Raw genomic sequence first — 72,089 nt, forward strand, 5'->3', positions numbered from 1 at the left:
CTCCTTTACTTCCCAATTTCATTTTCCTTTGCACTCTGTATCCTCTGGAGCTATGTCTCCTACTCTCTCGTCTTCACTTCCACTCCCCTCTCTACAATAGTTTTACAGCCCTCTTATCATGACCACGGATGAGCAAACAGTAGTAAGCCACAGGTAGAGCTGTTTCTGGCTGTGCCTACTGGAGCCAATACTGCTCCCATGGAAATCAGTGACAGAAATTGCATTGACGTCAGTGCGAGCAGGGCTGGATCCTGCCAGATTAAATGTATATCTGGAGAGTGGGGAAGGCTACCAGAGAGCCTGCTGCAACATCCAGCCCAGAGTTGTTGGCCATGGTCTTGTCCTTTGTCATATCATGGATTTATCAGGTAATCTAAATCTGAAAACAGTTGCATCCTTACATTGATGCTAAACACATCTGGTTGCTTTGGTAATGCAACCTCACAGCCTTTCTGCAGCAGACCTGAATGGAGCCATGCACCACCTCATTATTATTATGAGGACATAAGATGGATTTGATTGTTGCAAAGATCTTGTGCTAAAGATCTGTACAGGGGTGAATTTTACTTTGAAGGAAAAAGATGCTAATCTATTTTAACATCACTAAAAGTGGTAGGAGAAGAATCTAAAATACAACATACGTAAGAGTGCACCTTGAAATACAGTAGGCTTGAAATAAATAAATCAGAACTAGAATTCCACTTTTTCTAACATTTTATCCCGGTCATGTGGTGTAAACCCATGTTCTACTGGCAGTGAACCAGGTTATTGTGTAAAAAGACAGCTTCCCTGCACTGCATCCTGTTTCAAACTAGGCTGGCAGCTTTGTTTCTTTTTGTGCTGTTTTATTCCTTGCATCTTATATGCTTCTCTAATTATTCCCTTAGAATACACAAAACCTGCTTTATGTGTGCTAAATCTTATAGCAGCAACTAAGGACTATCTAGAGAGAGAAGCAGACAGTGAGAAAAAATTCTCTTAAGAAACCAGCGGTGTTATATAAGTCTGATACTTCAGCTAGTGGACAACTCCTTTTAAGCCACACGCTGTACACTTGGACATCGGAGGCCTAATGAATATTGTGGGTTTTCCACCTATATCACAATGACAGAAACAGCTGGGTGAAATAGCTATGTGCTGATTCACTGTGGCAATGCACAAATGAAGCACTCAGGATCCTTTCTCTCTGATGTGGTTGAAAGTTGAGCTAAGGTGTGAAAAAGATCGAGACGGACAGGTTCAATACTTCTATGGGGCTTTTTTAAACTCTGTCTGATAGCTGAACTCATTACTGATTGGTGCTGTGTTTTCCTTTGTTTCTCCTTTTTTATTTAATGCCTTCAAGAAAGAGAACAATGCTTTTATTGTGAGAGAAATAAGACCTGGGGAAAGCCATCAAAGAAGTTTCTCTTTTTCTTTTCTAAAATGGATGTAAGCTTTGTGAAGCTTTCTGGATAAACACCCTAGTACGGGCCAAATACATACAGCACAGAGATCTGTACAGGAGTCTCCTTCCCACTCAGCCAGCATGCCTCTTCTCTGGTTTAGCAGGCCCCATTGTGTTTGTTCAGCACCTAACAAGATAAGGTCCTGTCCATGATTAGGTCTCCAAAGCAATATGATAATACAAAAAAATAGTAATGTAAGCAGAGTCAGGATAAGCTCTACACTGACATCTGGTGGAAAGAAGTTCAGAGAGTGTATTTGCATAGGCACGCCCACCCTATCCCAGACTGCCAAGCTGTGGGACTGCTTGGTGACAAATTGTTCACCCTCAGTTGGGCGGTACTGGCTAGACATGGGACATGGGTTCCAAAACCTAGAGAATTGAGAGAGGCTGGGGATAGGTATTTGTGCCTGGTGGTGCAGTCTCCTTGTGGAGCCAGAAGCACCAATTGCACCTCCTCCTCTCTCCACTGTAGAATGTCAGAGATGATTTTTTTATTCCCTCAAGAATTTAAATACAGGTTACTGAGCTGAAATCACTTTGAGCTAATGGTGCACTAGCACTAGAGCTCACCTACTATGAGCTGGAATCACTAAGAGCTGAAAATCACTAAAAAGCTAAAATCACTGAGCTGAGAGCACTGAGTACGGTGCTAACTAGTGGGGAGCCCAAAGCTATACTGTGGAACAGAGCTGCTGGCAGAGTGAAGCAGTTTGTGGGGATGGCTGGAGCGGATCACGGGACAGCTGGTGGCAGCAGAGTGGCTGACAGAGTGGAGTAGCTGTGGGACGGGTGGAGCGGCCCACAGAGCCAAGCAGTTTGCAGAGAGAACCGGAGCAGCTCATGGAGCAGAGCAGCTGGTGGAGCGGAGCAGTTTCTGAGGACGGCTGGAGGAGCAGCGTGCAGTGGCTGGTAAAGCGGAGTAGTTCGTGGAGAAGGCGGAAGCAGAACCTACGGAGAGGCAGGGCAGTTGGCCCAGGACCACGTAAGGTGCCCCTTTCTATCCAGGCTGGGGGGAGGGACCTCTACAGATAAACTCTCGAACTCTGGGGTGGCATTGACCAGAGACTTTTGGGTTGTTGGACTTTGGGGTGATTGGACTTAAAACCCTAAGGGGAAAAAGGACAGTGCCAAAAGTACTTGGAGGTGGGTTTTTGTTTATGGTTTGTGTTATAACCCTGTTTGTGGTGTTTCTCCAATGGGATGCCGCATTAATTCCTTCCTTTATTAAAAAGATTTTGCTACACTCAGACTCCGTGCTTGCGAGAGGGGAAGTATTGCCTCCTAGAGGTGCCCAGGGGTGTGTGGTATGTTAGTGTCCCAGGTCACTGGGTGGGGGCTCGAGCCGGTTATGCATTGTGTTACTGAAACGGAACTCCTGGATACTGAACCCAGCCCTTGTTGCTACCAACTCAGAGGGGCAGAAGGGTTGCAGTAATAAATATGTTCTTTATTCCCTCTCCCCCACCTGCTTAGTCCCTAGCCTCTATCCTGAGATGATCCCCACGGATGCCATTGTGATAATGGTTTTTGTGTTGTGCACATCTCTTCCACTGGTGCTGAATTAATGGCTTATCCACATGACAGAATGTTATATCCACACATAATCATGATGATGAAGTTAGCTGATATGATGTTGATCATGACTGGCCAGTGAGTATAAGCCAAGACATGCTGTGCTCCCAGGGCCGGCTCCAGGCCCCAGCACGCCAAGCGCGTGCTTGGGGTGGCATGCCGTGGGGGGCACTCTGCTGGTTGCCGGGAGGGCGGCTTCAGTGGAGCATCTGCAGCCACGTCTGCAGGAGATCCATCGGAGCCGCGGGACCAGCGAGCGGCAGAGTGCCCCCCTGCGGCGTGCCACCATGCTTGGAGCGGCAAAATGGCTAGAGCCGGCCTTGTGTGCTCCTCTTCCTGTCAGATGGTAATCATGATTAAACCCATCTAGGACCATAGCTTTTTATTAAACATTAACAACATACAAATAAATTAATATTTATTCCTAGATATTTCTTCTATGAGACGGCTCCATTGAGACTCCTTAAAAGGAAATCTTATACTAATATAACAAATATGTTTCACAATAATTTTGAATCAAATATAAAATGTGAAATTCAGGCAATTTAGGCTACTGATTCTCATATATCCTTGTGGTATTTCTCCATTCATTCATCAGTACCAGGATGGTATTGTTCCCACAATTTAGTTACTGCCTAGTTGGACTTCACCATTTTGATGGTCTGTAGCTTGCACAAATGAATTGAAGTCCATTCTTTTAAATTTTCTTCTGATCTAAAAGGAAAGATTCTTCTAGGCTTTGCATTGACAAATGCTGGGGCTATGGTATCTATGATTGTATACTACATCCCCTGTAGCAGATTAAGATGAGAAGGACTAACTAATCTACCAAATGAGGCAAAGATTACCATTTTATCAACCACTGAAATATGGCAATATTGTGTTAAAAGATGACCCAAATTAAGGAAAAGAAAAATGATAAGACATAAGCAAGAGAGAATATATTTTCTCAGCTGATTTATGAAAAGCGATGGAGGAGTCAATGAGGTAGAAATTACAGAAAGAATATTCCAGATGACAGGAATTATGTAGGAGAAGACCTCTCTGACTCACTTTCTCCATCTGTATAATAGGTATAATACTGCTTAATCTACCTGAAAGCAATGTGTGTTTGTTAAATCTTATCATTATTTGACCCAATCCAAACTAGAAATGAGAACCTGTTCAATTGTGGTGGGTAGACCTCAGAGGTAGGAAGTTAATTCCCACAATCATCAGAACTGATAATTGTTTAAAGTTGGAGTGATACAGTTCAATACGCATACAGATTGACATTTAAAAGATGAATTTTTCTAAGTCTCATACCTTCTGTACATACATTTTTGGCTCTGTTACAGGAGAGAAATAACATGTTTAGACACCTCTGTGGAAAATGTTCAGTACAATCTTAGGTGCTACTGTACCTACTTTCACCATAACTTTATCGATTAATAACCCTAATCCATTGTGATAAGTTAAGATGTTACTCTTACTTAGACCGTAAGCAGTTTGGGGCTGTGTAACAAGATGGTTTGCCCCTGAAGCCAGCCAACCATGATTACTAAAGAGGCAAACCTGGGAGAGATCAGGTGATTTCACTATAAAGAACAGCATCAGGCTGCACTGAAGACAAGGAGTAAATTGAGGCTGCTGAGCTTGGGCTTAGGTTGAGGGCTGAGGCTGCTGACCTGGTGCTCAGTAGGCTACAAGTTGGCTGACGGACTAAGCAGAGTGAGATGAAAGATGTAACAAATGAAACAGAAACCATAAGCTTAGTTGGACTTCTATATTTGCAGGGGCAGCTCCAATCAGGCTAACTGAGGCTTGCAGTTTGGCGACAGAGATGATCTGTACCTGCTGATGTGGATGGGGCCCAATAATTTATAGGTTGGGAAGGTCATGTGACTGCCCCACCCCCACACATCGCCTTTGGGTGCAGGAGCCTTCCAGGCAAGGCCAGTGCAACCATTTAGGCAACCTAGGGCACTAGGATTTGTGGAGGCACCATTTTCTTCGGCAGCGACCGCGGCGGCTGGATCTCGGCCACCCCAATCACTGCCGACATTTAGGCGGAGGGAGCTGGGGCAGGGAAGCACAGGGAGGTCCACCTGCAGCAAGTAAGGGGGAGGCGGCACACAGAGGAACTCCTTGCCCTAGCTCACCCCTGCCCTGCCTCCTCCCCAAGCATGCCGTGGCTTCTTCACTTCTCCCACCTCCCAGACTTGCGGTGCCTAAGCTGATCAGCGCCGCAAGCCTGGGAGGCGGGAGAAGTGAAGCAGCCATGGCATGCTTAGGGAGGAGGCAGAGCAGGGGTGAGCTGGGGAAGGGCGGGGTGCCTCAGGGTGAGGGTGGGGGGTGGTGAGATGCCTCAAGGGGGGCACCTCAGGGCAGAGGAGGGGGAGCTGCCACGGGGGGGTGCCTCAGGGTGGGGACGCGGGGGGGAGAAGGGCGCAAGGTGGAAGTTTTGCCTAGGGCACGAAACATCCTTGCACTGGCCCTGCTTCCAGCCCCACCTCCCTCGGCCAGGGCAGCCAATCCTGCTGGCTCCTGCGGGGGCAGGAGCCTCAGGAGCAGGGAGCACATGCCTTTGGGGGGACGATGCACAGAAACAAAGTTTTCCCCTGTCCTGCAGGAAAGACCTTGACTGCAAGTGGCATTTGGAGGACAGAGCCCAGTGGGCAGGCGGCTCATTTAGGAAACCCTAACTGGGTTTGGGCCTGGCCTCCAAACTCTGCTATGCTCAAGGTCCTTCCTGTCACACTCCCTGCAGTTTCCTCAGCTTCCCCCTTCTCTGCAGCCTCCTGCTGCTCACAGATGTGCCTCTTTAGTTGGTTCACCCCAGGCTCCAGCCCTAACAAGGCAAGGCACCCTCTTACAGGCGGGGACTGTCTTTTGTTCAAGGTTTTCACAGTGGGGTTCTGGTCCTTGACTAGGGCCCTAGATACTAAAGTAACACACATAAATAATAATTTTATATCCAGTAAGGAAGAAAATGACTTCTCTGAAAGGCTTTCTTGGTTACAAATTAGCTTTGAGTTTAAAAGTGATGGAGTCTCAGATTTGACCATGAACGTTGCTTGTTTTGGTAGAGGAAGATGGTAAGCAAAGTTAACAGTGTACCTTGAATCGTGTCAATAATTGAGAGAAAACTTGCTATATATTTTTTATAGAACAGTTTGTCTCTGTTTCTCTCCATGCCTCTTTTCCCTTCTCATTCATTTCCTGCTCTCCATTCTTTGGTTCCATATTATACAATTTTTCCTCTTTCCTTGGCAAAGCAAAAAGGCTTGTGACTTAGAGAATTTACAACATACTTCTGTAGCCATGGATTTCACATACCCAGCCTGGTGTCTGTACTGTACTTCAGCTGAAAGGCCACACCAAAGCTAATATTTCTGGAAATTGTTAGGAACTAATAGAACTTTACAGTCATTTATAATTGCCTGGCATTTGTACTGAAGAATGACATGCTAACTGCATTTGCCAGTCTTTTTTACGCCTCCGTGAGCTGCTGCATAGATTCAAGAGGAGAAGAATAGAATGAAGGGAATAGATGACAGATAGATGCTGCTCTTTTAATAATTCTGCTTGCTCTCTCTTGCTCTGTCTATTACTTTTCAGTGTTTTCCCTTCTTAGTTTATCTTTGATCCAAAATCCAGTTTTGTATTGGTGGTAAATAATTTGAATGAAGAAGGATTATTTTAATTTCATAAATAAGTTGATTTATTGAATTAAAGTTGAACAATTGGTATAGTGGGGGTGCTGAGAGCCATGGAACCAAATTGGTGTAAATCCTGCACAGAATGGAAACCATTTCAAGCCAGGGGTTGTGGCAGTACCACCAGCAGCCCTAGTTCCAGCGTCTATGCTTATTTACCCAGGTTTTCAGTCTGCTTTACCCTATAAAGGAAGTGAGTTTCTAAAATCCAAGTACGCTGTGTTTAGCGAACATTGAAGCCACTATACAGTCAGTTGTCATACAGCTAAAATACAAGCCCATCAACAGGACGCTTCTCCACACGCTGAAGCCTAAGGCTGCACTGTACCTGTACCTCTGTAGTGCTTCCATGTAGACACTCACTACAGCGATGGGAGGGGTTCTCCATCTAGAGCAACCAGATAGCACATGTGAAAAATCGGGACAGGGTGGGGGGTAATATGCACCTACATAAGACACAGCCAAGAATATTGGGACTGTCCCAATAAAATCGGGACATCTGGTCACCCTATTCCCATCACTGTAGTTAATCTACCTCCCAAGAGATAGTCACTAGAATTCTTCCATCAACCTAGCGCTATCTACACAGGTGTGGTTAGGTCAGCTTAACTACATTGCTCAGTTAAATGGATTTTTCACACCCCTGAGTGATGTAGCTGGGTTGACCTAACTTTTTAGTGTAGACCTGGCTTAAGTATCAGAGACTGGTGTAGCATGTTCTCTACCTCAGATTAACTGAATCTCTTTCATTTTGGTTACCCACTTCTCCATATCTTATGAACTGCCAAAATGCTTTTTGTTTTGCATGAAGGTTGTCCTTTTCATGCTACTGGACCCATTTCCAATATGCTGAGTGCCTTTAATTCACTGAAATCTGTAGGAGTGTAGGACTATCAGCATCCTCCATCATTGGATCTTAACTTCCAGACTCCCATAATAGTCAGCAAAATCATTTTTATATGCATGCTCTGCTGCCTGCAGCAGATGTCTGATTCTATTTCAGCCAAACTGGGCATGCAATAGACAGAAATAGCAAGCAAACATCAGTTATTCATGAAGGACCCAGTTCTCCATTCCTGGATCTTATGTAGTAATTTACACCTGTACAAAGGTGTGCACAAAGTGGGTGTGTAATCCTTCTGCCAGGTGGAGCCATCAGCAACTAGGGCCATGTTTAATATCTAGAGGTTCCTTTCCACTGATACAACACAGAACCGGCTCAAGCCCACACCCAGTAACCTGGGAAATTTACACACCACCACTGGGTGCCTCTGAGAGGCAATACTTCCCCATGCGCAAGCACAGAATCTTAGTGTAGCAAAGAAATTTTTTATTAAAGGAGGGCAGTAACTCAGCATTAATTTGGGAAAACACTGCAAAAAGAGTTCATAAACATAAACTGCCAGTTGCCCTGCTGGCTGCTTGTCACATCTCTTGACTGCCACCCTGCTGGCTGCTTGTCATGCCTCTCCACTGCCACCCTACTGGCTGCCTGCCTACTTATCATACTTCTCCAGCTGCCCTGTTGCCTGCTCATCGTGCCTCTCTGCTACACCAGCCACTTGTTCACCAGTTGACTATCAAGTGCTTTCTGTTGCCACCTACAAGAGGCTCCTAATTAAGCCTATTTAGCTTTATTTTTTGAACAGTGAGGAGGAACAGGTTAAACCAATCTAAGGTAGATCCTTGAAGGTGTGCAGTCTCCTGGCTGGGTGTATATCTATCCCCACCCCTCTTACTTTCACAGAGCTTTGACATTTGAACCCCTAGTTTAACTAGGTTCTTTCAACTGAGGGTGGCCCCCTCATTTGGGACAGGTTAAGCACAGTCCTGCTTTCCTGTATTCCTACAATAATTACAACATTGGTAACCATATTTAACTAGCCCTGCATTCAGTACTAAGCTGATTTGTACCCAGTACCAGCCAAAGTTGATCACGTTGACACTGCTGAATCTGCTGATTATGTAATCTGCGCAGCAGCAAACTGTATTTTCATAAACACACCTAGAGTCTCAGGTGTCAGGGAAGCATTCATTCAAACCCTGCTTACATCCGTAAAACACAATCAGATTAGAGTGGTACCTGCTTTGCACAGATGTAAATGGCTACACAAAATACAAGGCAGTGGAGAATCAGGCCCCGCAGCATCTGCTGTGAAGTTTTCAATTAATATTAATACATTCTGTGCTATAAAGTGTATTTTTATAGTCATGAAAGGCCCTAGAGAATGAAGTCATGTATCCCCAGAACAGTACAGCACAAGAGACCCGCTTATGTTTCAGGAGGGATGCTGTGGGGAAGCACTGACCTGAAGAGGACACATCTCTGGGGATGAGTCATGCTTCAGTCTCCCTAGAAATTCAGTCCTGGACTTCTGCTGAGACTGCCAGAAGATAGCAATTTGTGATGTGAATACACTAGTGCTTTGTAGGAGCTGGGTTGAGAGGGTTGAGATTACTAACCTAATCTCATAAAGGCTGTGTGATAAACCCAGACCAGATGGGTACAGCAGAGTAGTCGAAGGCAGATATACTGGCCATGGATAAGCAGTTTTCTGTTCCCTGAATGACCAGAGCAGGAGCTGTGCTAGAGCAATCGAGAACCTGCTAGAACCAATTAAGACAGGCAAGCTAATTAAGACACTTGGAGCCAATTAAGAACATACTAGAATCATTTATGGCAGACAGACTAATCAAGATACTTGGTTTAAAAAGGACCTCCCATCAGTTAGTGGAGGATATGCAAGGAGTAGGCAGTGAGAAGGTGTGCTGCTGGAGGACTGAGGTGTACAAGCGTGATCAGGCTTCAGGGGAAAGATCCTGCAGTGAGGATAAAGAAGGTGCTGGGGGAAGGCCATGGGGAAGTAGCCCAAGGAGTTGTAGCTGTCACGCAGTTGATACAGGATACATTGTAGACAGCTGCTATTCATAGGGCACTGGGCTGGAACCCTGTGTAGCAGGTAGGCCTGGGTTCCCCCCAAATCTCTTAACTCCTGATCAAACACAGGAGAAGTTGACCTGGTCTGTGAGAAACACCAGAAGGGAAGGTCTAATTTGGAAAAGGATCTGGCCTGTCTCCAACCCACTAGGTGGGACAATAGAGACTGTGGGGATTGTTTTACCTTTCCCTCATGCTGGCCAGTGATGAGGGTTGCTGAGTGAGCCTCTATCAGAAGTGGCCAAACTGAGGGCTGCTGTGAACCTCTGAGACGAGCAAATCTGCCAAAAAGCACAGGACCCACCAAGGCAGAAGAGGAACTTTGTCACAGCTGATACAAGACAGCCACATTATTTAGCAAATAAATTTATACAATTATTCATACTTTTTGTTTGTTTGCAAATTATCCACAAATGGGTTGTCATTTTATGCAAACACCTTTTAGGTTTACTCATAATCTGATCCCAGACTAGGCACCACTGGACGGGTCACCTGAGACCCTTGGTACTGTTTCTGTTCTTAGCTGTTTGCCAATTATCCAAGAATGCTTGCAACTGTTCAGATCTATTACTGGAGTGATAAAGGGCTTTTCAAAATGGCGGTGAGAGCAATTCTGGTGCAAATGCTCATGAATATACATACACATGCTAGTACTAATTCATTATGTTTGTGCCTTCAGTAAATATGTGAATAATTAGGCCAAATGTTCAGGAATAAGCAAATAAAAGGAGTTGTAAATACCAGCAAAGCAAATCAGTGTGTTTCATTTGCCACAATATTCATGAATGTTTTTTGTTCTGTTTCTCTAGCTGTATAGGCATGGGGCACCAAACGAATCAGATGGGAACAACTTTGTCACAGTCAAATCTGCCCAAGTAGGGAATTGCGAGGTAGAGAAGCATCCTTTGCTTAGCAATCGTTTACTTTAACTCATAGTTACCAGGATGACCACTGTATAATACCAATAGGTTAACATTAGATTTCTAATATGACCTGGGTTCTAGAAAGGTTGGGCAAACCTGTGGCAGGCAGAGGTACACCTGTGATGAGACAGTGATAAGTCTGGCTCTAAACACCTTTGCTAAACATAAATACATGTCACATAGTTCTGAGGTCATCCTGCTTCAAACACAACAATCAAGTGTGTATATACATGTGTGTATGTGTGTGCACGCATGCGCACATACACACAGTAATTACAGTAGTATTTAGCACTTTGTATATTGAGCTCTTTGTAGTGTTGTGACTTGAAGTTTGAAGCATTGTTCCCTAGTTATTCTTCAAACCACCTCTCAAGCTGAGTTTATAAACTAGACAATTGGATTGGAATTTTCACTAGTTACTGTCTTTAGTCTTTACGGTTGTTCCCTGACTGCAAAGGCCATGACTGATTTCTCACATCATTCTGTATGCAATAGACAGCTGCCAGGGAAAGAGACAAAGACACACAATAGAATAAAATTCTTTTTTGAGAAAAAATAATTATGTAAAGCCTTTACTTTTCCTCTGTTATTGACTAAGTGACTTTGAGGCAGTAATTAGCAATCAGACCTGGGAAACAAGTTAAAAAAAAATCAGTTGAAAGGAATTAAAACTAACCCTAAATCTATCACTAAAAGTAAACTTTTTGATTAGTTGGAAACAAAAGATTAATCCTCTATAGGGTAGCCCATGGCCTGCAGAATATTGATGATAAAACCCTAACCAATCTAAGGCCTGGTCTACACTACGCGTTTGTACCGAATTTAGCAGCGTTAAACCGATTTAACCCTGCACCCGTCCACACAACGAAGCCCTTTATATCGATATAAAGGGCTCTTAAAACCAATTTCTGTACTCCTTCCCGACGAGGGGAGTAGCGCTGAAATCGGTATAGCTGATTGTCGGATTAGGGTTAGTGTGGCCGCAATTCGACGGTATTGGCCTCTGGGCGGTATCCCACAGTGCATCATTGTGACCACTCTGGAAAGCCGTCTGAACTCGGATGCACTGGCCAGGTAGACAGGAAAAGCCCTGTAAACTTTTGAATTTCATTTCCTTGTTTGCCCAGCATGGAGCGCTGATCAGCACGGACTGTATGGGAGATACTGGATCTGATCGCTTTATGGGGAGACAAATCTGCTCTATCAGAGCTCCCTTACAGAAAACGAAATGCCAAAGCATTTGAAAAAATCTCCAGACAGAGGCCACAGCAGGGACTCAACACAGAGCTGCGTGACAAGAGTAACGGAAAGCCAAAGAATCAAATGGACACTCATGGAGGGAAGGAGAGAGGGGAGACTGAGGGCTCCAGCTATCCCACAGTCCCCACAGTTTCCAAAAAGCATTTGCATTCTTGGCTGAGCTCCCAATGCCTGAAGGGTCAAAAACATTGTCCCAGGTGGTTCAGGATCTATCTCGTCAATTTACCCCTCTCCCCTCCCCATGAAAGAAAAGGGGAAAAAATAGTTTCTCGCCTTTTTTCAATGTCACCATATGTCAACTGCATGCTGCTGGTAGACACAGTGCTGTGGCGCTGAACAGCGGCATCCTCTCCCCTCCCTGATGGCAGATGGTACAAAATGGTGGAAAACCATTCTCATCATCCCGTGAGTTCTCCTGGCTGGCCTTGGTGAGGTTGGCAGGGGACACCTGGGCAACAATGGGAATGACTCCTGGTCATTTCTAGCAGATGGTGCAAAATGATTGAAAACCATCCTCATCATAGCAACTGAGGGCTGAGCCCCCCCCCCTTTTCATGTCTAATGAAGAATCTGTACTGCCTGGACTATCATAGCAGCAGGAGTCTGCCTCCCCCTCATTTTATCTCACTAAAAAGTCAGTGTTTCTTATTCTTGCATTCTTTATTACTTCATCACACAAGTGTGGGGGGGGACACTGCCACAGTAGCCCAGGAGAGTTGGGGAAGGAGGGAAGCAACGGGTGGGGTTGTTGCAGGGGCACCCTGTAGAATAGCATCATCATTTCTGCGGGATCTCTGGGGCTCTGACCTGGAGCGGTTGTGCTTTCTGGTTCTCTAGTACACTTGCCCCATATTTTAGGCAGGACTGACTCTATTTTTAGACAAAACATAAAGAAGGGAATGACCTGGGGAGTCATTCCCATTTTTGTCCATGCGCCCCCGACCGACTTCAGTGAGGCCAGCCAGGAGCACCCATGACAGCAGCAGATGGTACAAAAGGATTGATTACCATCATTGCCAATTTCCAAAAGCAAACGGTGCAAAATGACTGATAAACATCATTGTCAATTTCCAATTGCTGATGGTGCTATAGCTGGTAACCATCTCTGCTACTTTGCAAAAGCAAATGAATGCTGCTGTGTAGCACTGCAGCACTGCGTCTGTCAGCAGCATCCAGTACACATACGGTGACTGTGACAAAAGGCTAAACGGGCTGCATGGTTGCCATGCTATGGCATCTGCTAGGGCAATCCAGGGCAAAAGGGCGCAAAATGATTGTCTGCCGTTGCTGTCACGGAGAAAGGATTGAGTGACGACATTTACCCAGAATCACCTGCGACACTGTTTTTGCATTGGGATCTCAACCCAGAATTTCAATGGGCGGGGAAGACTGCGGGAACTATGGGATAGCTACGAGATAGCTACCCACCGTGCAACGCTCTGGAAATCGACGCTAGCCTCGGTACATGGACGCACACCGCCGAAATAATGTGCTTGGTGTGGCCACGTGCACTTGACTTTATACAATCTGTTTTAAAAAAACGGTTTATGTAAAATTGGAATAATCCCATAGTGTAGACATACCCTAAATGATTTAAACACAGAGGTTTTAACCACTCACTTTGAAGTGTCTGAGATACATTTCCTTTCTGATAAGAGTCCTTCATTTGCATTATACAAGGTTTATTTTGTGGCTGGAGGGTTATTTAGATATTAGGGGTCACATACATTGCAAAATACCAACAAGATACAGATAGGTGAAAACAATATGCAAACAGTATGCAAAATCTCATTAATGTTATGAAATTTTAACACCAGAACACACATTTATCAGCCTCTTTTGATCTTTTGCTAATGAATTGGCTGACCTCCAGCTGTGAGTTTGTCAGTTTACAGCTAAGCCAACTGATTTGATTAGGGTCACACCCTCAATACAAAACTGGTGTAGGAAGGGGTTCACCAATGTTGCTGAATATACTTTAGGATCTCTCCATTCTTGATAAGGCGTCAGACAATACACATTTTCTTTCCCCTTTATATGAATTATTTTCATGTAAAATTACTGTAGGGCTAAACTCCAATGCAATAATATAGAATTCATCCCCTTAGCTCAATGCAGCCATGTTAATAGTGCATGATCAGTCAATCCTTACATTATTTATTACACAAATATTGGTTGACAGCCCAGACAATGGAATAACATTTTTTTTTCAATAACAGCGTAGTTTTGCTCAGTGAGGGGTGAGTCTGTTTTTTGCTTAAGTAGGCATTTGGATGCTTCTTGTCTGCCACTCCTTCCTGCATCAGCACTGCACCTAACCCAGTGTCAGTACACAGCACAAATAGTTTGCTGAAATCAGGGCTGATTATGACAATCTCTTCATACAAAGCCTTTTTGATATTTTGGAAGCCTTTCTCACAGGCTTCAGTTCAGATCACTTGGTCTGGCTTCCCCTTTTTTTGTAAGGTCTGTTATGGGTGCCACCATGTCACTAAACCTCCTTACAAACCTCCGGTAATAGTTGGATTGGACCTGCTTCTTGGTTTGTGGGGCAGGCCAAATCCAAATGGCTTCTACCTTTGAAAGATCAGGACAAACCAGCCCACTGTCCCTCCTGTGTCCTAGGTAGGATACCTCTGCAGCCCCCATCGTGTATTTGGAGACCTTGACAGTGAGGTTGGCTTCTTTGAGCCTCTGTAACACAATTCCCATATGGTTTGAGTGGTCTCATCAGGAGCTGCTGAAAATAGCCAAGTCTTCTATACAGACTCTGGCAAAAGCTCGCAACCCTTGCTGCACGTCGCTGGCAAGTTACTGAAAGGTAGCCCCTGAATTTATTAATCCAAAAGTCATAGCCTTAAACTCATGTCATCCATATTCTACTATAAAAGCAGATTTTTCCTCAGAATCAGCATGTAAGGGAATTTGCCAGTATCCACAAGTCAAATCCAGTGTTCTCATGAATTCTGCACCCCCAACAGATCCAGTAAATCCTCTATTTGGGATGTTGGGTATGCATCAGGCTGGGTGATAGCTTTTAGCTTTCTGTAATCCACACAAAATTTCACGGTTTTGTCCTTTTTAGATACCATTACAAATAGGAGACGCCCAGGGTTTTTTTGACTTGGTAATTACTCCCATTTGCAACATGCTTTCCCCTTCTTCTTGAATTTGTTTCTCTGTTTCCCCTCTAGTGGGGTATGCTCTGCTAGGAGCAAGGCAGGGACCTGATGTTCTACTGAAATATATAATTCTGTCAGTTAAACCTAGCCAGTTGGAAAATATCTGTTTGTGATATTTTAAGAGGAAGGGCATTTCCTGCTTTTGGGTTGGATCTAAACCCTCCCCAAATTCAATGCTCAATTTCACATTTACAGTGAGTTAGCAGGTCCTGCCCACCAAGCCAGGAGGATCCACCGTTCGCATGCTCTGAGGGTGCTGTTGCCCAGGTCCCCTGAGTGACGGATAACTAGAATGTCTTTTTGCTCCCCTTATATTTCCCATAGTCCAATGTCTTTGCCTCAAGAGCCAGGAAGACCTCCTGGGGGTTCAGACTTCTGCATATTCCTGGGTGTGCTCACCAAGCTGCCACTTGTGAGCTTGATTGCTTTGTTTATCTTATATGTAAATGTACTGTCATTGTCCTCTGGCTTACAAAACTTGACTTAGACAGGTAAATCCACACTTTTTTGTCTAAAGAAGCTTGTTTATCAACTCTCTCCATAACATATTTTAAGAACACATTTCCAGCACACATGCATAACTCTTTATACACCATATATACACACATAATACAATGATCTTCATGATTAGCATGTCACCAGCTTCCATAGGAGACCTTATTCAATACATTTTAAAATACAATAATATTGTATACAATCAGCTGATTCAGTTGCTTATTCTTTGAGGTTCAGACTCCCCGTTTCTCCCATTGTCACAGGAGCTTATAATTTCCCAGTTCCTCTTTTTAAAAACGGGTACTATATTTGCCTTTCTCCAGTCCTGTGGGACCTTGTCTTTCCTCCATGAGTTCTCAAAGATAATAGCTAATGGTTTTGAGATTCCTTCAGCTAGTTACTTAAAAACATAAGAACAGCCATGTGGGGTCAGACTTATCATCCACTTAGCCCAACATCTGGTCTTCCAACAGTGGTCAGTGCCAAATAAGTCAGAGGGAATGACAGAACAGGCAATTTTGAGAGATCTGCCTCCTATTGTACAGTCCCGGCTTCTAAAAGTCAGATGTTTAGGGACACCCAGTGGATGGGCTATTAGCCTTTGATGGACCTATCCTCCATGAACTTATCTAATTCTTTTTGGAATCTACTTATACTTTTGGCCTTCACAACATCCCCTGGCAATGAGTTCCACTGGTTGACTATGCATTGTGTGAAGACATACTTATGCTTGTGTCATAAACAGATAGTTAAGGGTTAATGCCTCTTTTACCTGTAAAGGGTTAAGAAGTTCACCTAGCCTAGCTGACACCTGACCAGAGGAACCAATGGGGGAACAAGATGTTTCAAAAGGAAGGAGGGAAGTTTCCTTTGTTTAGTCAGTTTCAGTTTCAGTCGAGTGAGAAAGACCAAGGAACCAGCCTCTCATCAGAGTAGTAAGTTTTAGAAAGGGATAAATAGGTTTATGTTTATTTTCTTTGTAACTTGTCTTGGTGCCATTAAGGGAATTATCAAATTGGGTATTCTTGTGTGTATTAAGATTTTTACCCAGGGGAACATCCTGTGTTTTCTATCTGTTGTCTGTGAGGTCAGCTGTATGCTGTCTCCCAGAGGTTTTTTTCTTTTACCTTTCTTTTATTTAATTAAAAGCCTTCTTTTTAAGAACCTGATTGATTTTTCCTTGCTTTAAGATGGGGGAAACAAGGGGCGATGGTTAAATTCTCCTTGTTTTAAGATCCAAGGGATTTGGATCAGTGTTCACCACGGAATTGGTGGAGGAGTCTCTCAAGGCTACCCAGGGAGGGGAAGGTTTTGGGGGGGAAAAGGGAGTGATCCAGGTAACTCAGAAATTCTGGATGGTGGCAGCGAAACCAGATCTAAACTGGTAATTAAGCTTAGAAGTGTCCATGCAGGTCCCCACATCTGTACCCTAAAGTTCAGAGTGAGGGTGAGACCTATGACAGCTTGTTTTAAACCTTCTGTTTATTAATTTCATTGGGTGACTGACCCCTTGTTTGTATGTTATGTGAAGGGGTAATTAACACTTCCCTGTTCACTTTCTCCACACGATTCATAATTAGATAGACCTCTGACATACCCTCCCTTAGTCACCTCTTTTTTCTAAGCTGAACTGTCCCAGTCTTTTTAATTTCTTCTCATATGGAAGCTGTTCCATCCCCTTTAATCATTGCCCTTCTCTGTACCGTTTCCAATTCTAATATTTTTTTAAGCTGCTTGCACTGTTCAAGGTGTGGTTGTACCATAGGTTTATATGGTGGCATTATGATATTTTCTGTCTTATTATCTATCCCTTTCCTAAGGTTTCCTAGCATTCTTTTTGCCTTTTTTTTTTACTGCTGCTGCACATTGGCAGATGTTTTCAGAGAACTATCCACAGTGAAACCAAAATCTCTCTTGATTTAGACCCCACCATTTTGTATGTATAATTGGTATTATGTTTTCCAATGTGTATTACTTTGCACTTATCAACATTGAATTTCATCTGCCATTTTGTTGCCCAGTCACCCAGTTCTGTGAGATTCCTTTGTAACTTTTCAGAGTCAGATTTGGAATTTTCTTGAGTAATTTTATATCATCTGCAAATTTTGCCATCTCACTTCCAGATCATTTATGAACAACACTAGTCCCAGTATAGAATCTTGGGGTACCCCACTATTTACCTCTCTACCCTGGGAAGAAAGACCATTTATTCCTACCCTTTGTTTCCTATCTTTTAGCCCATTACTGATCCATGAGTAGCCTTGGGTGGATTTAATCAGTCCCTGACAACTTGAATACATCCAACTTATCTAAATATTTTTTAACTTGTCTTTCCCTATTTTGGCTTGCTTTCCTTCCCCCTCCTTGTTAATCTTAATTACGTTGAGTATTTGGTCAGCGTTTACCTTCCTAGTGAAGACTGAAGCAAAACTGGAGTTAAAGACCTCAGGGTTTTCGATGTCATCCATTATTAGTTCTTCTTCCCCACTAAGTAGTGCATCTACATTTTCTTCATCTTTCTTTTGCTCTTAATGTATTTAAACAACCTCCTCTTATTGTCTTTTATGTCTATTGCTAGGTGTAACTGATTTTATACCTTAGCCTTTCTGATTTTGTCTCTATATGCTTGTGCTATTCTTCTGTACTTGCAATTTGTCCATGTTTCCACTTTTGGTAGGATTCCTCTCAATTTTCAAGTTATTAAAGAGCTCCTGATGGAGCCATATTGGCCTCTTGCAATTCTTCCTTCCTATCTTTGCATCAAGATAGTTTGCCACTGTGGCTTTATCATTGTGTCTCTGAGAAACTACCAGCTCTCCTAAATTCCATTTTCCTTTAGATTCTCTGAGTTTGTCAGTCTGCTTTTTTGAGGTCCACTATCTTTATTCTACTGTTCTCACTCACTTCTTTCCTTAGAATCATGAAACATCTCATTTCATGATCACTTTCACCTAAATTGCCTTCAGATTCACAGTCAATTAAGAACTAAGGTTTCCCACTAAGATGATTTTTTTTCCATATTTGCAGAATAACTAAAGTTTATGGAGATGAACAGAGTTCTCCTTGGGTACTAGCACTTAATAAGAAATGGGATGTTTGCCTAAAAATCATTCAGGAAGGCTCAGTGCCAGGAAAAATTATTTTTATCTCTGGTATCCAGCATAAAAAGAGCATCATATTCCTTCAAAATGTATTTTGCTTTTCATTTTTAACACAAAGTCCTTATATACTCTAATCCAAGGGCGGCAGAGGTTGTAGGTGTTGCCATTTCTATCTCCCAGCCCCGCTCAGAGAGATACATAGACATGTTAATGAAATGCGGATTCCTTTATCACATGGCTTAGCCCTAAGAAAAGTAATTCTAGAGATCCCCTGGATTCCTTACTGGCCTATTCATCCCTCTATAGAGCAGTATTTTCCTACAGTACATACTCCGCTCAGGTGTCTGAGGTTTTATTCTTTGACAGAGAGAAAAGGATAAGTGACCTCTTCAGAGATCATATATGTTATAGTATTTCCCAAACTGTTGAAAGCTGAGACCCACCCCAGTCAGGAAAAATGAAACTAATCAAGTTTCTCTCTTGAGCTCCACGTGTAGTTGAAGACCTACTCAAAATGAGCCAAGAGTAGATCATGTAGCTCTTCATAATATGAAACTTTCTCTTCTTTTCTCATGTACTTTAATGAGCGATAAAATGTTTCACAATATAAGACATTTAAGGTATCACTAGTATCTGAGTTGCTACCTATTGAATGAGCAAGGCAATTCACACCTCAGAGCTATTGTGTCAGGCTTTCTGAAGACTCAGACAGACACTGCTGCATCAGTCACAGCCAGTTCATGTTTTCAAAGTTTTCTTCACATAGATTAAAAGCTATAGACTTATTTAAAAAAAAGAAAGCTGAGACTCTGGAATTTAGAGGCCTGTCTGTGCCCCCAGTTAGTACTTCCCACACCCACAAGCAATACATACTTTGGGAAACACTGGCCTACAACATCATTTCCTTAAGCCATTGCAAAGATGGGCATGGTGATGAACAGACATTATTGATGGCTGTACCATTTTACTTTCAAAGAGTAAGATGTGATGGTTGCGGTAAGTGTTGTGTCCTTTACTGGGTCTTGCCCTTCAAGGTTTCATGGAAAGAGGGTAAATACATTTTTCCTCATAGTTTTGACGATGGGCCCTGGTTCTCTCTTGTTGTTTGTATTTCCCTCTCCAGGCCGAAATCTGAGCCTGCTTGTGACTCTGACTCTTTCTTTCACAACTACTTCCAAGTATTCTATTGCACCAAGGCCCCTATTTGAGAAAGCCTCCCTATTCAAGGAAGCAGGTGCTTACATCAGTGGAAATTAAGCATATGTTAAAAATTAAGAATGTGCTTAAATGCTTTTTCTGAATCAGGGCCTGAGAGCATTGCTCAAGGAATATATCTTCCTGCAAAGTGAGTAACAGCATATAACCTTTGAACAGGAAGGATCAACCTTTGTAATACCCACAACCATCTTGGCAACTTACATACTAATTTACATAACTATATTGGTATAAAAAACAAAGCTACAGAGACAAAAACTTTTACTTGGCCTTGCATCTTTCATAATAGATGAATCGATATTACTTCGTGGCTGCCTGCATCAGCAATAAAGCCCTGCACCTGATCATCCCTGGCTCACTTTGTATTTCCAAGGTATAACAACAGATAGTTTTATATGACTGGTGGATACTGTGACCTTTAATAAAAACTTATAAAACAAGCCAAAAAAACTCCCCAAAACCCAAAGACCCCATTCACCATTGGAAAGATAAAGCAGCCTGTTAGAATTATTAGTTTCCATGAGCCAGGGGGTGGAATAACTGGGCATGTGCAATTGCATGCATCTACCAGTGTGCACCTTATTTGTGCACACACTAATGCATTTGCACAGTTACATGTTTGTAACTTTGAAAATCTGGCCCGGCAGGATTCTGGGCATGGCTGGTCCTAGACCAGATGGTGCCCCAGGTAAGTGTCTTTGGTTTCCCCTCCCCCTCCATTTGTTAAACTTTTGAATACCTTATTTTTATTGCATTTGTACCCATTTCATGACTTTGAGGCATAATTTGCATGCATGATATCTCTGTCATATAAGTCAATAAATTTGCATGCTAGGACCTGTAAATCTATATTTATTCATGTCCTATATAAGCAAATAAAAATTTCATTTCCTCTAAGTTTATAGAAACTTTTAAATTTCAAGACTAACTGAAATGTACTAACATCAAGCAATTGAATTGTGCACCAACATTAGATGGACCAGCATTAAATAGTTTTACAGTAGGTGATAGCCTTAGAATGTTAACCCTAATCCTTTAGTTCAAAAGGTCTACACTGTTCTGTTTCAGATAATTTCCCATCAGATTTGCCCCTTGCTGCAAACTACATTACAATTGAGCTTTTCACTGCCTATATTTAGCTCTTGAAGTCTTCTTTGGGGACATCTTTTATTTTCTATGGGTGAAAACAGTCAGTTTTAGAGAGACCAAAAGTCTACGTTCCACATTTTAGAAAGTCATCAAACATTACATTTTACGCATGGCAAAAGAAATAATGGTATTTATTTTATATTGTTGCGTAGATAGACATTTAATAGATATCTCTGGTGTCTCATTAAATATGTCCTTTATTAGTCACTGCCTACACACTTCATGTCTTAAAACACAAGTACCCTTTCACAATTACACAATAAAACAAGGTTCACAATATCACAGCGAAGCTATGACTTCACTTCAGTTCGTTCTTATATCTCACTGACTGGTGATGTCCTGCCCCTTATATACTCGCGGTGGTATGGCTGACAACATTCTGGGAGGTTCAAAGAACATGTAGTTTTCAGAAAGTCTGGAAGGTTCCATGAGATTCTACAAATATTCAGAACATTCTAGGAGGTTAGTGAAAAATGAATCCACATATGGAATACCTGAAACATGTTACTTCAAACATTCTATTTTCCCTTTTGTTGCTAACAACAAAAACAGCTTCCCAAGCCCAGCACCTCCCAAGCCAGGCACCCCCAGGCAGTCACCTGGATTGCCTGCCCCTAAATCAGACCCGGGCCACACTTACCTTAGACTTCTGCTCTGCTCTTGACTTCATATACCTTAGAAAATGTCAGTTGTATTTGTGTTTACTTTTGTAACCCTTCTGCCCCTCTGAGTTGGCAGCAACAAGGGCTGGGTTCAGTATCCAGGGGTTCCGTTTAAATAACACAATGCAAAACCGGATTAAGCCCCCACCCAGTGACCTGGGACAATTACATACCACCCCCCCGAGTGCCTCTAGGAGGCAATACTTCCCCACTCGCAAGCACAGAGTCTGAGTGTAGCAAAATCCTCTTAATAAAGGAGGGAAACAATGTGGCATCATGTTGCAGAAATACCACAAACAGGATTATAACACAGACCATAAGCAAAAACCCACCTCCAAATACATTTGGCAATGTCCTTTTCCCCTTAGGGTCTTAAGTCCAATCACCCCAAAGTCCAACAACCCGAAAGTCTCTGGTCAGTGCCACCCCAGAGTTCAAAAGTTTATCTGCAGAGTTTTACCCCCCCAGCCTGGGTGGAAATGGGGGGGGACACACACAGGGTGTTAAGGGGCACCTTACGTGGGCCAGGGCCAACTGCTCTGCCTCTCTGTGGAGTTCTGCTGCAGCCTTCACCACAACCAGCTCCACTACTCCAGCTGCGCCACTCCAGCCATCTCCGCAAACCGCTCCACTCCGCTCACTGTTCCATGGGCTGCTCCAACACGCTGCAAACTGCTCCGCTCTGCCAGCTGCTTAGCAATAGTGCTTCAGGCTCCCCCACTAGTTAACACTACTAACAGCACTAAGTGATCTCAGCTCAGTAAGCTTAGCTCTTTTAGTGATTTCAGCTTGTAGTAGGGGAGCCCTGGTGCTGGTGCACCATTGGCCCAACGTGAATTCAGTTCAGCAGCCTCTAGATGGACTCCTAATGGAATCAAAATTAGCTCTACTCTTCAACAGTGGAGAGAGGAGAATGTGCAGTTGGTGTTCCAGGCCCCCAAAAGGGGCCCATACCATCAGGTACACACACCAATCCCCAACCTCTCTCATTTCAGTGGGTTTTGGCACCCATGTCGCTTATCTAACAAGTGCTACTTAATTGATATTGAGACATCTCTGTCATAAAGCAGTCTAAAAGCTCCTCATTCACATAATCAGGGTGACAACACTTTATTCCTCCTGCCCCAATAACAAAAAAATTGGGGATCCCAGAGCTGTCAAAATAACCATCCCAGGCTGCCGTGGGCTATGCTAGGTGGGGTGGGTGTGCCAATGCAAATACCTAACATTCCTTTCCACATTCTCCATAATTCACCACTAGATGTCAGGTTGAGCTCATCCTGACTCTGCTTACATCTTGACCCATAGGTGCTGACTTCTGCTGGCACCGGCGGGTGCTCGACTCCCCTTTGCCCTAGCCCCGTGCCGACTCCATCCTGCCCCGTCCCCATTCCAACCCCTTCCCCAAAGTCCCACCCTGACCCCACCTCTTCCCCTGAGTGCACCGCATTCCCGCTCCTCCCCCCACCTCCTCCATCCTGGAGCTTGTTACACCACAAAACAGCTGTTTTGTAGTGGCAAGCACTGGGAGGTAGGTGGAGAAGCAGGGACGTGGCACACTCAGAGGAGCAGACGGGGAGGGGAGCTTGGCTACCGGTGGGTACAGAACATTAATTTTTTCCCATGCGTGCTCCAGCCCCAGGGCACCCATGGAGTTGGTGCCTATGGTTTTACCTTTAAAGGAGTAGGATATTCTTTACATTCACTTTCCTGTTTTACAATGAAGCCCTTCATAGTGATGTCTAAATTCCTTAATCATTTGCTTCTCTGGATGGTCTGAAATCCATTCCCGAAATAATCAAGGGATCTTCATAAGGCTGATAAATGCCTTACCACAGGCCTCCACAGGGGTGGGGCAGGCTAGCCCCAGGTCTCCATGGGAGGAGGTGGCCCTGGCCTCCGCATGGGAGCCTGGATTGGGAGCCCCCCCCCAGCACTCACCGGTGGCACAGCTGGGTCAGGTCCCTGCACTTCCTGCTGCCAGTGAGTGCAGGCCCGGCCCTTTTGCACTCCTCAGGGGCGGAAGAGGCGGGGCTGGGGCAGAGCAGGGGTGGGCAGCCTGGAGAAGAGGCGGAGCAGAGGCTGGAGCAGCACAGGGCACCAGGAAAGTTGGTGCCCCAAATTTCCTGGTGCCCTACACAGTTGCATATTTTGCATATGGGTAAGGATGGCCCTGGGTATTTAAGAAAACATACTGTATTCAATGGGGGTTTGGGCAAGCAGGTTGTAGCTTCTTACATTGGCATCTGGCCAGGAGATTGGGACTAGGATTTTTGAGCACCAGAGTGGTCAGTAGCATGGTTTTCCATCTCTTCCAAAAGAGCTGGACGTCCAGCAGCACCCTGCTAGGACATTGATTCCAAACTAACTCAGACAGAAGTGCTTCCTACTAAAACATCCCCCATACTCCCACCAGCACACTGTTTTCTTAGGAGGTCACTTATCCAAGCACCAACCAATCTTGACGCTGCGTATCTTGTAAAATATTACAACAGCACACTACTCTATGGATGCAGACAACATGTAATTGCTTTTCCAGTGCTAAATATATGCACCCCAATCTGAAATTGTTCATTAATAAAGATAAACAGAGAATGCTATAATTAGTGTGTATCTGCTGCTAACTCACCCAGTCTCTTCACACTCTCTTTATATAACTTTACCTGCTTCTACACTGTATTAAGGCAAATTGCTGGTAGTTCGTTAAATGAGAGGGTGGGGGAGGAGGTGGGAAAGGAGGCAAGATGAAGCATATTCTAAGAGAAGGAAGAAGGCTAATTTGGTTTTATGGATTAGGGGAGCTGTGGAAGCAGAGAAAAGGATAAAGGGAATATGAACGCAGATATCTTAACTTTTAGGAATAAAGTAAGAGTCAGGTTAATACTAGGTCTAATAACATGGAAAGCAAGTGGAACAAAAAAAAACCTGTAAGAGATACTGTTTTTCGACCTTGTGTTAGATAAGAATGGAAAACAGACTGTAGCAGGAACTGCTGAGAAAAGTAAGATATCAGAAGGAATATGCATAAACAAGTTGCAGTTTGTAGCGAGGGGGCCCCACTCCCCTGCGCTCCTGAGGGACATAGGCCAGAGAAGGTGCGGCCATGGGCGGAGGCCCCGCCGCCTGTCCCCGCCCCCCCGGAAGTCAAAGGACAGGACAGGAAGTCCAAGGCCCGTCCCGCCTGTCCCCGCCCCCCTGGAAGTCAAAGGACAGGACAGGAAGTCCAAGGCCCGTCCCGCCTGTCCCCGCCCCCCCGGAAGTCAAAGGACAGGACAGGAAGTCCAAGGCCCGTCCCGCCCCGGAAGTCAGGGGGCGGGACAGAAAGTACAAAAGCCCGGCCCCAGCGCTCAGTTAGGAGGAGGCTGCCAGAGAAGGCAGACGCTAGGGCCTGAGCTCCTGCTGGGCCCAGCCTACCCCGTGTCCGGTACCCGGAGGAGTACTGGCCTGACCTCCCCTGGGGCCAGTACTCAGAGGAGCCGACTGAGCGGTCCCACGCTCGGCCTGTGGAGGAGCTGTCTGGACCTCCTGATACCCGGTACCACGAGGAGTGGACCAGACCTCCCGATACCCCGACGAGTGGACTGGACCTCCCAACGCCAGACACCCTGAGGAGCCCATGATCTGGGACGCCCTGGACTACGCTGGCAGAGGGTCAGGTACCCAGTGAGGGGGAGGTTGGAAGTGGCCCGGGGGCAGCCGACCCCAGGCAGGCTGCAGACTCACCTGAGACGATGGCAGTGTGTTTAGGTCAGGATCCCCCACTGACCGCCAGCGGTGTTGACCGCTACTAAGGCCCCGGGCTGGAACGCAGTGGAGTGGGAGGGCCTGCATTCCCCCTGCCACCCCTTCAAGTGTGGCAGACTCCCCCTCCCCTGACCTGTAGAGGCTATATGCTGGTCCCGTGCTCAGCCCCACTGACGAGGCCTGAGCCTGGACTGTGTGTGTTGCCCCGCCCTGCCCAAGGGCCTGGGCTTATATATATACTGTTATCTTGTCGCTCAGCCCCGCTGAAAGGCCTGAGCGTAGACTGTGTGTGTTGCCCCACCCTGCCTAAGGGCCTGGGCCACTTGCTAACTGTTGTGGGTTCACTCCGCCCCGCAGCAAGGGACAGGCCCCGAGTCGACGGAGCGCGGTGGGCCGATGTGGCTCCCCTCCGCCCACAAGGACGGTTGAGCCCCGGCGTCGCTCTACTACACAGTTATTGATCATTATCGTCTGTAACAAAAGGTATAAATGCTTGCCCTAATTGTTTATCTAACGGAGACCTGCCTGGGACGGGGGAATCCCTGGCCGGGTGTACTCTCCCCTTGAAAATGTCAGGAAAACAAACTGTCTCTGACTTGTTACAACCAACCTGAGAGTGAAGACTCTGTTTTCTTCCACAGAACCTATACTGGATAAATAAACTTCCAGGAGCAGAATGTGTTTGTCAGTATTGCTTTATTATTCCAACTGAAAGTGAGTGATAGAAAATATGACCAGAGTTATCTTATAGCAGCAGAAAAATATATAGATGCAAAAACTGACTGTAGCATACTGAGCAGCCTCTGATGCTTTACTGTGCAGCTGGCTTGATCCTCAACCCAACAGCTGAGTGGAGTGAGCTAGGGGAAGCAACTCAAACTTCCAAAGAAGCAGGGACAGGACATCAGCCTTGCAGGGAAGGGGTGGGTGTGGCAGTGACATCACAAAGGCTCATTGCAGGACCTCAGCCTATTCGTCAAAGGTGGTTGGGAGGCAGTGACCTCACAGAGAGACCCTGACATCAGCTAGGGAGGACAGATGTGCAGGGCAGGGGCAACCTCAGAGACCCCTGTGGCTTTTCTGCAGCAAGTATCCTTCTCAGGGTCTCTCCTTGAGGATTGAGAGAGAATTAGGATTCATGTATGTGAGTATGAGGAGGAACCTCTTTGGGGTTTTCTCCTTTCCTACTACTGATTTTGTAGTCCCTTTTTAGAAGATAAGAGCCTCAGAGAAGACCAGAAACTGTTCAGTCTGATCCACCAGGTGCCAGCTGAATTCTATCAGAGAAATTAAGGTGTCAGAATTTTATTTCCTACCTAGGACTATGTCCCTTAGACTCACTGGGGACATCGGAGTTTCTCCTTTTTCCTCTTTCCGTCCCTCCTTTCTCTTCTTCTCCTGCTTCTTTTTTCCCTTTACCCTGCTTCCCTCCCTCCACCAAGAGATTTGTGTTGGGGGTTGAGAAGTTCTCTCATTGTGGGAGACCCTCACAAAGAGGTGGAGCTGCAATAGTGCTCTGAGAGTGATCCCCTCCAGTGGTGATCTGGGCCATCCTTTGGGACCCCTCAGCCTCCCACCTCTAAGAGGCTCAATGCTGACTGGCCGAGCAGCAGGCTATTGAACAGGAGGACTCAGGTCCTTTTGGTCTCTTTTAAGACCAAGCAAATAAATCATAACCAATCATGTATTTGATTAATCTTGCTGCTTCTCTCCAATAATTGTCTCTGTGCAGTTCATAATTCTCTGTAATGTTCTTGTTTTTCTAAAATACTTGCTGAATAATGACTATGAACAGCTGTTGGTCTGTACCTCATTTGAAAGCACTTTATTCTGATCAGTCAGTGTATCCAAAGGGACTTGCCAGGGGCAGGACATCAGCCTTGCAGGGGAGTGGTGGGTGTGGCAGTGACATCACAAAGGCTTGTCTCAGGACCTCAGCCTATTCGGCAAAGGAGGCAGTGGGGAGGCAGTGACCTCACAGAGAGACTCTGATATAAACCAGACAGGACAGAGGTGCAGGGCAGGGACAACCTCAGGGACCCCTATGGCTTTGTTGCAGCAAGTCTTCTCTTCAAGGTCCCTCCCTAAGGACACAGAGAGAATTAGGATGCATGTACATGAGCATGAGGATGAACCTCTTCAGAGTTTTCTCCTTTCCTACTACTGATTTTGCTAGAAAATGAATGTCCCTGTTTAGAAGGTAAGAGCCTCAGAGAGGTTTTGAGCCTGTTCATTCTGATCCATCTGGTGCTGGCTGAATTCTAGGCACAGAAAATGCTGGGTTAAGATGGTAGAATTTGATTTCCTACATTGGGGTTTGTACTTTTTGGTTTCCTTTTTCCTCTTTCCCTCCTTCCTTTCTCTTCTTCTCTTGCTTCTTTCCCTGCTTCCCTCCCTCCACCATAGAGGTGTGTGTGTGTTGGGGAGGGGTTGATTGCAGGACACCCTTACAAAGAGGTGGGACTGGAATAGTGCTCTGAGAGTGATCCTGTCTGATGGTGATCTGACTGACAGCAGCTGGAAGGATAAAAGGGCTGGGGGCAGAAGGGCAGGGCAGGGCAGCTAAAGAGGAGTGAGGAGGCAGGACAAGGGGTGAACAGGCCAACAGACTGAAGAGCCTACAGAGGCCTGAAGGAAGGTAGGAAGCAGCTCAGGGCACAGTCAGAGTCAGTAAACCCTGACTCTCCTTCTCTAGCTTGAGGGCCCTGAGCTGGAACCAGGTGGGAGATGTGGGCAGTCCTTGGTTCCCCTTCTAATCCTCCTGATGGATCTGGGAACAGAGAGGATGTCATTTGCACTGATGCCCCTGCTCACAAAGCCAGACAGCTCAGAAGGGCGAGAAATGGCAGAGAACAAGAGACTTACCTCAGAAGATCCTGAATAAGGGTGCAGCAGGAGTCTGGGCTGCAGGAGAGATTCTGCTAGCAGTAGCTACCCCAGGCCTGAAAGGAGGGCTAGCCTGTCCCTAAGACTACAGAACCCTTTGATCTAACTTCTGAAGGATCATTTGACTGTCCAGTGGAGAGGGAAGGCCCAGGCTTCCATACTAACCACACATTTCATGGAGGGGACATAGATACTCTTTTTCCCCTCTTAGAGAGGAGGAGAGGGTAGAAACATTATAAGCCCTGATCCAAAGGTGTGTCACTCACAGGAGACCAGAAGTGGGTTAAAGACTCTTTCTTTTGTGGGGACGTTGGACTGCATACATTTTGTTGGACTCTGTTAACCTGGAACTCAACTGGTGAACAGGCTGGAGGGCCAAGGCCTTAGATCCTCATCACTAGGGCCCTATCAAATTCACGGTTTATTTTGGTCAATTTCACAGACATAGGAATTTAAAATCACAAATTTCATGATTTCAGCTATTTAAATCTGAAATTGCACACTGTTGAAATTCTACGGGTCCTGACCCAAAAAGGAGTTGCGGGGGTAGGGGATGTTGTGGTACTGCTACCCTTACTTCTGCACTGCTGCTGGCAGCAGCGCTGCCTTCAGAGCTGGACAGCTAAAAAGCGGCAGCTGCTGGCTGGGATTCCAGCTCTGAAGGCAGATCCACTGCTAGCAGCAGTGCAGAAATAAAGATGGCATGATATGATATTACCACACTTACTTCTGCGCTGCAGCCTGCACAGCTGGGCCCTCCGTAAGCAAACGCCACTCTCTAGCCATCCAGCTCTGAAGGCAACAGCACAGAAGTACGGGTGGCATGATATGGTATTGCCACTTATTTCTACACTGCTGCTGGCAGGGTGCTTCCTTCAGAGCTGGGTGCCAAGCCAGTAGCCACCACTCCTTGGTCGCCCTGCTCTAAAGGCAGTGCAAAAATAGGAGTTGAATACTGTGATCCCTCTAAAATAACCTTGCAACCCCCCTGCAACTCCCTTTTGGGTCAGGACCCCAAATTTGAGAAACTCTGGTCTCCCCCATGAAATCTGCATAGCATAGGGTAAAAGCACACAAAAGACCAGATTTAATCGAGGGAGACCAGATTTCACAGTCTATGATGCATTTCTCATGGCTGTGAATTTGGTAGGGCGTTACCCATCACTTAGCCCGGTTGATCCCATGCCTTCTGTTATCCCCATTTGAGCTACTATATGGGAGGCAGCCCCACAGGATCCTAGATCTCCTCCACGAGACTTGGGAGGAGCCAGACCCAGAAACAATCAATGTGGTACAATACATGTTCTGTTTGAGGGAAAACTTGGAGACAATGCAGGCTTTCTTGAGAGAGAACTTGCTGAAAACTCAGTAGAACCATGAATGAACCTACAATAATGGGGCCAGGATGTGAAAATTTAAGCCTGGTGCTAGGATTTGTTGTTGCTGCCAATCTTGAAGTCAAAACTTCTGGCCAAATGGCAAGCAAGGATCATTCAAGGTTGTAAAAAGGGCAAGGGCAGTTGATCATCAAATCTGCCATCTAGAGAAGAGAAAAGAGACACACTTGAACCTGTGAACCTGCTGAAGGCTTGGAAGGACCAAGAGGGCCTCCTCATATTGCCTTTTCCACCAGCACCTGAGCTCGGCCCACAAGCACCCTTAATCCATGACTCTGGCTTCAACAGAAACAGCAAATACAGTGGAGAACAAACCCACCTAGCCTACCATCAAGTGGATATGAACATGAGGGAAAAGGTCCCTGAGAATCTACAACCCCTTAGGCAGAAGTTGTGGGAAATGGTCTGCTAGAAACTATTGGCCATGTTGGACTTCAAGGTCATTGGGGAATATCTTAGCGCAGCCTTTCTCAAATTGGGGGTCCTAACCCCAAAAGGGGGTTGCAAAGCTAGTTGGAAAGGGTCAGGAGTATGGTCACAATATGTCTGGGTCTTCCCCGGATATGACTTTTTTTTTTTTTCCGCTCTCCCTCCAGGCAGATTTTGGAAATATGAAAAAATGTCTGATTTTTTCCTTGCCTTCAAAGCTGGGCATCAGGAGAGCAACAGCCTATGGCCAAGCAACTAGTTTGGATGGTAGCACTGCCACTAGCAGAAGTGTAGAAACAAGGGTGGCATACTATGGTATTACCACCCTTCTTTCTGCTCTGCTGCTTGTGGCAGCACTGCCTTCCAAGCTGGATGGCCGGAGAGCTGCAGCCATTGGCCAGGCACTCAGCTCACATGGCAGCACTGCTGCTGGCAGCAGGGCAGAAGGTAGGATGGCATGGTATGTTATTGCCATCCTTCCTCCTTCTCCACTGCTGGCAGTGATGCTGCCTTTTGAGCTGGGTGGCTACAGAGCAGTGGCTGCTGACTGAGTGCCCATCTCAGATGGCAGAACCACTGCCAACAGAAGCACAGAAGGAAGGGTGGCATGGTGTAGTATTGCCATCCTTCCTTCTGCACCACTGCTGGCAGTGGCTCTACCCTCCAATCTGGGTGGCTAGAGAGTAGCTGCTGCTGACCGGATGCCCAGCTCAGACAGCCATGCCACTGCCAGCAGCAGCACAGAAGGAAGAGTGTCATGGTATGGTATTGCCACTCTTCCTTCTGCACCATTGCTGATGTAAGCTCTGCCTTACAAGCTGGATGGCCAGCGAGCACAGACATCCAGCTCAGAACCCAGCTCCAGCTATCCAGCTCTGAACGTAATAAAAGATCATGAACATTTTTTTCAGATTTCCAAAATCTGCCCAGAGGGAGATCAGAGAACCAAAAAAAGAAGTCATGTACAGGAAAACCCAGATGTATGATGACCCTACTCAGAACCCTCCTACATTTCACACAAGTTCCATGAAAATGGTCAGAGATTCTCAGGAAAGTTTTTCATATTTCAAATATCTTTCTGGGTGGAGATCGGAAGACCAAAATAAAAGAGGTCATGTCCAGGAAAACCCAGATGTATGTTACCCCTATCAAAACATCAGCACCCCTCATAGTAAGTGTCCAGCTATTTGTTTGTACATAGTTGTGTAGAAAGCCACAATCCTTGGACAATGTTATGATTATTGCCACAATCAGAAAGGCTTCCAGATCCTCAAACTGTATCCTGTTGTCTATTTTTTATTTCAGAAAATATGTGTAAGCAGAGTCTGAATGGATGCGAAGAGACTATGGGTGTGTTTATGTAAATAGTTTCTCCTGCTCTGATTACATATTCATCATTTATAGATGTGTCAAAGGATCAACTTTGGCTGGTGTTGGGTACAAATGACTTTAGTATTGAATGCAGGGGTAGTGAAATATGGTTACCAACATTGTAATTATTTTAGGAATACAGGACTGTTCTTAACCTGCCACAAATGAGGGTGCAGAGCAGGGGTGAAAGTAACTTACAGGACTTACCAGTACTGCTGGAGTCCTGAGGGGGGCGTGGCCTCGTCCAGAAGAGGCATGGCCTCATCTGGAAGAGATGTGGCTTCTCAAGATTTAAAGGCCCTGGGGAACCAGCTGTGGCTGGGAGACCCAGAGCCTTTAAATCAACCTGGGGCTCCCAGCTGCAGAGGTGGTTGGGGGCTCCCCAGGGCTGAGGGGCAAATTAAAGGGCCCAGGGCTCCGGCTGCCAGGGGGAACCCCGAGCTTTGCGGGGCTGGGGCAGGGATTTAAAGGGCTCAGAGCACCTGCCACTGAGGGAAGCCCAGAGCCCTTTAAATCCTGGCCCCAGCCCGGCCACCAGAGCCATGGCCAGGATTCAAAGAGCTCTGGGCTGCCTGCAGCTGCAGGGAGCTCTGAGCCCTTTAAATCCCTGCCCCAGCCCAGCTGCCGGAGCCACGGCCGGAATTCAAAGGGCTCTGGGCTGCCCACAGCCATGGGGAGCTTTGAGCCCTTTAAATCTCAGCCATGGCCAGGATTTAAAGCGCTTTGGGCTGCCTGCAGTGGCGGGGAGCTCTGAGCCCTTTAAATCTCAGCCGCGGACAGGATTTAAAGGGTTCTGGGCTGCCTGCAGCCGCGGGCAACCCAGAGTCCTTTCAATCCCCGCCGTGGGAGTCGATGCAGTCCAGCACGGCGTACTGGCTCTTGCCAGTAAGCCAGACCGGACCAGATCGGCTTACTTTCACCTCTGGTGCAGACACAGATCAGGCATGTGAAAGGGGTTGCTGGACTTAAGAACCTGAGGGGAAAAAGGACACTGCCCAACCTACTTGTGGGTGAGTCTTTTACTCGTGGTTTATGTTTATGAACCCCGTTTGCAGTGCTTTCCCAAATTAATGCCGAGTTACTTCCCTCCTTTTATTAAAAGTTTATTTTCTACACTCAGACTCTGTGCTTGCAAGTGGGGAAGTATTGCCTCTCAGAGGCACCCACAGGTGGTGTGCAATTTTCTGAGGTTACTGGGTGCAGGCTCAAGCCGGTTCTGTGTTGTATCAATGGAAAGGAACTCCTAGATATTGAACACAGCCCTGGCTGCTGCTGGTTCCACCTGGCAGAAGGGTTACATAAGTTTCTTAAATGTCAATATATTTATTCCTGAAGGCTGTTGCTTTACACTTTTTGAGAGGCTTCAGAGCCTTTGACTGCAGGGATAATGGTTACATGCTTCATTTAGTGCTCCTATGAGCCTGTACAGTAATTTACTATCACTTTTTTTTTTTGGGGGGGGGGGGAGGGAAGTCCATCACAGCCTGAAATATTTTCAAAGAGGGGCTTTAATGCATACTACATACTGGACAAGAGAGGGTTAATCCCCTGCTATGGATGGTAGAAATCCCACCCCTAAGACTGTACTGGGCATGCTCCAACTGCTGCCTCAGTATAAAAGGGAGAAGCCCAGCTCATTCAAGGTGGAATGCAGGAAGGGGAGGGATTTCTAATGAAGGCTCCAGCTGAAGTGCTGTCACAACCATTAGCTGCAGGACCTGGAGATCCTGAGATTTGGATTGGAAGTCTATGGCTAACAGAGCCCCAGGGAATCATCCATGCTGATGAGACCAGAGACCCCAATACCTGACTGCAGCTTCTGGAAGCATGGTAGGAAGTAACTCAGAGAGAGTGTGTGAGTGGTATCTTCCACCCAAGTGAGGTCAGTGTGTTTCAGTGGGATTCCCCACTAACTCTGTGGTGGACCACTCTGCCAACTGTTAGGGCCCTGGGTGGGCCAGGGTGCCCCTACCTGGCCAGCTGTTCTCCCCACCCCCACCCCCTGCCCAGGTGGTGGCCCCCTGGGTACTGGCCACTAGGCTGCACTGTCCCTTTTCTGTGAGCTGTTATATAGACTCAGGCTGCTAGGCTGTGCTGCCCCGAGTACAAGGGCTGCTGCAAGTGACTCTGGCTGTTAGGCTGTGCTGCCCTGAAGACAGGAGCTGTTGTAATTTACTCTGCCCCCTAAGCCACACTGCCTTGTGTCTGGGCAGTTTTATGGACTCTGGCCACTAGGCCACACTACCCTGAATACAAGGGCCTCCCTAATTGATTAGGCTGCACTTCCCTGACCCTATGGGCAGCCATATGGTGTCTGAGTCATGCTGCTTTCAGACTAAAGACTGTCAGGTAGCCTGCAACTGTGGTGGTATCACAACTCCACTATGCCCCAAATGAGGATGGGGTGTGCATACCACATGACAGGGGCCCTACAAAATAAGTTTGAGATCCCTTGCTTTAGACACTGCTTTAGCTGAATTCAATAAGGAAAATACATTGGCTTTGTGATGGGATGTCACCCTCAGGGTGCACTCTGTTTGCTATGGGAAACACTGTGTCCCTCTAAGATGCAGCTGAGGTGGCCCTATTTTCTTATGGCTTGGTTGGAGACACAGCCAGCCTCACCAGGCCCTGTTATCACCCAACATGTGGCACCAGAGCTAACTGAATGCAAACAGCAACACCAGTCAATTTCCCAGCTCCTTGGGCATGCATGCCCTCTTTGGAGTACAAACCCAAAATTATACCATCTTGCACTGCACAGGGATTTGTACAATGTAAACTCATAAATAGTTCACTCTTCCCTCTATGTGGGGAAAGATATGCAACAAGCCTGTGTTAACCAAGTTGAGATTTTTTTCTCCAAACACATCACTCAAAGGTGCACTGATTTAGATAAAGCAAAAAACCCCAGTTTAATTACAAAAAGATAGATTTTAAGTTGTGATAGCAATCAGATCAAAGCAAATTACCTAGTAAATGAACAAAACCACAAACTAAGCCTAAAATACTAGAAAGATTGGATTATAAATTAGCAATTTCTCACTCTGGTTGATGCTACAAGCAGTCCACCAGGTTTCCATGCACAGGCTAGAAATCCTTTTAGTCTGGGACCAGCACTTCCCCCAGTTCAGTCTGTTTTTCAGATGTTTCCAGGAGTGCCCTTGTGTGGGGAGTGAGGCCTCTAGATGAGGTAACATCCCACTTATATAGCTTTACTATATGGCGGGAGTCCTTTGAATCAAACATAGTTTCCAGCCCAGTTTGTGGAAAAATACCTACCGAAATGGAGATCCGTGTCATGGGGGCTGGTCACATGCCCCTTGTTAAGTCACAGTAGCCATTACTCATGGGCTGGCTGAAAGGTTCACCAGAAGATTAAACTCTTCCATATCCCATTGTCTTGGCTGATGGGCCATCAGCACTTTCTAGCTTCTTCATTGTTGTACCTGAAAGGCCAACTGTAGGTCTTTTCCAGAGTAAGCACATTTGAAATATAGATACATAATCAATATTCATAACTTCATATACAAAAATGATACATGTATACAACTAGAAATCATATTCAGCAAATCAAACTTCTCCATAGACACCTGAGAAGACATATCTTGTACAAAATGCAATATGTCATAATTATATCAATTATACAACTATGAAGAATATGACATGCAGTGTCAGGCTTTGTCAAGGTTATTGGCCCAATGATTTACTAAGACCAAGTACATATGAAACCAAATTAATGGTTGTATTAATTACTTTGCTGGACACTGTGGTGCTTGGTAAATCTTCAACAACATCTAGACTGGTGTCTTTGCTCTTTCAGTAACAGAGGCTGGGTGTTCCCAGCAATAATAACAGGGAATTGGGAGAGGGCTCTGAATTCAGAGGAGTACTTCTCCTTTGGTATTGTACAGAGTCTATGATTCGAATCATTTTCTTTTGCAGCTATGTAGCAAAACCCTGCTTGAGTGAGAGAATTTCCTGTTACCTAGATGAGCAAAAGCTGTGGCACAGTCAATCTTAGAATGTGCAGTTTCGCTCCCATTCAAGTCAAAGGTGCAACTTCCAATACACCCCTCATTTGTGCGTGTGTGTGCGGATAGATCTAATGAAGTCACCAATAAGTGACGGTGTTTCCAATAGACTCCAGCAGGGATTGGTTCTTGACCCAATGCTAGTCAATATTTTTCAATATACAATGACCTGGAAGAAAATATAAAATTACCAACAAAGTTTGCAGATGACACAAATGTTGGTGGGGTGGTAAATAACAATGAGAACAGAACACAGCTGCGGTGTGATCTGATTCACTTGGCAAACTAGGCACAATCAAAACACATCTTTTAATGGAACCAAATGTATAGACACAGATACCTATGTATATACTCATGAGAAATCAGTCTGGCTTATAAAAGCTTTATAGTGTGTAAATTATGCATGTCTGAAGCATAAATAGTTGCTATCATGCTGTTTTGTAAGTTTAGCTTGAAGTAGAACTGTCCTTATGCATTACCATGTTAATAGGCAGAGAGAATAAAGAATAGCAACTGCCTGCACAGCTGCAGTTTTGGAATAAAGCTAGCATCAAGCTTTTGGCCATAGTCATCAGTAACATCCTGTACTCATTACTTGGGGGAGGAAGCATCACAATTCCAGACAAAGGTTTGGAAAGAAGGGAGTTGAATGGTTCTGATGGAGTGTTCTTTAATCACTATGGCCTAAATCCTCAAAGGTATTGAGGCACCTAACTCCCACTGAAATTAACGGAGTTAGGTAATTAAGCACCTTTTTGAGGACCTGCCTATGCGAATCTCAGTGCAGGATCAGGATTCCTTTCTGCCTCAATTTACAGAATTTAAGATCTAGTGGTCTGAGCACTCGACTGAGCGCCAGGAGCCCTTGAGTTCTAATCCTTCCTCTGAAATTAATTTCTGTGATCTTTAGCAACTCAGACTCTGTTCCTTGGTTTACCCCCCCAATGGAAAAGTCAGACAATTGTTTCCCTTCTAATAGTGTGAGGATTAATTTATTAATATCACTTAATTTCTTTTAAATCCATGAATAGAAGCCAAAGCATTTGAATGAAACCAAAGGTGTAACAAAGTGACTAGCTAATGTGGAATGGCTGCTGGTAGGAAAAAATAAAAATACCAATAAAAACTTTCAAAGGAGTATCCAAGTTATTGTATGACTTTTTTTTTTTTTTTTTTTTTACTATTGTTTTGCATTTCCATAGCATCTATAAATGCCAACAAAGACAGTGCCTAGCACAATTGGACCTTGGTATGTACACACTGTAGCGGACAGTTGCCACCTCAAGGTGCTCAAAAAAATCTAAATAAACAAAGTGGAAAGGTAAACAGTCACACAGAGGGTAGAAGTGACTCATTCAGGGTCATACAGCAAGTCCGTGTCAGAGCTAGGAATATCACCCAGGTCTCCTGAGTGCTCGGCCATGGCTTTACCCAGTAGACCATGCTGCTTTTCTAATCATAGCTTTTGCTTGTAATGAAACTAATCTGATTCTTAACTTTCACAACAAGAAAAGGGCTGACATGCTAAGCTAGTCCCAGGCAGGCTCCCTTACCCATCTGTAGTACATTGTTCCTGTGTGTTTTCACTGTTATTAGTTGTCTCCATAATTGAAATAGCTCTCTGGAGAAGCTACTCCAGGTGCTGATAGTTTTATGACTGCAGTGGCACCTTAATCTTTGTGTACAGTGACGGGGAAGGGCTTCTGTACATTTCCCCCCCACACACACACCTGACATGTCCATTGTTTCTGTGGAAATCTGCCCATTATGTCATGCAACCAGCAAGGAAACTCTCTAGGTAACTGAGTTCCCAACTCACCTGTGGCAGAAAATTCATCAGCACAGTCTATAACATACTGTGTTTTTTGTTTTTTTTTTAAATGCAGTAAATATCCACCAGAGGCCTGCTGGGCATACTGAATCCTGAGATAGGTAAGGAAAACACATCTCAGATGAGAGCCAAGACAAAGTGATGCGGACCAGCCTGCTGCACGTGTGATGGGGCATCCACCCCACACTGGCAAGTAGAGGGTTAAGAGGTCTAGGTATGCTGCTGGAGGAAGTGACCAATAGGAGGAGGGGCTGTGAGAAGCAGCCAATCCACTCCCAGCATGCCCATATAAGAAGTGCCCCTAAATCTGGCCCAGATTGGTACCTTGATGTTAAAAGGTGCTACATTCTCAACCTGGATAAAGGACTGTTCCAATCTCAGATGCTGGGAATGTACCGCTCTAAGTCTCAGAATAAGGTAATTACACACAGTTCAGGCTATCAAGAGTTTATGTAAACCACATTCAAAATAATCACCCATCAAATTAAAGTTTCAGTTCATGAACTGAAACTCATTTCAATCTACATATGGTAAAGGTATTCAAAGTGATTCCTGGTGACCTTTGTAGTATTCTTGTGTTAACAGTTTTCATGTTGAGTTTCACTTCTAATTTTCTTTCATTCATAGCATAATTTTCCTTCACTGTTGTAGTGATTTACATAGAGGATACTATTAAAAAAAAAAAGGAGATAAAGAAAACTAACCCCCTAGGATACAATTTAACCTTTGTAGTAAATTGTCTCGGTATAAGGATGACTCTAGACCTGAGGCTTGGGGATCACCCAAAATGTGGTAAATTACAAAATTCTTCATTTATCTGTGCCAGTCTCTAGAAATCCAGGGCCACACAAGTAGGAGTTATAAGGGTGGGAGGTCCAAACAGCCAAAGTCCACCTGGTAATCAGGACCAGTTGCCTATCAACTAGAGAGGGAAAAAGGGCTGGAATGGCTGGTGGGGAGTTCTGGTGCATAGCATAGTGTAAGATGGTGTATCAATGCTGGAACTTTATTTTAAATTGTTTCATATCCTTGGGTAGAGGGAAGAATATTTTTATTTTGGAACTACTCCTATACCTTGAGAATGAAATACTTATGTTTTTTGGATAGGGCTTGTACCTGGAAAGGCAGGTTTTTTAATATGTTAGGGAGCGGCACTGGGCCCAATAGCAGCTAAGGAGTTTTAACCTCATTTGCAGCTTTCTACACTAAACTGTGAGGGTCTGTCATGTTGTACTCTTTTCTCTTTTTAGTAGTTAAAAGGTATGTTGAACACCCATAAAAACTGCTAACTTTTCAAGTTTTTTAAATAGTTAAACATTTTATTTTACTTTCCCTTCTCCTTCCCTGTAGTTTTATAGACTCTTACAGGGGAAACTCCTTTGCTTAACCATCTTTGGATGGCATTAAATAGCAACATGAAATGTTCTAAGGAGGGGTGAGGGTAGAATTGGCTTTTAATAGCATTGGGTGGTAGTTACTGATGTCTATCTGTTTTAAGACTTGGAGGGGAGAGAAAATGCATCTTCTGCGTTTCTCTTATACAGAACCTCTTACAACCTTGCTGCCGAGAAAGTTACAGGGAAAGCATTGCATCTGATTAGCCACTCTTAAGATTTGGCAAACTTCTAGAAGTTGGACTAAAAGCATTGTTTATAAATTTATCTTTCTGTCCAGAGGCACACAGCAGTGCTGCAAAAGATGGCTTTGTCTTGGCTAGCTAAGCCAGAAAGCAAGAGAGATAGTAAAAGAAACAAGATGGGGAAGGGGAAATGACAAATTAGGTAAGTGGTGATTGCAGAAACCTCAAGTTCATACTCAAGCTGTAACTTAGTGTAGCTTGTGGTACCATCTGGTTCCCTATCCTTGCCCAGTCTGGCCAGAACACTGCTCAGGAGTAAGAACAAAGGGCCAAAGCTGTGACAGTAGATTTGTGAGTCCTGGGAGATGAAGGAGAGGCTGACATCCATGATGGTATGGTTTGTGCCCTCTGCAAGCTGGGTCATTCAGCAACCTAGCTGTTACCAAGTAACTTCCAGAAGGATGTGGCAACATGGTCCCAATCAAAATGCACAGCTGGTGATTTCAATTATAGCAACATCCTTCTGTGCTGATGCTGAGCACCATTTTGGCTGGTTGCTAGAGCAATCTTTTAATCACCTAAATACCCCCTGTTGGTTCTTTAAGCTTAAAGACCTCCAGTTTTCACCAGTGTCTTCCATTTTTGTTTCTTTTCAAATGATGTTATTTAACAGTCTGAGTTAGACTCTGTTACTTATTACCTGCTTCAGGCAATTGTGCATACAGGCCTTCTGCACAACAGAGTCTGCCTGGGACCACTACCCTTGGATTCATAGCACAGCTCTTGATGAATAAAATAAGTTAAGAGTAGTTACTTCTGATTACACTTGGCCTGAATTTGGCACCCTACATTCTAAAATAATTTCCCATTACACAGCACAAGAGCTATGTCTATAAATTATTCCCACGGTTTGATGCTCAGGGTTCTGCACATTTCAGTCATGCACAGAGAGGACTATGGTCTTTTCAAGACATCACAGGGGGTCTTCATTAAGCAATGTGAGGGTGAAGGAGTTTGAGTAGAATTTCCATTAAAACTACTGATTTAAATATACCTGCTTGCATATGCTGAATGAACTCTGACTGAAACTGGGAAACTATATATAGCTAGCTGGGGACTGACACTCCCTCTCACTATAGTGCACATTCAGTGTTTATATCAATGAAGCAATGAAATACTTAGAGCTGCATGAAAAAAAGAATTTCACCAAAAAATTGCCAAACTTTCAAAAGTCTCCACACCAGGGCCGGTGCAACCACTAGCCGAACTAGGCGGCTGCCTGGGGTGCCCAGTGGTTGAGGGCACCTAAAAGCCTTCGCAGGCGAGGAGGTGGAGTGGAGTGGAGATGAGCTGGGGCGGGGGCATGCAGAGAGGGCCGTCTGCAGTAACGGGGGAAAAGAGGGCACACAGGAGAACTGCTCCTTGCCCCAGATCACCTCCACTCTGCCTCCTGTGAGCACACAGCCCTCACTCTAAGTCTCCTCCAATCAGTGCCACAAGTCTGGGAAGGGAGGAGAATTAGAGCAGCATCAGTGTGCTCAGCAGAGGAGAGCTGGGGCGGGCTCCCCAGGCAGGGTTAGCTGCCGTGGAAGAGGGTTTGCGGGGGGGAGGGGGTTACCAGCTGTGGGGGGGATCCCTAGGGGTGTGGGGGGGTGGCAGGCAGGGTTATTGGGGGGGGGGGTGGCTCAAGGTAAAGTTTTTGCCTAGGGTGTGAAACTTCCTTGCACCGGCCCTGCTCCCCTCTCTATAATTACACCTATTAGAGTAGCACCTTGAGGCCTTGTGCAGGGTCAAAGGCCCATTCCTGGCCAAGAGCTAGTATAAAGCTCATCACTTTCTTCCAGGGTTACTGCTTCCCTTCACTAACCCTCATTATTTTTAAGTCCTCTGCAGTTTGCCTGCAGGGAGGAAGAAAGAACAGCATGTGTCACCATGCTAGCCATGTTGCTGAATGCACTATGGGAAAGTGCTTAGATACCATGGTGATGGGAGTAGTGTATTAGCTGGAACAGAACAGAAAACAGACAGGAGTCCAGCTTCCCAACAGAAAATACTGAGCCCAGATAAGCAACAAAGTAACTTTCATTTGACAAATGGATAAACATTAGGCTTCTCACAGATCTCCTGGGGCCTTCCCAGGACTGATCCAAGGAGCATAGCTGTTGCCAACTCTCATGATTTTGTCATGAGTCTTATAATAATTGTTTTGCTTAAAGCTCCAGCTCCTGGAGTCAAGTGGATATGTGATGATTTCAGCCTTCATTCATAAATGAAAAGTAACTTTTCTAGTTCTGGTGGCTGGGAAGAACTTCAAAATGTGACCCCAGTGCACACTCATGACTCAAAAAGGAGAAGGCAAATAAAAAGAAACATGGAATCTATTATTTTTTACATAATCTCATGATTTTAAGGCCAATAATTATTTTTGGTAAGCCTGACTCATGATTTTTTTTGAACATTTGAGGTTGGCAATATAGTAGGTCATATATGCTACCTAGTATTAGCTCCTGCACTGATGCTCTTTGTGCTACTGCAGCAAACAGTTCAGGCTGGAGGAAACAATAGTGCTGATCATCAGAGAGCCCACCCAGTAACCTCTGGGCTAATCATAGCAAATTGCTTATTCCTTATTGAGAACTCTAGCAGCACCTAATAGATGTGATGTGTGCACACATATACAGTGCAAAAGTTAGGATGGTCCTGGAGGGACTTCTATGCTTTGTGCCACCATCTTCCCCCGGTCCATCTGCTTCATGCCTCAGCTTTGCAGTTGCCAGGGTGAGGAGAATTTTTTGTTTTGTTTCCTGAAACTAGTGGCTGGGAAATTTATTCCCTTAAACAACAGACCGACTTCTGAAAGGGCTGAGTCCTGGCCGGAGGGGGTAGGCAGGTACTCATTAAATCCCAGGTCCGTCTAGCAGGCACTTACTTCCAGGTTTTCAGTTAAAGATCTGGATTACTGTATCTGTGCATTTGGCCGCTCTGGAGCGTTAACCCCTAGACAAGCGGCAGACTGCAGACTCAGTGCCCCTCTCCCTGCCCTCCTAGCAACTTCTCTCTCGCAGATACACACGTTCTTCCTCCGTCCCTCCCTCTTTATGCACCTCCGTCACATCCCTACCCGTCCAGCTCAGGCCGCGCATTCCCAGCGCCCCGGCACCAGCTCCCACCGCTGTCCCCGCACACGCTCAGCTCCCGGCACCACGCCGCGCCCCGGGCTGGGACAGCTGAGGGCCCGAGTCCGATGGTAGGGGAGAGAGGGGTCCAGAACCGGCCCCTGAGCCGGGGATTGGTTCCCTCGCCGCGCCCCGCCCCCGCGCTACCCAATGGGAGGAGGGGGTTTCAGAGGCGCTCTATATAATCGGCTCCAGAGGGCTGCAAGCAGGGAGGCAAACGGAGCCGGGTGGGACTGACAGCAGAATGAGGCCGACACGTGGCTGTGACCGGAGGCAGAGCTTGCCCAGCCTGGGGCTGCTGCTGCTGCTGTGCAAGGCAAGGGCAGGGCCGGGCCGGGCCGGAGCTGCGGGGAGGGGGCTGCAGGGTGCCCGCTGACTTGGTCTGTGTGTCTGCCCCGCAGGTGAGTGGCCAGCCGCCGCCGTGCCCTCCGCAGTGCGGCGGCCGCCCGTGCCCGGCAGAGCCGCCCAGCTGCGCCCCGGGAGTGCCCGCTGTGCTGGACGGCTGCGCCTGCTGCCTGGTATGCGCCCGGCAGCGCGGGGAGAGCTGCTCCGAGCTGCAGCCCTGCGACCAGGGCAGCGGCCTCTACTGCGACCGCAGCGCCGGGGCCGGGCAGGGCATCTGCGTGGGTAAGTGCGGCTGCGGAGCCTGAGACCGGGTCTTGGGCCCGCCTGAGCGCATCGCAGCCAGAGCTGCTGGTCCCGGTGCCAGCCTGGGTTGGGTAATGCTCAGTCGGGATGCTTCGGGGCTGGGCGAGGGACATCCGCTCCTAGCTGGGCTCCGCCCATGGTACCTCGTGGGGGCAGCCAGGCACGCTACCCTGTTTCCTACACACAGATCGGGGAGCCCCTAGAGATGGGCTTGGCTGCCCCTAACCTGGAGTATGTCACAAGGAGAAAATGTAGCCACGGGGATGCTCAGGCACCAAGGAAATCTGCTGGCTTCCTCCTCAGCTAGGGAAATGTCTCCCTCTTCTCCACCTCCATGTATCTTTCTGTGATTTACATTCCTGTTTGCTAACCATATGAGCTACCCTGGCACTGCCTACTTTAGATCACTGCTTGGACACCTCGTTCGGGCCTCCCCTAGAGATTTCACCACCAAAGCACTGGAGTAGTAGGTGTGGCAGACCAAGTGAGCTCCTCTAAAGCATAAATGAGGAGAAATCTTTCACCTCAGAACTGCAGTGTCTGTGTTCTGCTATAATGGAGAACATTGTTATTCTTTTAATGAAGTGGAGCAAACAGTGTCACCTGTGTGTAGTCTTAGTTTTACATGTAACTCATGCACTTTTCCCTCTTTATACCAGTGCTTGAAGGAGACAGCTGTGTGTTTGATGGGGTTATTTATCAGAGTGGGGAGACATTCCAGCCCAGCTGTAAATACCAGTGTGCCTGCAGAGATGGACAGATTGGCTGTGTGCCCCGCTGTAACCTTGACCTGCTGCTCCCTGGTCCTGATTGCCCTTTCCCAAGGAAAACTGAAGTCCCAGGAGAGTGCTGTGAGAAGTGGACTTGTGACTCTAAAGAGGAAGTGACTTTGGGCAGTTTTGTGATGGCTGGTGAGCTATTCAGACTAGCTATTGCAGTCAAATTAACCCTGTAATGATTGTGTATTGGAAATGCCTACTTGGTTATCAGACCTAGAACTCTGCTTCCAGTTCTTCTATAAGAAATGCATATAGAACATACAGAAAATAGGAATAAAAGTGGAATTGAAAAAGGCACTTAAAACACCCCCAAAGGACACCAATGCATAGCCATTTTTAACTGTAATTAGTCTCTTAAAACCAGGGCCTGATCCTGCAGACACTACCTACCAGGAACAACAGTGCCCAATCACTAGTCCCATAAGCACTACACCTGGTAGTGTGTGCAGAGATGGGGCTGGCCTGAGAAATTATTTTATTATGGTAGTGCCTAAGGGCCAACCAAGAAGGGACCCTCACTGTGAGAAGAGTAGCAAATGGTCCCTGCCCTGACAAGCTTGCTATCTAAATAGACATGGCAGAAACGGGGTGGGGGAAAGAATAGAACACAAGCATAGTGAACAGTGGGATGGTGGCAAACATCATGTGACTTCTGATTCTTTTGGGGAGGGGGGTTATCTAGGAAGTGATATCCTGAAAGGAAGGGGGATGAGGAGTAGCTGTGCAGTGAAGCTAAGGTGTAGAGACTGGGAGGAAAACAGTTGGCGCAAAGAACCTATCGGTACAGGGCAGAAAGTCTGGTCAAAGCCCTCGAAAGCTCTCCAAGGACCAAAGGTCTGTGCTTGGACTGTATCCACGCCTACTTGCAGGAGACTTTGGATGGCTTTCTCTCTGCAGCCTTCTCCCAAGGCCACATGGGGGTGGGGCGGGGGACGGGGACAGAGACAGGGAGGGGGAACCAACCACCTGAGTCCTACTGCTCCTAGATCTACACTCTTGCTGGTTTATCTATGAGACTAAGTAACATCAGATACTACAAAAGTCACCTTACATATACTATATGCTCTTCCTAAAACTTCTGTCCACTGCAAGTGGTAACAATGGTGGAAGATGTGGTATAGACATGGTAGTTAAAATGGCACTAGCTTCCAGCAGCTGTATATGTTCGAGCTCCCATAGCTACAGCTGTTAGCAGCAGCAGGCAACATTAGGGGAAACTACTAGTCTAGATACAGTCAGTCAATGGGTCTGAAAGAACCCTCTCTTTCCAAACATTCTCATTCCTCTTGTTGTCACTTGCTCTGGCAGGAAAACTGGGGAAGTCTTCAGCTCAGGTCTCAGGGAACCTGAGGAGCATTTTTAGAAAAATCAAGTACCAGTTGGATTTTCTTTTTTTTTTAAAGCAGCAGCCATGTACCTTCCCCTCCACCTTTTCTGAAATTATGAATGTTCTTCCTTTTTAAAACTGTAGTTTACCTTACAAAGAACTGGTAAGTTTAACCTGCAAATCTAGAGGTAAAAGGTAGGCGTTGGGGCCACTGCACGCTGCTTTTCTGTAGGGCCTTGATCCAGTCACTTAACACTGCTCAACATCAGCTCATGCATTTGAAAAAGGAAACCATATTTACTGGTTCTTGCCTGGCAAGAATGTTGAGCTCTAGTTACAGTTTAGAACATGCTCTGAAATATCTGATGAAAGGTACCACATGATGTAAGTACAAAATATTGGCACCTTCATCCTACAATTCCTCATAAGGTTTGCTTTTTGTTGATGACAGGTAGATGCATGGACACTGTCAGTATTGGTCCTGGCCTTCCTCCCTCCCTGCCCCCTTTTGCAACTGGAGATATCCCTTAGAAAATCTCCAGTTTTTTGGAGCCTTGCTTTGCAATAGGATAGTGGAATAGCTTCTAGCAAGAGTTGTCACAATGATGTAGCCAGTAGGTTTTCACTGGGAATCAAGCCAAGCACTCTTGACTGGCTCAGGAAATGGGTGTTCCAAGGTCACTTGGGCTCACTCTGGTTCTCTTGTATGGTAAAAGAATGTTAGCCTTCACCAAGTAACCATAGAGCTGGTAATATTTGTTTTGCAACTTAACATATACTGTACACGTTTTAGTACAGTGTCATAACAATGATAAGTCTTTGTAAGTACTTCGACTGACATCACTTTTTTAATAATTGACAAGATTGCTTTATTCCCATAGCCATAAAATCATCTAATTTACTTCCACTGCAGTTTACTACAGTTCAATAAAACGTAAGAGTTGTCTTGAAATTATTTCATACCTAAATTTTTGACTAATCTGACAAAGAACAAAAGATAAACCTTTTGTAAAACATAGTCATTCACACATGACTTGCAAATCAGCAGTAAAATCCTCGTCACAACTAGCAGTGATGGGAAAGTTGTCACACTGGGCATGGAGACTGAATGATTATCCCCTCTGGTTTAGGGTTGGGATGCGTGGGAAGGGATAGTGTACATAAATTTCTGCACTAAGCAATACCCATTTTGTTGATAAACAGAGGACTTCAGTCTCCAGGGCTGTCAAGTGAGCACCTTTCAAACACCTAAATCACAAATCTCTAGTACTTAAAAGCACTCCAGTAATCCACTTTAAATTTGCTAAGTCCCATTTCAAAGTCATAAATGTAGAGAATTTATTTTTGTCTCTGTTTGCTATGGACTCTTACAGGAATCCAATATTTTTATTGTAATGGAGTATTTGGGGTTTTTTATTTATAGCATATAGAAAAGAATCAGCTCTTGGAACTGATGCCTCTGACTCGCGTTCCAACTGTATTGAGCAGACAACAGAATGGAGTTCATGTTCCAAAAGCTGTGGAATGGGCTTTTCCACCCGCATTACAAACAGGAATCCTCAATGTGAGATGGTGAAGCAGACACGACTCTGCATGGTGCGACCTTGTGAGAGTGAACAGCTGATTGATAAGGTATGAACCCAAGCACTTGCTAGAGTGAGTTCTTTGTTGCCCTAATTCCTCTTCCTCTTCAAATACAAAATATAATGCTGGCATTTCAAGTGCATTAAACAGACACATGAACAAGCAAAGTTTGCTTTTTCCAAAACATTACAGAAGTTTTATTTGTAGGGAGGTGCTGTCAGTTAACTATGTTCCGGCATCTGTATGTTTCATAGGATTTATTATAATTAGTAACAGTTTTAGTTTCTAAACTTCCTGGTGCAACTTTACTGACTTCAGAGGTGTTAAAGGTTTAATGTGGGTGAGGGTTTGGGATTTTTCTTGTACATTTAATTTTCAACAGTGGGCCTGACCACAGAATAAGTAGAGGTGGCTTTACCAGAGACTTGTGCAATACATGAATTAAGGGGCCTGCTCTGCCTGTCCAGCACTCCTGCTGTGGGCAAGCGGGACATGCCCCGATCCCACTCCCTGGTAGGAGTGCCAGGCAAGCAGAGCAGGGAAAACTCTCATGCCCCGACTCCGCTCTCCAGCAGGAGCGAGTGAGGGGGATTACAGACAGAAGGGGTGGGGATGCGGCCCCATTTGCTCTGGTCCAGGGCCTCACAAAACCCTAATCTGCCTCTGCTAGTAATATGTCCATTGAAGTAACTGGAGTCTGACTGCTGTAGTGCCAGTGAAAAGATGAGAAACAGGCCCAAGGTTTCCAAACCTCACAGCAATCTTGCATGTTTCTAACTTCCTTCTGTTTTTCAGTCAGTTAGTATTCTAAACTGCCTATATGACGCATTTAATGCCACTTCATGTTTTTCTTAGAAAGGGAAAAAGTGTGTCCGAACAAAGAAGTCATTGAAAGCTGTTCACTTTGAGTACAAGAACTGCACTAGTATACAGACCTATAAACCCCGCTATTGTGGGCTCTGCACTGATGGACGATGCTGCACGCCACACAACACCAAGACAATCAAGGTTGAGTTCCAGTGTCCCCAGAGCAAAGTCTTCAAAAAGCCAATGATGCTGATCACTACCTGTGTCTGTCATAACAGCTGTCCCCAGGACAATGTGTTCTTCCAACTGTTGGAGCCAATGTTCAGTGGAGTAAAAATATGAAATGCTTAAACCAGGTTACTTTTTAAAACACTTAAAATGTTTGAACAGTTTATATGAAACTTAACCCATGATCAGATGAATGTAATATATCCGGTCTCTTTCTAAACTCGTATCATTTCTTCCTGTAGTCAAATAACTCACCCTATACTTTAGGGGAGGAAAAAATGTATTTCACTAACTTGGAGACAGTTCAATTTCCTGGAATATAGTTTCATCTTTAATGTAAAGATGAGTAAGCAAATGACCAATTTCTCTCCTCCTTGGGAAATTATGCCATTGACCTCAGTGGCAACAGGATCAGTGCCCTTTATCATGCATTTATTAAAAAATCTTCTTCCTGCTACTTTATGCAAATTGAGAGGACAAGAACATGGAAGTTTTTGCATAATGTACTAACTCTGTTTCTACAGAACAGTTCATTACAGTAAGAACAATTTGATTACTATAAAACGCTATTGAAAAGAACATTGTATTTTTGAGGCCATGTGCAGGTAAAAAGTGGCATATCTGACCTTTTTTTTTACTGAGAATCAAGTGCCACATGTGGCCCCAAGAATGCTAGAGAAGAGGCATAAGACACAAGGCAGATGAGAGAAACTTCACTAATCTCCAGATACTTAATGGCTTCAGAAGGAGCCCAGTCCAAATCTTATTGAAGTTGACCATCTAATAATACCTAGTTCTTACAGCACTCTTCAAAGGAAGGTCAGTATTCTTATCCCTAGTTTACAGATAGGGAAACTGAGGCACCGGGCAGTGAAGTGACTTGCCCAAGGTCATCTGGTGCTCAAGCCAGGAATATGACCATGTCTGAATCACTGTCCAGTTCTCTGGCCATTAGACAACCCTGCCTCCCGAGTGTTACAATGTTAGTCTGCAACAGTAAAAGGTTTGTAAATTACTTTAAAGTATTGTTACTCTTTCTATAAAACAGAACACAATATATGTGTATATAGAAACTGTATATATTGTAATCTTTCTGTAAATGTCTAAGCATTGAGTAAATAAAACTGAGCTGAAACTTTTTTCTTAGTTATTTTTGTTACTACCAAACTTCCAAAAAAGGAAAAGGCAAAAAGTTGCCATTAAAATCAGACCCCATTCTTGCGAGGTGCTTGGTACACCTCTAAATCCTAAATCTTTACTGACTAACAGTGAGGTGACACAAATTCTCCATCTCTTCTAGGAACCTGTAAGGGGATAGGTTTAGAATGTATACACCTAACTGACATTGGGAAAGGATTGTGCAGCAAAGAAGAGATGGGATTAGATATACTGTCGTAAGGGTTTTGGTGGCTTTTCTTAATCTGTGACTATTGTCTAACAAGTTAATTTCCAGCATTTACTATGGCACACAGTTGTAAGATGCTACAATTTTCTCCTATAATTAGGAAATAACTCTTCCACTGTGGAAGTGTTGCCTTGTAATAGCAACCACTGTATAAATAGACTGCAATGGTAATTACCTATTAAAGAACCATGCTGTGGTAACATCTATGAAACAAAAACATCAGCCAGGACCCCAGAGTGTGGGGTACTGTACAGACACTGTCCCCCAAGGAACTTACAATAGGGAGACTGCATTAATATGGTTTTGCATTATTTTGTATACATTGTGTTGAATTTGGTCTTGGGTCATGCAAGCTTTACAATGTGGAGGATATAAACTCCATATCAAAGCACTGAACCATATTCAGACACTTGATTGGCTAAACAGCCCCATCATTATGGGACTACTTCCATGAGTAAAGCTAACTAGGTATGTAGATGCCTTACTCTTATAAAGATCTATCATAAGTTTGAAACTTTCTCATCCAGGTCTCCTTGAGGACATTGTTGCAGGACCCTAGTCTTCATTCAACTGAAGCCAGGGGAATTGGGTTGCTTACTCACAGCCTGCATGACTGAATGTACTAGTGCCAACCTACTGATGAAAACATTAATGATCACAAAGAAGCTTAGTGAAACCTTTTACTACAGCTCTTTAAAATTTTACAAGATATAATTTCTTTCATTGCTAAAGCAGGAAATGCTCTCATGTAAATATAATAAAATGCTATGTGTAGAATCAGCTCAATAAATCTACATTTTGTGGCTTCAGTCTTATTGACTGAGAACGTAGCTCCCTAAAGTAGGAAGCTTGGGCCAAATTCTAGTCTACGTTCTAGCCACTCTACACTGCACGTGGCATAAAGATTCTGTAACACACCCTGTCTGGATTCCCACAGCAGAGTTTGTGTAGGAAATGCTATGATTCCTCCCTCTAAGCCCCCAGTACCAAGGTGTGCCAAGATGGGGAGAGCTCAGAGCAGTTTGTTCTTCAGCTACTCAGTTGTCTGTGTTTAGGCTTGTTTATTAAGACCCTAGTACACTTTTAGCACTATGTAAGTTAACAAATTTCTTAAACTTCCTGCAAATTATTACCTTCATCTCTTAATTTGCAGCATACAAGCCAAGTATTAGGTAGCAAAGTGGTGCAGTTGCCCAGGTGTGTTTTAACTTTAATTCTAAAGTGTTAACTCATGTAAAATTGATTTTAAATATTAAGAAAGAAGGTACTGTACACTTGCGGTCAGGCTTGGGTTAGGAGGGATTACAAGTGTTGGTTACAAGGTTCATAGGAGATATATATATATATATATATCTTAGTACGTAACCAGCATAGACTCAGATTGGGGTGCAGAAGTTTTTAAAATATCAATGGATAAGTGATCTCAGGTACATCACCCATAGAATGTATTTAGAGTCCAAGTCAATACTGGTGTAGTGAATAAGCACGTGGGTGGGGTGCATCCCTTGGTTCATCAGGGAAGGAAGGAAGTGGGTTATTTCCCTGGCTGGCATTGCTCAAGGTGGTACTGATGGTGTCCCATGATGTGCTCTGTGTATAAGTCTCTGGACCACCTGATGGTGTCTGACACCATGAGCTGTCTCATGAGCCAGGTGTAACGTCAGCTCTGCATGCTCTCAGCACTGGCTTGTTGGGGGGGTCCAACATGCCCAGGGCTCCCACGACCAGAGCGTGGATCTGGACCTCGTAGCCCTGGGCTCTCAGCGTGTCAGCCAGCAGGGTGTAATTCAGCTCCTTCCGTGTTTGGGCCTCATGGAAGGCCAGTGAATGTTTTTGAATGGCACCATGACATCCACCATTAGAATCTTCTTCTTTTCTGTGTCTAGTACAGGTAATCTGATCCAGTGGTAAATTCTGAGCAGGGAGGTTTCTATGATAACTCCTTCACTTGATTTCTGCAGTTTGACAGAAAGTTTCTTCCCTCCTCTCCCTTTTGAATAAAATTTACTTTATTTTGACATCTTGTTTAGGGATTTTGGGGGGGGGGGGAAGGAGAGAGAGGGATGTGTTGTAGTTTTTTACTTTTGTCTCTTGTGGCATCATTCCTCCCTGGATTTGCTTTCCCTTCACTCTACATTAGTTTGTTCCTTCTAACAAATACTTCCCTGTGGTTTGAGCCTGTTCTGCCAGTTCTTCCAAGCAAAGCATGGGACACTTAGGTGCTCCAGGAATGGAAGTTGGCAGTTCAGTAATTGACATTGTTTATTATGAATCTGTCTGCACAAGGTTGGGCATACCAATTTAACTCTGCAGAAATAGATTTAGTTAAACCAGTGCAATTTGTGTTTGTGGAGACAAGTCCTAAAAGGCCAAATCCTCATTACCTCATTTCTTGGAGCTACGCAATCAAAATTAAATTATTCGAATATATAAGGTGGGACAACATCCAGCAGTCAGAAACTCATTTTTAAACCTCCCAAGATTCACAAGTTATCAACTCTGGGCCTCATTCAGTATATTACACTTCTTACACCCCATTGTAACTCCACTGGTGTGAAATTGGAGTAACATGGTGATTCAGGCCAATGGAATTCTGGGTGCCCCTCCTCCACTGACTCACCAGAGCTGCCATATTTAAATTTTGGTACTTAACTCATTCATAGGCAGCAAGGGTTCCCTTATAGCCAATTGCTCACCTAATTGAAAACTTCTAAAATTGGTTGCTTTTTATCATTAAAAATGGTAATAGGAAGGCTATGGTGCAGCTGGACACATGAGTGATGTTTGTTAATAGAGCAACAGGCTATCTGACATGGTCTCTTACACAAAATACCATGTTAAACAAAGGTGTTTGCAGCTGCCTCTGGGACTATCTCATCCAGGAGATTTCAGTGGAGCAGCAGGAGCATGCACGGTTTCTCCACTAATCTTGTGCTTGACCTGCTAAGATGGCCTGATGTCATGGCCATATGTTGTCTACAGATACATTGCATAGAATAAAAGCAGGCTGCCTCTGACTGACCAGTAACTTCATCCTCTCCAACCACAGGAGTGCTCAAATGCTAAGGTAGTAATGGAAATCTTGCACTGGGCACACACACATTCCCTCAATAGTGGGAGCTTGTCACCATACTTCTGTGTCCTAACCCACCAAATGCTGCAGTCTCAACCAAGGTGGCAGTGCAGATTTCAAGCCAGCACCCAGAAAATTTGAGTGGCGACAGCCTAACACCAGCTGCCTGATCCGCAAAGAGACAAGGTGGGTGAGATAATGGTCTTTTATTGGACCAACTTCAGTTGGTGAAAGAGAGAAGCTTTTGAGCTACACAGAGCTCTTGAAGAAAAAGGTCTCAACCACCTTGTCTCTCTAATGTCCTGAGACCAACAAGGCGACAATTGCACTGATCCATAGAGGACACGTTTAAGCAATTCTTTCTTTGCTGATTTAGGAAGTGAGAAAAAAAATCCAAATTTTGTCCTAAAATCACCAAAACAGGGATGCCCTCATACACTGCTATTATAAAACTGTCCATATTTTCAATAATTTTGTCTACCAAAGAGCAAACATACAAATAGGCTACATTCTTTTTCTCCAGTACATTCTCAGTGGAAGACACACATATTACTGTCTCTTCCTCATTTTCTTCCAATCACTTACATCTATCCCATGTGCTTGTAAGGAAGTACAATAGCTACATCTGGACCCTGACAGAGAACTCTTGGAGATAAATCTCTAATCTCTGTATGTACGGTGTGGTGTTTACCCCACAAATGCCATGAAACTGTTAGTGTGGACCTGAGAAGCCAATTAACCTGCCTGAGTGCACCTGGAGGGTGGGCCAAGCCTACTTAGCGATAAAGTCCAGTCGGAGCGGGAGCTGTTTTTTTTTCCCATAAAGAGCTGGGTGAGCCCAATTGAGGAGACCTAGAGGAGAGAAGAGGAGATGGAGAGTTCCCTCTTTGGGGAGTTGCCTGAAAGAAGGCCAAGAAGGACAGGCAAGCCCACAAGCTTTTCCAGGGTGCTCTGAAAACCTAACTGGAGCAAGAGGTCCTGATGCCTCATAGACTTTAAGGCCAAAAGGACCCATCACAATCAACTAGTCTGACCTCCTGCGCATTGCAGGCCACAGAACCTCATCTACCCACTCCTGTAATAAACACATAATATCTGGCTGAGTTACTGAAATCCTCAAATCATTATTTAAAGACTTCAAGTTTCAGAGAATCCACCATTTACATTAGTTTAAACCTGCAAGTGACCCATGCTTTGTGCTGCAGAGGAAGGCCAAAAGCCCCCAGGGTATTCTGCCAATCTGACCCAGGGGAAAATTCCCTTCCAATCTGATATGGCGAACAGTTAGACCTTGAACATATCAGCAAGACCTAGAAGCCAGACACCTGGGAAGGAATTCTCTGTAGTAACTCAGACTCCTCCCCAGCTAGTGTCCTATCACCAGCCACTGGAGATATTTGCTACTAGCAGTCAAAGACTGGCTACATGCCATTGTAGGCAGTCTCATCATACTATCCCCTCCACAAACTCATCAAGCTCAGTCTTCAAGCCAGTTAGGTTTTTTTCCCCCCACTGCTCCCCTTGGAAGGTTGTTCCAGAACTTCACTCCTCTGATAGTTAGAAACATTCATCTAATTTCAAGGCTAAACTTATCGATGGACTTTAGCCTGCCTGAATGCCTGAGTGAGAGGAGGAGTGCACCAGCCCTTGGTCTGTGGGACTGATTGAGGCCTGGAACACTGGTTAGGCAGGAAGATAGTCGAGAGCAACAGAGGGATGCCTGTGATGAGGTGGCTGCCAGCTGAGCCCAGACAGACTGAAGTTTTGATTTTGTATATATTTCTGTTGGACTTTGCTAAGGACTCTGTGGCCACAGAAGAAGCAGGACCCAGCAAAATAGTCTGGCTGGAAGGCCAAGGACACTCCTGCAGCCCGAGTAGGCCAAAAGAAGGTGAGGGAAACTGAGGCAAAATGTGCTGCAACACCACATCCAGTCAGGAGGGAGCATGTTGAGGGCAGCAACTTTGCTACAACATTTTTGATATGTGCACCAATCTCTGTACAAGCTGCTTCTCTGAAGTACTAAGTCATTGCCTCTGTGCCTATGAAGCTCTCCACAAGTTACTAAAGTGAGAATCCTCTCGGTGGGAAAACAACGGTATTTTTTCCCCTTCTGCCAAAAGCAAACATTTTGAGTGAAATTTTGGGGTTGACTTCAATGGGATCAGGATTTCATCCTATGTGCTTTTTCAGATGTTGCAATACATGATAATAACTGCAGGAATAATAGAACCATTTCCACTCTTCCTTCCCAGCCCAGGCTTTATAGTAAAGCAAGCTTTACTACCTGGGTATTATTATTATTTATATAGTGCTGCAGCTGTGCATGGCAATGTACATCCCATAAATCTAAAGCTAATAGAACAGACTTGTACCCCTCTTCTCTGCTCTGCTAGGTGCTAGGAAGATCCAGAATATGGTTAGTCCTACTTTTAGTTAATTTTTCTCTAAGCAGTCATGAAGAGTTGGTATGTACTGAAGCCTCATGCATTAGCTCAAGTCTCACAGAGCCATTTCCCTGGTCTACACTGGGGGCGGGGGGAGGGGGAATCAATCTAAGTTACGCAGCTTCAGCTACACGAATAACGTAACTGAAGTTGACATACTTAGATCGACTTACTGTGGTGTCTTCACTGTGATGAGTCGACTGCTGCCACTCCCGTGTCAACTCCACCTGCGCCTCTCACGGAGCTGGAGTACAGGAGTCGACGGGAGAGGGATTGGGGTTGATTTATCATGTCTAGACTAGATGCCATAAATCGATCCCACTGGATCGATCGCTGCCTGCTGATCCGGTGGGTAATGTAGACATAGCTATTATGGTTATTCCTACCATTTATATTCAAATACCTAGTGTAGTCATCAACGTCTAAGTTACAATACTTGCTTTGAGATTTAACACAGGGCTGTAAATTAGTGCAAAATTTTTCTCTGAGAGCCACATTAATAATCTCTTAGCTCCAATATTCTGTACTCCAGTAATCTCAACAGCTGGTCTACGGATGTAGAATATCTGAACTGATATCAGTCAAGACACCTGCCACACAGATGTGAAATCAACATTGGCCCATAATATTCAAGGTTTCAGATAAGGTGCTCCTAAGGCTAAGCAATCAACACTTGAACCCCTGTCTTTAAAGGTGCCCCAAGAATACTGGGTCAACCATCTTTAAGTCCCCTTCCCTGCTGTCTGTGGAGGGCCGGGGATCTTTAAAAAAAAAATCCACTCACCTGCCAATTGATAGTATCTAGATCTCTCCCTCTGAGGAAAGGAACATCAGACACTTTCTCAGTTCACAATGGATGCATGGACTCCTCACTCCACCACTGCAATACCGAAAGGTGCATTTTAAAAATAATTTCATGAAACTTGAAACAAAACTGAACTGTGTGGAAAATGTGATGCTTATTAATTTGGTAATGCATAAGGACAGTTCTTCAAGCTCTACTTACAAAACAGCATGACAACAACCTGATTTCTCATGAGTATATGAATATATACATAGTTATCTGTGTCTATACATTTGGTTGCATTAAAAGATGTGTTTTGATTGTGCCTAATTTGCCAAGTGAATCAGATCACGCCGCATCTGTGATCTGTTTTCATCGTTATTTACCATCCCACCAACCTTTGTGTCATCTGCAAGCTTTGTTGGTAATTATTTTATACTTTCTTCCAGGTCATTACATATTGAAAAAAATTCAGTAGCATTGTACCAAGAACCAATCCCTGCTGGAGTTCATTGGAAACATCCTCACTCATTGGTGACTCTGCATTAGATCTATCTGCACACATACACGCACGTGTACACAAACACAAATGAGGGTCTATTGGAAGTTTCATCGTTGACTTCAATAGGAGCAAGACTGGGCACTAGAAGGTTGAATATCAATTTGGCCTCATATGAACTTTGCCTTAGTAAATCATTGGGCCAATAACCTTGACAAGGCCAATGTATTTTCCTTATTGAATTCAACTAAAGCAGTGTCTAAGGCAGGGGTTCTCAAACTTTTTTTGCTGCTCCCATCCCCTTTGAAAATATTTAGGGCTGTGATGCACTGCCCCCCCCCCCAAAAAAAATTGACCACAAATTACTGTACATACTTATAGGGGCATTAAATGAAGCATGTAATCATTATCCCTGCAGTCAAAGTCTCTGAAGCCTCTTAAAGTGTAAAGCAACAGCCTTCAGGAATAAATAGGTGGACATTTAAGAAACATGTTTTCTGGGAAAAAATAGACAACAGGATACAGTTTGGGGAGCTGGAAGCCTTTTTCAGTGATTGTGGCAAGAATCATAATGTCTAATTTGTGGTAATAATCACAATATTGTCCATGGATTGTGGCTTTATACACAACTATATACAAACAAGTCTCTGGAAATGTAAAGTTAGGAGTGCTGATGTTTTGATAGGGGTACCATAGTCTGAGTTTTTCTGAACATGACCTCTTTTTTGGTCCTCTGATCTCCATCTGGGCGGATATTTGAAATATGGAAAGATTTCCTGAGAATCTATGACCGCTTCCATGGAAGATGTGGGAAACAGTCCAACCAAGAATTACTGGTTGTATTGTACCTGAGTGTTGTAGGGGAATCCCCTAGTGCAGTGTTTCTCAAACTGGGGGCCCCAACCCAAAATGGGATGACAAGGCTAGTGCAGGAGGGTCACAAGTAGGGTCACCATTCATCTGGGTTTTCCTGGGCCAACTCCTTCAGTCCTCCAATCTCCATCTTCGATTATTTTGGAAATATGAAAAAATGTCCATGATTTTTCCTTGCCTTCAGAACTGCTCTCTGCTGCCCAGTTCGAAAGGCAGTGCCACCACCAGCTGTGATCAGGGCCGGTGCAAGGAAGTTTCATGCCTGAGGCGAAACTGCCACCTTGTGCCCCGCCCCCAAGCTCTGTGGCAGCTCCGCCCTGAGGCACCCCCCTCCACTGCAACTCCCCCCCTGCCCTGAGGCACTCCCCCACGGCAGCTCCCTCTCCCCAGGGAGCCGTTCAGTACCTCCTCACCCTAGCTCACCTCTGCTCCAGAAGCCCTGCTGTCACGCCCGTCACTGGGCTCGTGCCACGCGTGCTAAGCAGAGCTGTGGAGCTCTGCCCAGCCGCCGGCGCCACCACCGGCAATGAGAGAATCGCATGGGATGGAGCGGCCGCTGCGCTGGGAGGGAGAGGGAGTCTGAGCCGAAGGCAGGCAGCCCAGGGGTTCCCTGGGTCAGCGCACGGCCAGCAGCCCAAACCCTTGGGCTGCTGGTGGCTCATTGACCCAGGGAAACGCTTGGATTCCCTGCCGGCGGTGGCGCGCTGACCTAGGGGAACCCCTGGGCTGGCTGCCGGCGGCGGCATGCTGACCCAGGGGAACCTCTGGGCTGCCGGCCGGTGGCTCAGACTCCCTCTCCCTCCTAGCGCAGCAGCCGCTGAAAAGCTTTAAAAAAAATTGGGGGCGCTGCTTTTTGGCACCCCCAAATGTTGGCACCCTAGGCAACCGCCTAGTTGGCCTAAATGGTAGCACTGGCCCTGGCTGTGATGCAGAAGTAAGGGTGATAATACCATACCATGCCACCCTTCCTTCTGCGCTGCTGCTGGAGATGGCACTGCCATCTATGCTGGGCACCCAGCTAGCAGCCACTTGCTCTGCAGCCACCCAGCTCCGAAGCACCCTGACTTTCACAATAAGCCAAAAATCAAACATCCCATTTCAAAATAAGGCCAAAACAAGCCAGTCCCTAAGAACCCCAAGACTCTGTCACTAGATTCCTCCCCACGTGCAGTCTGGGACTGTGGTGGGCCCACTGTGCACACCTGACTCTCTCCCTCACTTGCCCCTGCTTGCTGGGAGCCGATCAAAAAATAAAGAAGCAACAAGCTACGAGCCAAAAACTAGCCAACAAGCAACTCACAAGACAATTAAGCTGAAAACGAGCCCAATTTCTGTGTTTTGGCATGTCTGCTCAGAAGGCAGCACCACCACCAACAGTGGTGCAGAAGGAAAGCAATACCATACCATGCCACCCTACCTTCTGCCCTGATGCTAGTGGTGTCACTGGCATCCAGGCTGGACACCTGACCAGTGACTGCTGCTCTCCTGCTGCCCAGCTTTGAAGGCAAGGGAAAGTCATAGACATTTCTTCATATTTCCAAAATCTACCCAGAGGGAGATCAGAGGACCTGGACGTATGGGGACCCTGCTTGCGACCCCCCGGACACTACCTTGTGACACCCTTTTGGGTTGGGATCCCCAATTTAAGAAGGCTGCACTAAGGGATGATTCCCCAATAACCCTGAGGTCCAACAAGGCCAATAGTTTCTGGCACACTGTTTCCCACAACTTCCACCTAAGGAGTCATAGATTCTCAAGGACCTTTTTCCCCAGGTTGGTATCCACCTGATGGTAGGCTGAGTGGGTTTGTTCTAAGAACACCCAGGGGAAGTCTTCGATTAGCCATTGTATTTGTTCTTTCTGTTCATGCCAGAATAATGGATTAAGGGCACTTTTTGGCTGAGCTCAAGTTCTGGTGGAAAAGGACCTCTTGGTCCTTTCGAGCCTTCAGTAGGTCCACATGGTACATCTGTGTCTCTTTTCTCTTCCCTGAATGGCAGATTTTATAATCAACTGCCTTTGCCCTTTTTACAACCTTGAATGATCCTTGCCACTTGGCCAGCAGTTTTGACTTCAAGATTGGCAGCAACAACAAACCTTAGCACCAGGCTTAAATTTTCACATCCTGACCCCATTATTCTAGGCCCATTCCTGGTTCTACTGAGATTTCAGCAGCTTCTCCCTCAAGAAAGCCTGAAGCGTCCTTGCCCTCAAACAGAACACATATTGTACCATGTTGGTTGTTCCTGGCTCTGGCTTCTCCCATGCCTGGTGGAGGAGAGCTAGGATCCTGTAGGGCTGCCTCCCATATAGTAGCTCAAAAGGGGATAATAGAAGGCATGGGATCAACCAGGCTCAGTGTTGGGGATCTGAGGCCTTGGTCCTCTGGCTGATCCACCAATTAAGTTCTGGATTAATAGAGTCCAACAAAATGTATACAATCCAACATCCCCACAAAAGAAAGGGGCTTCAACCCACCTCTGGTTGCCTGTAAGTCGCACATGGTTTATAATGTCTCTAACCTCTCCTGCTCTCCAAGGGAGGGAAAAGGGGCCCATATCCCATCCACGAAATAGGTGGTCATTACTGGAGCCTGGGCCCTCCCTCTCCACTGGGCATAAGGTCAAATGCGTCTTCCATGATCCTCCAGAAGTTAGATCAAAGGGTTCTGTAGTCTTAGGTAAAGGCTACCTCCTTCTCTCAGGCCTGGGTAGCTGCTGCTAGCAGAATCTCTCCTGCAGCCCAGACGCCTGCTGCACCCTTATTCAGGATCTCCTGAGGTAAGTCTGTTATTCTCTGTTGTCTCTCCCTCTTATGAACTGTCTGGCTCTGTGAGGTGGGGCGTCAGTGCAAATGTGCCTGCCCTAGCCAAATGCGGTGGGTGGTGTGGCTCCAGCTCACTCAGCTCAGTGGGGCTGTCAGTCCACTCCTGGTGTCCAGTAAACTGGACATCCTCTATGTTCTCAGGTCCAACAGGGTATTGGTAAGGGGAACCCAGGCCTGCCCCCTCCATCAGGCTACAGCTCAGGATCCTCAAACTAGACAAGGAGTCAGGGTTTGCTGACTCTGACAGTGCCCTGAGCTCCTTCCTCAGGCCTCTGTAGGCTCTTTGGTCTGTTGGCATGGTTCACCCCTTTCTAGGTGGCTCTCTAGCAGTCTGCTGACAGAAGTTCCTTTGTCCTGCCTCCTCACTCCTCTTTAGCTGCTCTGCCCTTCCGCTCCCAGTCCTTTTATCCTTCCAGCTGCTGTTAGCCTGCCAGTCAGCAGTGGCTGGCAGAGGCTGTGTTAACCCATTGGTTGCTGGGCTAGCGTGGGGCTACATATACCTCACAACAGGCTCCCTTTTAAACTTCTCCTCCAGTTGAGCAGGTTCTTGCGGGTGTGGTGCGGCAGTATCACAGTGGCCCAGGACTGCTCTCTAACTCCTCCTGGCCCAGTGTGGGGTTCTCTTCGGCTATCCCTTAAAGCGAGGATGATGTCTGCCAAGAGGGTTCATTGGTGAGTTTTTAAGTGGCTGAGAAGCCCAGTTTGTGCCGTGGAGATTTTCCCACAAAAGGGACAGGTGTAATATTGGAGAAGATATAGTTGTTGGCTGGAGTGTTGTGCCCTTTCTTTCCTCCTTTGTCACTTCTCTGTCTTATGAGCACGTCTGTTCTCCTCAAAGTGAGCTGTGGCTTGGTGTATGGCAGGGTTGGGCAAAAGAGGCCTTTTAATCCGGGCCTCGAGCTCTCACCAGGGAGCAGTGTCAGAGGCTTGCCACGCAGCTCCCAGAACAGCGGCATGTCCCCCCTGCAGCTCCTACATATAGGGATAGCCGGGGGCTCTCTGCACACTGCCCCCACCCCAAGCCTTGCCATTCGCAGCTCCCATTGGCCAGGAACCATGGCCAATGGGAGTTGCAGGTGCGGTGCCTCTGGATGGGGCAGTGCGCAGAGATGCATGGCTGGCACCACACCTCTGTGTAGAAGCGAGTGGGGACATGCTGCCCTAAGCCTGCACCCCTGAGCCTTCTCCCTGTGCCCCAATCCCCTGCCCCAGCCCTGATCCCCATCCCACCCTCCAAACCCCTCGGTCCCAACCTGGAGTGCCCTCCTGCACCCCAAACCCCTCATCTCCAGCCCTACCCAAGAGCCTGCACCTCCAGCCGAAGCCTTCACACACACCCTGCACCTCAACTCCCTCCCTCAGCCCAGAGTCCCCTCCCAGCCTTTGAACCCCTCAGTCCCAGCCTGGAGCACCCTCTTGCACCTGAAACCCCTCATCTCCAGCCCCACCCCAGAGCTCACACCCCCAACTGGAGCCTTCGCACACATACCCCCCACATCCCTGCCCTAGTCTGGAGCCCCCTCCCACATCCTGAACTCCTCATTTTTGGCCCCACCCAAGGGCCCACACCCCCAGCTGGAACCTTCACCCTTTCCTTCACCTGAACTCCCAATTTCATGAGCATTCATGGCTGCCATACAATTTTTACACTCAGATGTGGCCATCAGGTCAAAAAGTTTGCCCACCCCTGGTGTATGGTGTGGCGCCACTGTTTTATGTTCCACCCCAAGTCCTCCCAGTTTGTTGGGTTGCTGCCTCCCTTTTTAAGGTGTACTTTCAGCATGTTTTTGAAGCGCTTCTGCTGCCCTTCATGAGCCCTTCTTCCCTGACTTAACAGAGAGAAGAACACTTGCTTCGGGAGGCGAATGTCAGGCATACGTACACAGGGGCCAGCCCAGCAGCCCTGTTAGCCCCCTCACACCCTTGGAGCCCCCTTGCTCCTCCCACACACACTGCAGAGCCACAAACAGCTGATGGTGGGAGGCACAAGGAGAAAGGAGGAAGCGCTTATCAGAAGGGCTCAACGGTGGGTGGGAGGCACTGGGAGGAAGGGGAGGAGCTGATAGGGGGGTTGCTCAGCACCCAGCACTTTTTCCTCATTGGTGTTCCAGCCCTGGAGCACCCACTGAGTCAGTGCCTATGGGCTCAGAGGATAGATTGGAAAATGCATCTTCCAGTCTCTCCTTTCTAGTCCCCCCCAGCGCTTAGGTAAAATTGTCCCCTGCTCCTCCTTGTTGTGCTAACCTCCAATATGTATTGGAGCCTGTCTGTGTCTGCAGACTCTGCCAGAGGGTTTCCCAGCATGGCATCCAGGAGTTCTGCCAAGAGCTTGTGCAGAGCCTGCCAAGGAAGGGAGAGCCATGGGTCAGAGTTAGGGAAGCTGGGGAAATTTCTCCTCCCTGTCAATAGCCTCCTGCCTGGCCAATCAGCATTGAGACTCTGAGATGTGGGAGTCTGAGGGGTCTCACCAGATGTCCCAAAGGATGGCCCAGGTCGCCACCGAAGGGGATCACTCTCAGAGCACTATTCCAGACCCACCTCTTTGTGAGGGCCTCCTACAATGAGAGAACCCCTCCCCTTCTCCCCCCAACATAGGTAAGAGAAGTGGAGGGAGGGAAGCAAGTAAAAGGGTGAAAACAGAAGCAGAGAAGAAGAGAAAGGAGGGAGGAAAAGGGAAACCTAAAACGACAAACCTCAATGTCCTCAGTGATTCTATGGGAGAAAGTCCTAGGTAGGAAATGTGGATGCTCATTTTCTAGCAAAATCAGTAGTAGGAAAGGAGAAAACTCCAATCCTCATGCTCACGTACATGAATATTAATTCTCTCTCAGTCCTCAGGGAGAGACTTTGAGGAGGAGATTTACTGCAGCAAAGCCACGGGGGTCTCTGAGGTTACCCCCTTCCCTGAACCTCTGTCCTGCCTGACTGATGTCAGGGTATGTCTTTTAGGTCACCACTTCCCCCCATCACACACACACCTTTGCCCAGTAGGCTGAGGTTCTAATACAGGCCTTTGTGATGTCGCTGCCATGCCCATTTCTCCCCTGCATGGCTGATGTCCTGAGCCTGGCTTGCCCTTTTGGATACACTGATCAGAATGAAGTGCTCTCAAATGAGCTACCAACCAACAATTTGTTCATAGCCATTATTCAGCTGGTATGTTAGAAGAACTAGAACATTAGAGAAAATCAGGAACCGCACAGAGACAACTATTGGAGAGAAGCAGCAAGATTAATGAAATACATGATAGTCTATGACTTATTTGAGAACCAAGGGACCTGAGTCCTCCCTGTCAATGGCCTGCTGCTCGGCCAATCAGCATCTTAGAGGTGGGAGTCTGAGGGGGTCTCACCAGATGTCCCAAAGGATGGCCCAGGTCACCACCAGAGGGGATCACTCTCAGAACATTATTCCAGCCCCACCTTTTTGTGAGGGCCTCCCATAATGAGAGCAGCCCCTCCCCCTCCTCCCAACACAAACCTGCTTTGTGAAGGGAAAGAAGCAGGGAAAAGGAACAAAAGAAGCAAGAGAAAGGAGGGAGGGAAAGAGGAAAAGGGAAAGCAAAAAGGACAAACCCCAATGTGATTCTAGGGCAGTGGTTCTCAGCTGGGGGCACATGTACCCCTGGGCATATGCAAAGGTCTTCAAGGGGTGCATCAACTCATCTAGATAGTTGCCTAGTTTTACAACGGGCTACATAAAAAGGACTAGCAAAGTCAGTACAAACTAAAATTTTATATGGACAATGACTTGTTTATACTGCTCTATGTACTATACACTGAAATGTAAGTACAATATTTATATTCCAATTGATTTATTTTATAATTATATGGTAAAAATTAGAAAGTAAGCAATTTTTCTGTAATAGTGTGGTCTGACACTTTTGTATTTTTATGTCTGATTTTGTAAGCAAGTCGTTTTAAAGTGAGGTGACACTTGGGGTATGCAAGACAAATCAAACTCCTGAAAGGGGTACAGTAGTCTGGAAAGGTTGATAGCCACTGCTCTACTAGCATTACACTTCATTATATGGATTTAAACAGACTGGCCAGATTATATAGCAAACTACAGAAAAGAGAGACATCTAGTGGTAATAAATGAATTTATGTGGAAATTACAATTTACTTATGTGGGTCTGATCCTGGAAGTAGAGGGTGCTCAACATCTGGCAGGATTCGGCCTATAGACAATTTGGTTGATAGTAATTTCATCTTCATATGTTGGACTGGCATTACGAAGGCTGTTAGGGCAAAAGATGCCCTGACAGCTGTCTCATTCTTTAAGTATTTCAAATTATTATTAACGTGATGGTAGTACCCGGGGGCTTCAACGAAGACCGGGGACCCCATTGTGGTAGGTGTTGTAGATACACATAGTGAGAGATAGCCCCTGCCCCCAGAGAAGCTGAAAATCTAAAAAGATAAGACAGGTAAAGAATGGGAGAAGGGAAGGATTTTTCCCTGTCGCACAGTGAGGCTAACAGTCAGGAAGTGTACTGGGACCTCTTGAGACACAATCTAGGGCCAACCTTCCTTTCTTATCTTCCATCTTATCCTCCATCCTTTTCTTCAAATGATTCCTGCTCCAAGGGGGAGTGGAACAATATTCTCTCTTTAGGTTGCACCATAGACGTGTCAGGCGCTTTACAGAGACATCAGACCATAAGATCCTTGGCTCAGAGAAGCTTACAGTCTTAATCACAAAGAAAACAAACTATGATGGAGGAGGATGTGGCGGAGGCAACAAAGAACAAGAGGGAAAGGAGAACTGCTCTTGGAAGCAATAGCCATGGGTTAGCAATATCACAGTTTCAACATTTTTTCTTTCCTACAAGCATGCTGTAAATGTTTTGTTAAGTATTTTAAAATTTTATATAGCACCAATCACTCTGGCATCTAAGCAATGCAGTCAACAGGGCCAATTATGACCCTTATATGCCAGTACAGAGATTCCAAGCTGCAGTGAAGCCCAAAGGCAGGCTAAGAAAAGCTGCCATAAATTAGCTCTCAGAGCTGTTGTAACTTACATCAGGGGCTGTCTGGAAATCTTGACAGTCTGAAATCTTGACAGCACAAAGACGGCCTAAAACCACCTTTGGCCTCTGCCTTAAGCTGTATCTTCTGTGTTGCATCTCTCAGAAGCTATATTACAGAATTTGTCCCAATGTATATAAAACATTGGGTGGTTGCAAGTGAATTTCCTCAGAGAGCTTGCAGGAAGCAAGATGAAGTTTGCGGATGATACCAAACTGGGAGGGATTGCAACTGCTTTGGAGGACAGGGTCAAAATTCAAAATGATCTGGACAAGTTGGAGAAATGGTCTGAGGTAAACAGGATGAAGTTCAATAAAGATAAATGCAAAGTGCTCCACTTAGGAAGGAACAATCAGTTTCACACATACAGAATGGGAAGAGACTGTCTAGGAAGAAGTATGGCAGAAAGAGATCTAGGGGTCATAGTGGACCACAAGCTTAATATGAGTCAACAGTGTGATACTGTTGCAAAAAAAGCAAACGTGATTCTGGGATGCATAAACAGGTGTGTTGTAAACAAGACACGAGAAGTCATTCTTCCGCTTTACTCTGCGCTGGTTAGGCCTCAACTGGAGTATTGTGTCCAGTTCTGGGCACCGCATTTCAAGAAAGATGTGGAGAAATTGGAGAGGGTCCAGAGAAGAGCAACAAGAATGATTAAAGGTCTTGAGAACATGACCTATGAAGGAAGGCTGAAGGAATTGGGTTTGTTTAGTTTGGAAAAGAGAAGACTGAGAGGGGACATGATAGCAGTTTTCAGGTATCTAAAAGGGTGTCATCAGGAGGAGGGAGAAAACTTGTTCACCTTAGCCTCTAATGATAGAACAAGAAACAATGGGCTTAAACTGCAGCAAGGGAGATTTAGGTTGGACATTAGGAAAAAGTTCCTAACTGTCAGGGTAGTTAAACACTGGAATAGATTGCCTAGGGAAGTTGTGGAATCTCCATCGCTGGAGATATTTAAGAGTAGTTTAGATAAATGTCTATCAGGGATGGTCTAGACAGTATTTGGTCCTGCCATGAGGGCAGGGGACTGGACTCGATGACCTCTCGAGGTCCCTTCCAGTCCTAGAGTCTATGAGTCTATGAGTCTATGAAAGGAGGGATTTATTAAGATTTATTGTGGTTTTTGCTCTTTACACAGCAACAATAATATGAATAAATCACATGGGCACAGTTGGGTCCCAGATAACTATGTTTATTAGCTATATACATATATGCAAGGCCTAGCTATATACTAGGGCTAGGCAAAAATCTGAATTATGTCCCTGGAAATTTTGATTTGTGACATTTGTTTTTGTCCTGAATTGAAATGAAAAGTTGAAATATCAAAACCTCTCATGGAATGAAAAATTCTGGAAAATTTTGATCAGAATGACTCATTTAACTTTCAACATTCCAGAATGTAAACATTTCAGTTCAGTTTGTGGAACCAAATCAAAATGGTTTGTTTTGAGTAGTATCAACATGCACTTTAATGTCTCTGTGGTGCCATGATGCCTCCTGGGCATTATAGGTTGGGAGCTCATGTCTTCTTATGGACAAGGCTACCTGGCCAGGCCACATCCCAAGGGACTCCAATGATGCACATAGCATCTTGGTCAGAGGAAGATCACAGTGTATCAAGGAAGATGTAGTATGGCCAAGGAGCCCAGCCCGTAGAGAAGAATGGGAGCATGCGGTACAAAAACTACAACTCCCATGAGGCACCATGATGCTTTAGGCAGATGCAGTTTAATATTAGATTGACTCAAATCAAACTGTTTTCCAACCCAGAATGAAAATTTCATCAAAATTAAAATTTTCCAGCAGAAAATTTCAATTTTGCAGAAACTGCATTTTCTGTCACAAATCATTTCAACAGGAAGTTCTTAAGCAGGTCTACAACTCAAAACACTGCTGCTGCTTCTAAAACATAGAACCCAGTGAGCACCACTAGAGAGCTAACAAACTAATTAAAGGGATGCTTCCCTATTCCTATAGATGACAAGAATTTAAATAAATACAGTAAATAAAAATACAGACTACTGTCCAATAGAAGATATTACCTCATCCATCTTGCTCTCTAATATCCTGGGACCAACACAGCTACAACACCACTCAGAAACACAGCTCAGAATAAACAGAGCCAAATACATGCTTTCCTACATGACCTCATCCTCCAGGGAATGGCTGTAACATCTGGTTGCCTTACATACGCTAATGCAAGAGTCCCATCCCATTTGATAATAAACTACCTTACTGCATGTAAGTTTTCAGTTTGTGCAGGAGAAATCTTATTTTGTACATTTTATTCGGGATGTTCTGGAGAAGTCTAGTCACTTCCCACTTGTGCTAAACAGTATTCAGATAATTTGACTAATCATTTCCATGCAGGTTGTCTTGAGAATTAAACCTTCTGTTTCAGAACAAAAAGCCATAAAATTCTACTGGCAGGTCTACACTAGGGCAGGGATGAATGCTCTGAGATCGATCCACTGGTGGTCTAGTAAAGACCTGCCAAATCGACTGCAGATCGCTTTCAAGTTGACCCCTGTACTCTCTCTACCCCCAACAAGAAGAGTAAGGCAAGTCGACCCCCCGTGGCGTAGACTCAACCTAACATAGCTGGAGTTGCGTAGCATAGGTCGACTTACCGTGGTAGTGTAGACATAGCCTAAGGCTCAACCAAAGATTAATACTGCACTTAAACAAAAGCAGAATGGTTTTAAAAAAACAACACCCTAGTCAGTTATTTCTATAGGTTTTTGGAACAACTATTGGCTTTATCTCTATTACATTTTATAAGCCTTTTGCATATGATATTATCTACCTTTTTAACTTCTGTGTTTATATTAATCACATTTTAAAGAGAGAAAATTAGGACTCTTTTAAATAAATATTGATTGATTTAGGAAGTTTAAACAGGTTTACAATTAGAATTTTTAATTATTTAATTGTAATTAGTACATCCATGACACTTAAACAGAAAGGAACCAAAAGATTAAGTGGAGAGGAATTATTTGTTCTTGGACAATAAGTGGGATTCTCCAACTGTCTAAGATGTCTCATATGGCTGTCAATACTGTGGTATCTGAGAACTTCACAGTTCTTAATTTAGTTATCCTCCCAACATCTCTCCCCATTTTACACAACAGAGGCATAGGCAGTGAGTCCAAACAGAGCCCAAGGTCACTCAGGAAGCCAAGGCAGGGAACTGAATACAGATCTACCAAAGCCCAACCTACCGTCCTAGCTACTGGGTCATCCTGCCTCTCACCCTAAAGCCTTGTCTATAGTGGTGGTGGGATGTGGGGTACATGTAACTACATGCAACAGTTAACAGCAAGCTGCATCCCCACTGTGGTGTGTAGCTGCACATGGCAGTGAAAGGCTTTGGCAGTGGGGAAGCTGCAAATGGCACTGCTTGGGCATGTAGAGAGAGTCTTGTAGGGTATATACCCTAAGGTTCTGATGTGTCTTGCTAACCTAAGCAGACTTTACACTACTATTTACACCTGTGCATGCAGCGTATGTACTCTAAATACCACCCTAAGTGTAGGCATAACTTAGCAGCCCATCTCGGATTAAGATATTATAATGCTTTTGGCCAAAGCCCGTAAATCGGAGTCTAAGGATAGGGATTCTAATTCCAGCTTTGATACCAATTTGTTCTGAGTTCCATCTATAAAATGGAGGTTACCATATTTCCCTGCCTTAAAAGGAAGATTTTAGGCTAATAAATTTCTCAATCACGTTGAAGTCCTAAGCCCAAAAATGTTATAGAGGTACAAAGTAGTACCATTAACCTCAGATCCTTAATATAGTTGCATGTAAAGATGTTTTCACAATTTACCACAAGATGGAGCCAACTGAAAATGTATCAGAAAATTATTTTAAAATTTCCTTTGCTTTTTGGGGAAAGCAGACCTGGGCCACATACAAAAGGAGGTTGATAGAGTCTGTCCTCATGAGCTTAGCAGGAAATATTAACCCTTTCACAGCTTTTCATTCTTATTGGTGCCCTTTTCTTGAGGAAGATTTTTCAAAGTCCTAATAAATGCACATTGTATAGCTTTATAGTAAACTCTGAAATCAGGCAAGAAAAGGAGATCAGATGCACCAGCTTCTATACCACCCCTCGTGGAATGACAAAAATAGTCTATCCTACATATAAATCAAATGGTAAATACACCTCCATACTTACCGGCAAACTAGCTCAAAGAATAATACACTGTTACATATTATTTGCTTGTGCTGTACACTGAATCCAAAATGTATGCATGAAGTCAAAACCAGAGCTATACTCTCTAAAATGATGTGCTATTCCAGAACCAAAATTCTCTGCTTCCCAAACCAGTTACAATTATCGAATGACTACAATGTACCTATCTGACATAATTTACAAAGCCCAACAATGTGAAAGCAAAGAAATCAACAATAGCTAAGGACATCATAAATCATACACTGCCTACATAACTCAGTCGGAGCCTGCACAGACAAGGCAGACAACGGCTAATCTATACTGCACGCTTCTTTTGGCGTTGTGTAGAGTACATTCTCAGGTAGTCCCTCAGCACAGGATTAAGTAGCAGAGTAGATGGTGAGGCATGGCTTGGCTAGACATGCATGATGGGTGTGTACTTGCCTCCCTGTCTACAGTGCTAGTTTTAGCCATGTGGTGCCACGCTGCCTCCCAGCTGCTGAAGCCCTTCCCCACTGCAGGAAAAGACTCCAGCAGAAGGGAAAGGCTCAGGCAGCAAGGAGGAAGCCGGGAAAGGCTCTGCCAGCTCCTCACTGCTAAAGCCTTTCCCCACTGCAGGTAAGACTCTAGCAGAAGAGAAAGGCTCTGCTAGCTCCCCACTGCTAGAGCCTTTCCCTGCCAGAGGGGGAAACTCCTGCAGCAGCAGGGCCGGATTTACACCTTACATGCCCCCAGGCACAGCATCTTCAGCGCCGCCCCTTCCCCACAGCTTACAGCTGACCTTTGTGTTTTCCATAAAAAATTAAATGAAAAGAAATACAAGCACAGCCTCCTCAGGAAGGCATGAGTTCTTCCGCCATGCACGGCGCTCCCAGCTTGAGGTGGGGTGCAGCCCACCCGCCCCAGGTGAGGTGCAACACCTTTCCCCACAGCGAGTGGTCCCCAGGTATCTTCCATCCCTCCCGCAGCCCAGCTCAGCAGCTGTACTGTGGCTCTGCCCATGCAAGTGAAAGGGGTGCTGGCCATGCCCCTCCTTCTCCCTCCCTGGCATAGGGTGGATGCAGTGGGGAAGCCGAGATTGGGAAGGGGCTGGGAAGCTCCCAGAACCTTCAGCAGCTGCTCTGCCTGGCCACAGCTCACAGCGCCCCAAGATGGGCTGACTTAGATGCTCACCCTTCTCCAGCCCCACACACTGGGCAGTCACCAACCCACTGTATGTGTTAACTTTTTAACTTTTAAGCCACTTTTAACTTTTAGGCACCCCTAGGCATGTGCCTACTGTGCCTAATTGAAAATCCAGCCCTGGGCAGTAGGGAATGACTCTGGCAGGAGGTGGCAGGCAGGAAAGTCTGAGCGTTTCCTCACCCAATGAAAGGCTTTGGCAATGGGGACCCGTGAAAGCCTTTCCACACTGCCTCCCCTGCCAGAGACTTTCATTGATACATGTAGCTACATGTGGCAATGCAGATGCCACCTGCTTTTCAGTTGCATGTAGCTACATACGCCCTAGAGGCTGCTGAAACTGGTGTGCAGTGTAGACACAGCCAAAGGCTGGGAAGGGAAACAGAGGCACAGAGTGTTGAGTAACTTGCCCAAGGTCATACGGCAGGTCAGTGTCAGAGCCAGAACAGAATCAAGATCTCCTAAGTCCTAGTCCAGTGCCGTAGGCACTAGATCACACCATTTATAGTCTGCACCTCACGAGTATTTAGACTCATATTTGGTTACTTCATTAACAAAAATAAACTTTTGTGGCCCCACAAACAGTACCTGAAATTTTAGTAAGCACCAAAGCAGTTAAAGGACAAAATATCAAGTCAACTGAAGTAGCTTTTGGGAAGCCATCATTAGGGACAGATAAAAACCAGATATCTCCCCTCTATAAGACACAAACCCACCAAACACTGTCATTCAGTGGCAAGGACACATAACAGGCCACCTTTGAAAGCCCTAATGAATAACTTCTAAAGAGCCCTTCATAGGAATAATCTTAAATAGCCACCAGATACTAGCCAAGAGCTTAATAAAATACACAAGCCCCACCTGCAAAAAAACAGGCAAAACAAACAGAAACCGAGAGCAACTCCAGCCATAACAAGATGGGCCTCGTAAAGGGGAATTAACAGCAAAGCCCTCAATAATATGCCTATCGGTGGCCAAAGGTCTGCTCCCTCCCCAGCTTAAAGAGCACATAGAAACCAAATTAAGCTGTGGTTATCGGATACTTCCTTTAGTATCACGTCAGAGCACACTGACTGGGAGTCAGGAAGTCTGGGCTGTACACCACACCCTGCCACAGACTTGCTGTGTAGCACTGGGCTAATCACTCTGTCTTTCTTCACTTCAGTTTCCCCTTTGTAAAAATGAGAAGAAAACAGCATTTACTTATCTCGCAGTGGTGCTGCGAACTCTTAAATGCCAGTCTTGCTTGTTAGCCACCTAGCTGGTAGAACGGAGTGGATGGCACTAGAGAAGTGCAAACCACTGGTTTTATCTACTTTTTTCCATAACATTATTTTTTTGCTTGATGGGGGTTCTTGAAAATGAATGACTTTCTAGAAAAACTCCACTCAGGGGTTTATTCATAGATTCATAGACTCTAGGAAGGGACCTTGAGAGATCATCGAGTCCAGTCCCCTGCCCTCATGACAGGACCAAATACTGTCTAGACCATCCCTGATAGACATTTATCTAACCTACTCTTAAATATCTCCAGAGATGGAGATTCCAAAACTTCCCTAGGCAATTTATTCCAGTGTTTAACTACCCTGACAGTTAGGAACTTTTTCCTAATGTCCAACCTAAATCTCCCTTGCTGCAGTTTAAGCCCATTGCTTCTTGTTCTATCATTAAAGGCTAAGGTGAACAAGTTTTCTCCCTCCTCCTGATGACACCCTTTTAGATATCTGAAAACTGCTATCATGTCCCCTCTCAGTCTTCTCTTTTCCAAACTAAATAAAACCAATTCTTTCAGCCTTCCTTCCTAGGTCATGTTCTCAAGACCTTTAATCATTCTGGTTGCTCTTCTCTGGACCCTCTCCAATTTCTCCACATCTTTCTTGAAATGCGGTGCCCAGAACTGGACACAATACTCCAGTTGAGGCCTAACCAGCACAGAGTAGAGCGGAAGAATGACTTCTCATGTCTGGGATGCATTAACACATCTGTTAATGCATCCCAGAATCACGTTTGCTTTTTTTGCAACAGTATCACACTGTTGACTCATGTTTAGCTTGTGGTCCACTATGACCCCTAGATCTCTTTCTGCCATACTCCTTCCTAGACAGTCTCTTCCCATTCTGTATGTGTGAAACTGATTGTTCCTTCCTAAGTGGAACACTTTGCATTTGTCTTTATTGAACTTCATCCGGTTTACCTCAGACCATTTCTCCAATTTGTCCAGATCATTTTGAATTTTGACCCTGTCCTCCAAAGCAGTTGCAATCCCTCCCAGTTTGGTATCATCTGCAAACTTAATAAGCGTACTTTCTATGCCAACAT

The 72,089-nt window shown here is 45.4% G+C and overlaps 1 protein-coding gene across 1 annotated transcript; it reads left to right on the forward strand.

Annotated features, from left to right (window-relative positions):
* Positions 1-42,314: 42,314 nt before the first annotated feature.
* Positions 42,315-48,600, forward strand: CCN3 (cellular communication network factor 3). The gene is made up of 5 exons (XM_030549611.1): positions 42,315-42,408; positions 42,494-42,719; positions 43,400-43,651; positions 46,270-46,478; positions 47,286-48,600. Exons 1-5 carry the CDS (start codon positions 42,337-42,339, stop codon positions 47,577-47,579), a joined length of 1,053 nt encoding a protein of 350 aa, XP_030405471.1. The 5' UTR covers positions 42,315-42,336; the 3' UTR covers positions 47,580-48,600.
* Positions 48,601-72,089: the final 23,489 nt, after the last annotated feature.

This window comes from Gopherus evgoodei, chromosome 2 (genome assembly GCF_007399415.2).
Source record: "Gopherus evgoodei ecotype Sinaloan lineage chromosome 2, rGopEvg1_v1.p, whole genome shotgun sequence".
NCBI lineage: Eukaryota > Metazoa > Chordata > Testudines > Testudinidae > Gopherus > Gopherus evgoodei.

Bases quoted from the DNA above. Each gene is read 5' to 3' on its own strand.
- CCN3 (XM_030549611.1), top strand. From the start codon at position 42,337: ATGAGGCCGACACGTGGCTGTGACCGGAGGCAGAGCTTGCCCAGCCTG. The intron at 42,409-42,493 runs GCAAGGGCAGGG...TCTGCCCCGCAG, and splicing joins TGCTGCTGCTGCTGTGCAAG to GTGAGTGGCCAGCCGCCGCC. The intron at 43,652-46,269 runs GTGAGCTATTCA...TTTTATTTATAG, and splicing joins GGGCAGTTTTGTGATGGCTG to CATATAGAAAAGAATCAGCT.